This window comes from Pseudorasbora parva, chromosome 17 (genome assembly GCF_024679245.1).
Source record: "Pseudorasbora parva isolate DD20220531a chromosome 17, ASM2467924v1, whole genome shotgun sequence".
NCBI classification, from domain to species: domain Eukaryota; kingdom Metazoa; phylum Chordata; class Actinopteri; order Cypriniformes; family Gobionidae; genus Pseudorasbora; species Pseudorasbora parva.
This window is the reverse complement of record NC_090188.1, coordinates 14703646-14764593: the sequence shown is the minus strand read 5'-3', so window position 1 is coordinate 14764593 and position 60948 is coordinate 14703646. Positions and strand designations below refer to the sequence as shown.

The 60948-nt window shown below is 37.4% G+C and overlaps 1 protein-coding gene and 1 non-coding gene across 2 annotated transcripts; both read left to right on the top strand.

The window, feature by feature from the left end:
- Positions 1 to 553: 553 nt before the first annotated feature.
- LOC137045133 (rab11 family-interacting protein 2) lies at positions 554 to 23701 on the top strand. The gene is made up of 6 exons (XM_067421638.1): positions 554 to 734; positions 1475 to 2079; positions 11463 to 11866; positions 13180 to 13528; positions 15844 to 15937; positions 19550 to 23701. Exons 2-6 carry the CDS (start codon positions 1727 to 1729, stop codon positions 19778 to 19780), a joined length of 1431 nt encoding a protein of 476 aa, XP_067277739.1. The 5' UTR covers positions 554 to 734; positions 1475 to 1726; the 3' UTR covers positions 19781 to 23701.
- Positions 10078 to 10152, top strand: trnaa-agc (transfer RNA alanine (anticodon AGC)). Its single transcript has one exon. It is a non-coding gene; the product is annotated as a tRNA-Ala (tRNA).
- Positions 23702 to 60948: the final 37247 nt, after the last annotated feature.

Below are 60948 nucleotides of genomic sequence, written 5' to 3'. Positions count from 1 at the left end.
CAACTGGCTATACAAACCCTTAACCTACCCGTCTTCTATAAATACAGGTGCCAAGAAGAACCAAAAATGGGCTTTCACAGTGATGCCATACAGAAGAACCATTTTTGGTTCCCCAAAGAAGTGTTTTGTGAAAGGTTATTTAAAGAACCATTTCCCCCCTTAAAGAATAGACTATAAATAGGATATTAAAGGTTTGTCATGGAACATAGGCTACACCCTGGCAAAGCACCATTTAAGAACCTTTATTTTTAAGAGTAAGAGCACATACTGTAAAATAGTCCGACACTAGAGCCTTTGCTTTTAAAGGTCATTTACATATTACATGTATTTATATAATAAATATATAATTACAATGCTTTACAAACAAGCAGTTGGTTATTTATTTTCCCTTACAAAACTGAAAAGCGAAATGCTCAAACTCTAATAATCCTCCCAGTCATTCGAATCCCAGGAACAGCGCCAGGCGCGCGCTGATCAAATCCTTTGTTTCTACGGCAACAGAGGAGGAGTTTCCACTTCGACCCGTGACCGCATCAGCGGAAATGAGGAACTAGGAAGTCGAGTGCAGGGCTGATGTGGAATACCACACATTTGTTTAAGATGAATTAGTGGCGAGTAAAGCGATTTATTTATTTACATCCACCACGGATGTAGAGAATCGATGCCGGTTCGCTTAAGCAGTCATCCCACATGCAGAGGCGTCGCTAGCTGTGCTCGAGAAAGATGCTTCAGAGGTAATGATCACCAGAGCCTACTGTATGAATGTTTGACAGCAGCAGTAACTGGGTAATAATAAAACTAGCAGTGATGCTTCAGTGGTTTTGTACCATGTCTGATTGAATCAAATAAGGGGAGACCGCCGAATACTTATTTAACGCCGAGTTTAACCAATTTAACCCACGAACACCAGTTGTAAATTGAAAGTTTTAAATATTTATAAAATATAAAAGATTTACAGAAAAAAATACTTCAGTATTTAAAAAATGATGTGAAGGAACTGAACAGAGAACTTATTTAAAACATATACAGTATAAAACAATCTCTATTCATCTAAGTTACTTAAAAATAATAATAATCAGGCGTTGGTGTACTGTATTTGTTATGAGTGACTCATGTATTTATAGTTATTAACCTTTGGAATATTTAATGAATAGTTTATTTAATTAGTTCATTTTTATTTTTTGAATGACAACGTTTCCTATATGTTTACCATTTTGAATTAAAATACATTTGGCTGACAGGACCATACTGGAACTTATTTTTGGACAAGTACATTTGATTACTGCAATAAATTCATGTGTGAAATCTAACAAAAAAAATGTATACAGGAATAATATACTTAATATAAGTTTGAGATACATACAGCATTAATAAGTTTTGTATGGTTAAATTCCATCGTCTGCATGTGATGTGATTTGTATTTTAATATGAATTTAAATACATATTTTGTTTTCTGTTTTTTCTTTGGTTTTAGGTGACCTGAGTTGGAGCGGCGTCATTGTTTGGTGTGTTTGCGGAGTGTAACTGCATCATTACCTGCTCTGTTAATAGACACGTTTTTAATGACAAATATGTTCTTCCCACGCTATTAAATATAACATTTTCATCACTTCTTCGTCACTCATTTTCTGTGATTAGAAGCTAAACAAAATGCCAAAGCCAAATTGAAGCACTATACTTTATCATTTCACACACCAAAATCCATAGTTTTACACTTGAAGTCATCATGTCATTGGGCGAACAGTCGCAGAAGTGGTTTCCAACTCATGTCCAGGCCACTGTTCTCCAAGCCACAGACCTGCAACCAAAGGGCAAGAATGGCACCAACGATGCCTACACCATCATCCAGCTGGGCAAAGAGAAGTACTCCACATCGGTGGCAGAGAAGACCCTCAGCCCAGTGTGGAAGGAAGAGGCTTCGTTTGAACTGCCAGGGCTTCTGATGGAGAGCAATCCAGAGGTTTATGAGCTGTGCCTCACAGTGATGCACAGGTCCCTGGTTGGATTGGATAAATTTCTGGGCCAAAAACTCATCAACTTAAATGAGATATTTGACAACAAGGAACGACGGAAAACTGAGTAAGTGAGCTATTATTTTATCCTTTTTTGATGTCTGATCTTTTAAGGATCTGTCACCTTTTAATGCAAAAGCCTTGTAGAGCTATACAAAGATAACATTCTTTCAAATGGAGCCTTTGCACATTTCCAGGGTTTTCAGAAGTGGAAGTTGTCAAAGTTGGGTACATTTTTATAGCAGTGAATGGGAGGCGAAATTCCAGAGGAATGAATTTTTTGTATTCCAATTTGTCCAGTAGCAAAACATGATAGTATTTCCTCAACTCTTCAAAATGGGTAAAATCTGGAGAGATTTGTTACAGCATTTAGAAGTGAGAAAAATGTGAAATTCACTCTCACTCCCTCAGTCATTATAACACAAACTATAGCATATAAAAAAATGTATATGACAAGATGAAAAACTTTGCGATGGAAAAGTTTCATCACAGTCTTTGAAAAGGGTCCATAAGCAGAAGTGCAACTTAAAAGAGGAACCTTGTCCTCTTTTAGTGACTATAAATGGTATTTAAACAATGAAGTTAATGTTGCAATCCCAATGTGCAAATCTTTTTGTGGTACCAGTGATTATGTCACTAATGTATTTACGCAATATTTGCGATTCTTTTGAAGTCACAGGCCTTTTTTTTCCTCAGATTTTTTTTTTTTGATCATGTGTGATAACCATTGGCTGATTACCATTATCATAAGAGCAGACCTGCTCAAAATTATCAGCCTACATTAACCCTAATGGTTAATGCTTGTCAGCATTTTGAAACCAATAGTACACGAAGAATAACAGAATTGAAAGTTTTGGGTTATTACCTGGGTTATTTATAACTCCTTTAACTTTTATTGATGCAGTTTCTTTTTGAAGTTAAAGCCACGTTGCTGACATAGACCTTTGATGTAATCATGTCTTTGTTTTTGAAACCTGTTGTCTGAGTTTTAAATGTCTTTGGACATGCCATGGAAGGGCAACCATCTCACGTAGGCCATTTTGTTCTGGTATGCAACTCCGATAAAGGCCTCTTGACTTCTTTTAACTGCAGTTTGAGTCACAATCCCATGGTGGATGAACCGGTTTAGTGAGGATTATTATCCTGCATGCTATTATATTTTCCTCTCTTTTTTGTCAGGCCATGGTGACTGTATTTCCTTCAAAGAAACTTCTTCATTTTATGTTGTTCTATCTTCTGACTAACTCTTATTTTATTGTCAGGTGCTACTTTCTGTAAATAAATGTTAAGACTAATTCATTGGTGCATCGTAATATTTTCTGATTTCACTTTTTCTGGACATGTACAGACTAGCAATAGCTTATTTGAGTATCGAGAGAGAAACGGGTATGGCTGGTTGTTGTACAAAGGGCAGTGCCAATGTCCTGCATACTTCACTTTATTGACAGAAACATATTAGAAAAATTTAGTTTTTAAAATATTACTGTTTGCGTTTATCTACATGTATGTATGTATGTAAGTAAGTAAAGTGTAAGTATGTTTTGCACTGGAGATCTGTAGATGATTGCATTACCTCTCTGTAATGATGCATGATATACTGGTACCATATCAGTTATTTGGCAGATAAAAACACTAATTTATTAACACAAATGTAGAGGTAATACAAATCTGAAAATGAATATCCTTTTTTAATGCTGTCCATTGTAATGTTCATATGCTTACATTCACTTGTCGAATTTTTTATAATTACTAAAAAATATATAAATATTGTAGGTCATATAATAGTAGATTTTATTATCTGCTAGTTTATTGGCCATAATACTGTATGAATGTTTGAATGGTTTCCAGTAGGATGTTTGAACTGGAACGCTCCCTCAAGGCAGCGTTGCGAAACCAAAGCCTAGTTCACACTGCCCGATTTCTGCCCCGATTTTGAATCGCCGACAGGTTTTGTGAAATCGCCGACAAATGCCCGATATCACAGGCAAATCGGTGCTCGTGCACGCGAGTGACAATCACGCAGTGTGAATAATCAAAGACGCGATCAGAGAGAATCGCCGACGAGTCGCCGGTGAGATATTTGGCATGCTAAATATCTGGACCTGTCGGCGATTCAAACTCCTGCTGTGTGAACAGCGTTCTGACTGAAAATTACACCGACAGCCAATGAGAGAGTGAGATACAGGGCAGCAGGAGGTTCAGGGAGGAGTTATAGAGCAGAATTTCAGTATTCTAATAGATATATTTACAATTCTATCAAACAGAAACAAAGACCAAACATTTGCACATCCAGCCACAGCAGCAGCACATTACAAAATTGTTTATTTACCTCAAACTGTCTTTGCAGAACACAATCCTGGCTCCCTCTGTCTCTCCAACAATTTCTTCCACCATAACCTTTTTTCTTTTTCTCCACAAATCAGCGCACATACAATTTGAAGCAAACTTTGTGCAGTTTATCATTTTTAATAACTATTCCAAGTCTCGTGCGAGAACTCCGGGCTGACGCACGTGATCTCACATTGTTTACTTGTCACATCGCACGTGTGTTTGGGAAACGTAGTTTGCGCACCGGAGAGAGAGAGTTGTCGGCGATTCTTCCTCTTGTTCAGTCATGCAGTGTGAACTCCTCTGTCGCCAAACCATCGTGCAGTGTGAACACAGCAGTGACTGAATGATTCCCCAGATAGTCATGCAGTGTGAAAAGAGCAGTGACCCGACGAATTTGAAAAATCGTGCAGTCTGAACTAGGCTTTAGGGGATCTAATATGGATGCTCAGCGCATCAACCATAGTGAAACAGTAGTAATATAAGTTGTGTCCCAATTCAGAGGCTGCATCATTCGAAGGACACAGACCTAACAGGTCAAAACTGAGGGTTTTTAAATGAGTTGTGTTCTTGTCACCTAGCAGCAACTGCGACAGCTGCCGTTGACGAGCGGCAGTTACATTTGTATGTATTACCTTTTTATTATGGTGGAATTAGTCCCGCCTTCTAAGTAAAAGTGGCAACATCCTATTGGTAAAGTCACTGCAGCTTTTGATAGAAGCTCTGCTTGATCTGAGATGATCAGTAAGGACTTGTTTGTTTTGTTGTTTTTGTCATGATTCGAGTGGTTTGGAAACTAAATTTATGACACTGTCGTGTCAGATTTCACTGATGATTTTAAATAAAACATTTAATCGTAAGCTTGCTGAACAGAATGGAGAATTTTGGAGAATTTGATGTTTCGCCATTCAAAAAGATAAGAGCTGTACTTGCATGAATGAAATAGCTGCCCGAGGCTTTTCAAATATTGCTGCAGAGTGAAATTACTTGCCTGGAAGAAACTGTGGTTATATTAAAAAACAGAACAGTCTAAATAGGTTCACCGTGTTCCATTTCTGTACAATAAAGAGTCAACTATATAAAACATTCTAGTCTTAGTCTAATCTAATAAAAAAAATACAAAACATTCTAATCTTAGTAAGATGTCAACATTTGAAACACTTTAACATGATCTTTTTTTAACTTGTACATTTAGGGTGTTTTTACACTTCAGTCCTCTTTAAAGGGGTGATGAATTGAGAAATCAACTTTCCCTTGAGCTTTTGATGTATAAAAGGTCATGGTGATATAAGAATATCCTGTAAATTTCAGAGCTGAAAACATCCTTGTTAGTCCAAGAAAAGCTTTTATAGACACCAGGCCTAGAAAACGACCGTGTTCGCAACTTGACGTCATCGACTGATGAAACTAGGGATGCACCGATACCATTTTTTCAGAACCGATCCGATCCGATATTAAAAATTCCTAGTATCGGTCATAGTAGATACCGATATTAAACCGATCTGATACCAATGCAGTTTTGTTTAAAAATTCTATGTAGAATTTCTAAATCTAATTCTAATCTGTTGAACTGAAAATCACTCTTTTGTGAGTTAAACACAATCAACTAAATACAGACTTGATTATAAAGAAAACAACAAATAAAAAAAAAATATATAAAATCACAATCTATGACAAAAATAGCCTACTACCAGGGCCTATAGATGGTGAATAAATTAGATTAGTGAATAATTCAGCAGCAAAAGTTACAAAATCACGAGTGCACAATAATATATAAATTAGTATAAAATCTAAACATTTAGTTTGGGAAAAATAAAGGAAACCACAAAAGTGAATAAGTGTAGCCGTAAATCTGGTAAAATGTTACATAAAATATATCAATGAAAAACAAGTAAATATATTTATAGAAATAGGGCCTTTATACTAAGAAATGACATTTATTTTAAATGTATAGTGCATCTTTTTAATGAGGCAGCAACACATAGATAGGCTATTATTAAGGCTTTCATAGCGCAAAAGTATTATAATATAGAGCGGCACAAAGCGCGTATCTGCATCCCGTGCGCAGGATGATGCGCTTGAAGCAACACGGAGTCACATGCTCACAGCGCGCCGTGCTCTGCCCGCAATGAGAACTTCAAAACAAGATACAGACGCGTAGTGTATCTATGCAGTATTCTCATAAGCCGTTTATTTTAACAGCTTAACATTTCAGTTACTGTGTGTGAAGAACAATAGAATAACTAGTCCAGTGTTGTGTTGTGTTGTGACAAACGGTAGAAAGTAACACGATTTACAATAAATGCCAACAAGATAAAGTAATTTTATGAGAAACCATAGAACGTTATCTACAAATCAAGCACAATAACAGAAACAATAAATAATGTTTGGAGAGAGTTTCATCGTGTTGACTGCCGTAACCGAATGCGACACACAGTTTAAAGCTGAATGGAGAGTGACTGACAGCCGCAACGAAGGGAAGCATGCATTGAACTGAACGTGAACCTGAATTTAATGACTTCAATATTCATCTGTACTCACATTAAACTATGGAATGGCTTCAGAACACTTATAATATAGTGCACGAATCGTTGATGATGCTTTATAATGTTTTTGTGCCTTTTGTGGGGCGCTGGGGCTTAACAATAACAGAATATTATGCGCACAGGATCGAATTTGGATCGGTCCTTTCTGTCCAATACCCGATCCGGCAAATAATGGCGGATCGGAGCTGATACCGATCCTGAGTATCGGATCGGTGCATCCCTAGATGAAACAGCCCCTCTACAGAATAATAGGCACGTGTAATTCAGTAGCCCCGCCCACCAACTCATCGAATCAACACATGCCGAAGAATATAGCAAGATATTGCGCTATTCCTGGTTGTGGAAGAACCTACAGTCTATGGGAAGAACACCGTCGCTGCATAAGCTTCCTTCTGATCCTAATGTTAGGAATGTGTGGTTGAACTTTATTTTTAATGAAGTTCTAGCTAATGTGGGGAAGACATCTTCACTTCATTTCACTGTGGGATCGGTTTTTAAACAAATCTCACAGTGCTATTTCTTCTATATTGGATCCGACAGGAGGAATGGTGCAACACACCACGTTTCTGGTGCGCGGTTTGCGCTTATCAAACGATCGTGCAGGCTGTGTAATACAAAAAGAAATCGTTCGGAGTGTTCACATATGGGCCAAAAATCCTGCGAACCCAGCTCAGACTCCTGAAAAGAACCAAGTATGAAAACACCCTTAGATGCTTACATTTTAAAAGTGTAATCTGGTAATTTCTCTCTAAAAAAACAATCTTGTCGTCACCGGTGAATTCTGGGGTAGGGTAGGCTGTGAATGATGCATCTGTTGTATCCTTCATTGCTTTGGAAATAAAAAAACGCATTTAGAAGTCGCATTTGAGGTAGCCTTTGAATGCCGCTGTGTAGGGATGTGATAAAGAAATTTTCCCACTGATTAATCGACGTGTGACGACACCAGTATCACCAACTCTGACTTTTAAATCACTAATTCTATCTAAACTGAAAGTAAAATACATACGGTCGCTGCAAGGGAGCAGAGCAAAGTGAGTGGTTTCAATGAATTCCCATGAAAGTTAAGCTTCCATAGCAATAAACTAAAAATGCGCTAGTGCGCACACACCATGAATGACAGTTCAGCAATAAATCCGCACTTTGTGCAGCCGTGAATAAATGACAGTTCGGCGTAAATGCGCACTTTGTGCAACCATGAATGATTGACAGTTCGACCAAGCACATTTTAGTTTAGGTTTTGAATTAGCGCCCATTTGGGGGTGGTTTGCTTTAACTGTGTGTTCATTAGACTATTATTCTTAATGAAAAACACAACAAAACCGTACAATGACAAACTCCCTTAAACAGGCGCGTTTACATTTCGCTTCGAAACCAAATTTTCCACGATCATCTCAGTGAGGACCTCGCTCTCGTAAGAAATGAAATCTGACTGCTGCTGGTCTGTCCTGCGGCTCATACTTTATTAAGCAGACACATTCAGTATTTATTTGTATTGTCTGTTCTATAAAAAAGTCGGTGGTCCCACGGTGGGCAAGTGATGAGTCTGAACAGCGGCAACACCAACTATCGTCTGTGCCAGACTGTGAAACAGTCAGCCTTTGAATACGGCCTTCGAAGGATGCAGCCTCTGAATTGGGATGCTGTTATATTGTATACATATATGTTAGTACTTCCGTTTGTCTCTCTCAATAAACTCAATGGTGCAGACAGTCAACTATCAAACTTATTTTTGTAGACATGATACCTTAGGATAATCTTTGCAAAAAAAAAAAAAAAAAGTAAGCACAACAAAGGTTTGCCTGGATGCATCCATTTTAGTAGTCCATCTTAACTCTGGTCTGATGTCATTCCCAGCTATGATATGCCTCCCCCCGAGTTAATGAAGCACATCATAATTATTGGCTTATTGGTATCTGTTAGAAGAATGTTAGTATTGATGTGTCCTTGCTCTTCTTCTAAGCTTATAATTATTTTTGTTATGTCACAATCAGTGCCTGTATTTATTCAATAGTACTATGATGGCACACCCTTGGGAGGGAGTTATGTTCTGTAACTGATTGCTGAGATCATTTTTGACACTCATGGCACATATCACTACCAACCTTGCATCCCATGGACTCTCAGGTTTAGCAGTCCCCAATGACTCTGTTCATGCAGTGGTTTCCTACTAACTGACGCAAGGGTACAAGAGTCCGTTTCGACATTGGAGTCGACAGACCCTAATTATCGCACACCTGTGTTTGTTGATTGTACCGTGGTTCCCAGCGGCCCTCGCAGAGTGGGAGTATTGTGGTTCCAGGCAGAGGAAGATTTATCTTGGCCTTGACTCCCATGTGAAGAACAGGGGATGGCTGGCTCTCCACATGCCCAGATCAGAGCTCCCTCACTGGGCCGGAGACCAGGTAAACCCTCTTCTCTCGGATCTACAAGCTCCCCAGTGTGTGGATGGTCTTGGAAAGAAATATAATCACCATTCACTAGCTGTGCCATGATGGAAGAAGAGCACTCAGCAAGATGGCAGCCTGTGACGACCCCAGAGGGAACCGTGTTCCGATACTGAAGGAGTGTTTACAGTAGTGTTTGCATGAAAGAACTGCGTCTAGGGTGGAAGTATCGAGCTACATTTCTGCAGGACTGGTTTTTGAGTGTACAGTGTCTTTTTAATGCCGAAGTCGAAAAAGGGCCCAAACTATGTTTGTACAAAAACAATGAAGCACATTCTACACAGTATATCAGGGTTTATTAAAGAAGTTTAAATGGATCTCATTGCAAGCCCACATTTAGAAGGACTGTGCTGAATCATCTCCTTTGAAATCCATAATTCAAGATATTCCTTTTTATTTGCATAGGGGTGCACAGATATAAAACCAATAAAACTATTTTAATTTGTTACTACAAAATAAAAAATCTATAACATATTGCCTTAAATTATAAAATACTAAAATCAGTCAATTTAAACACTACACGTGAGTTTAGGCATCACACCATTATAATGTACAGTATGAAAAATGGATGGAAAAATATAATCTATTTTTCTATTTTGTTATACTATAAAGGAACAACACAAAATATAGAATGACTACAAAAAATTAAATACGTAAAATAATAATTATAATATTTACATAAGAAAATTACTTGTATCTGCTATCGTTTAAAAAAAATCTTACTGATTTCATTGGTGATATTTGCGTGCTTTCCTGTAGCTCAACCAGTAGAGCGTGGCGCTAGCAACGCCAAGGTCATGGGTTCGATTCCCAGGGAAAGCAAGAACTGATAATAATGTAAATTTGTGTACCTTGAATGCAATGTAAGTCGCTTTGGATAAAAGCGTCTGTCAAATGCATAACTCTAAATCTAAATCTGATTTGTTCACAAACATTATTTGTTAAATTGTAAAAGGAGAATTATTAGTCCATAATGAGATCATTATTTTATTAGCATTAAATGATGGTAAAAGGTTAATCACAAAAATAGGTAAAATGAGCATGCACAATAGATATACAATATCGGCTGACATATATCCAATATTGTCTGATACCTATAACAATATTTCTAATACCTTTTGAAATATGGTGATGTATTGCATTCACTCATTGAACACTCTGGCCAAGTCTATGTCTAGTATTGTACCTACATTAAGTGTTCACAATGATCATTTCTAAATTAATCATCCTGCTCCAAGTGTCTTATACCACAGGAGCATTACACAGCTCTGCTGAAATATTGTCCATTTCATAATCTCCAAATACCGGTGTGAGCATCAATGAACAAAGGCCAGATTTGTGTAAATGCCACCTCCTTTTCACACAGTTACAGCATCAATCACATTACTTCCAGCAGAAAAAAAGAGCAAGAGGTTAAATAAACAGGAGCCGGGGAATGGCCTAGATGGGGGCGTATTACTTCACATTCTTTATGTGGCCCAAACCTTTGCAGTTACCAGGGAATTATGTTTATCCCTACTATAATATGCGTTCTCAGGAAGGGGGAAGGCTTTCAAATGGACTAAATGGACTATGCTGTGGATTTGTGTGAAGTGAAATTGGGTTTCTGGCCAGACAAACACATTGCCCCCATGTCGTTTCTGTATGAATTATACATACAGAGCAAAGCCTGGAAAGAGAGTCTTACCACCAGGGGGGTTTCACATAAAAGAAGAAGTGAAAGAGTGCGGTTTTCTCCTGTTTGTTTTTATCAAGCTGTGAAAGTACACTGGAACATCTGCAAATTACTGGCGCATGTAGCACTAGCCTAGCTGTTTTCATTAACACCTAAGAGGCCATCCATGCTTGTGACACAACGGCCAAAGATGTGTAGATAAGATGTATAGCGACTGCGTGTTCTGAAATTCAAAATACTGCCACTTTGACATATAAACAATAAATATTCATAGGAATAATAGGATTGATAATGCACATGCCAGTCCAAAGTGACATCATATGCATCTACTCTCAATTAATTTGTCTTTTTTTAATGCATTTTCTGACTCTTAATATCTGCCTTTCTGTATTTCTGACATTTTTATTGACACAATTTTGCTATATACCTCATACTTCCTGTCTCTCTCTCTCATCAGCTGGTACAATCTAGAGTCACGGCCAGGTAAGAAGAGGAAAGACCGGGGCAAGATTCAAGTTAGCATCCAGTTCATGCGTAACAACATGACGGCCAGCATGTTCGATTTGTCAATGCGAGACAAACCCAGATCGCCGTTTTCCAAGCTCAAGGAAAAGATGAAGGGTCGAAAGCACGACGGTGCCTTTTCAGACACATCTTCTGCTATCCTTCCTCGCTCAGGACAGAGCGAGACTGATTCTCTGCCAGACCAGCACCCGCACCCTCAGGCTGCACCTGAACCCAAGCCAAAACGCTCGCTGCTCACTGGGACGCAGAAACTTTCTGCTGCTCACTCCATGTCTGATCTGATAGGAACCCACTTCAGGCCTAAACTCGACTCTATGAACTCAATTGAGGAAAAAGGTGAGGAAATAACAGTGCTCAGCATAGCAATTTTATTTATTTTGTTTAAAGGGTTAGTTCACCCAAAAATGAAATTGATGTCATTAATGACTCACTCTAATGTCGTTCCTCACCCGTAAGACCTCCGTTCATCTTTGGAACACAGTTTAAGTGTAGTCCCAAAGCTTTTCTGTTCCTTTAATGAAAGTTTATGCACACTATACTGTCCATGTCCAAAAAGGTAATAAAAACATCATCAAAGTAGTCCATCTGTGACATCCGTTGGTTAATTAGAATCTCTTGAAGCATCAAAAATACATTTTGGTCCAAAAATAACCACGTTTCGGATCGTGTGTCAAACTGCTGAAATCACGTGACATTGCCGATCCGAATCATGAATCAATACGCTGATTCATAACCATTCAAATCTTTATTTGAGGTTTAAAAAACAAACCTGAAAGAGAAGACAATGCTGAATAAAGTCGTAGCTTTTGTTATTTTTGGACCAAAATGTATTTTTGATGCTCCAAGAGATTATAACTAACTAACTGATGTCACATATGGACTACTTTGATGATGTGTTTATTCCCTTTCTGGACATGGACAGTATAGTAAGCATACACTCTCGGACTAAATATAAAATATCTTAAACTGTGTTCCGAAGAGGAACAGAGGTCTTACGGGTGTTGAACGACATTAGGGTGAGTCATTAATGTCATCAATTTCATTTTTGGGTGAACTAACCCTTTAATTATTGGGTGATATTTGCAGCGATAGGTATTGTTTACTGTAGTGCTGCAGTAATGTAGTAAGTATCACTCTGGTTCCTTCAACAACAACAAAAATGGATTTTTCCACTGGCTTTTGTATTATTGCAGAAAATAAGCTCTGTAACCAACAAAAGTTTATGATTCCTAAACATTTCTTCCCAAATGAACAACCAGATGTAAAAAGCTAAACGTAGTATATAAATTAACTTCAGCATAGTCATATGACTTCAACTTCACCAGCACTAAGCTTCTGACTGAACTCATGCAAAAAAAGGCTGAAAAATCGTAAAAGCAAGTAGATAAGATTACTAGTATTCAGTATGATGCTGTTAAATGTCCCATTTAGCCAATTGTTAGCGAGTTTTTAAAAAATCACTAAGGAAATTACTGATGTTTTTTAAGTTTTAGAATAAACCATAAACATTACTGAGCTTGTGTTAACCACAGACCTTATTTAATTGAACCAAAACGCATTCAAAAACTAGAAGTGCTACATATTTTTCTTTCCCTGCAGCATTTTATGGAGAAATGCTAATAAAAACGTTTTGTCTTTCTCATCCATAGGGGGTGCTGCATCTCATCGACACTCTCAGAGCGATGGATATGGCTGCCCAACCAGCGATGTGCCATGTGACCCCTTTTCCGACATCGGAGACAACATGCCCCAGAAGTTCGCCACTCTCCCTCGTAACCGCAATCCCTTCGATGGAGATCAGGGGATGATTTGGGGGGCAGAGAAGAAAGAGAAGAAGGAGAAGGTCGGTCTTCTGGGCAGAGTGACCGGGAAGAAAGAAGGAAAGAAAGCGGCCACTGGAGCACGGACCGGAAGCTCTGGAGACCTCCGATCCCCGAACCCCTTTACCAATGAAACCTCAAGTGAAACTAACCCTTTCCTCTCACACTACAGATCAAGGTACATTTTGTTTTTGTCTTAAATTTGTTTATCAAGTTTTCATTAGTAATTGCAGGTCAAATGCCATTAAAAATCTAATAATTTATTTAAGTATTATCTATAGTACTAATATATGATTGTATAATTTTATTAATGATTGCTAAGGACTGTCTTCCATTACATCTGCTTGTCATTCACCAATTTTCTCAGTTGAGTTAGGTGAGGACAGTCAAGCACTTAATGTTTATCAGAGAAAGTCTGTCATTAGGAAGACTTTATCGATGTCATTAGGCCCAGTCCAGACTACAGGGGCCTGACCAAGCCACAGTAATGAGATCTGAATGAGAGATAGACCATTCAATTAACAATTTATCTGCCTGTAGTCTAGCAGGCCACTCACCCTCTTAAATTACACTCTCATCTTAAATCAAAGGTCTTCCAGGGGTCACAGGTTGGCTAAAAAGACATTAAACAAGCCTGCTTAATGTTGTTTAGTGTACAAAGATCGTTCCAACCTCATACATGACTTTTTACAACCAGCATCCTTAATGGATCCCATCCATTAGCAATGTTTTATCATTAAAGAGACAGGCTACTACTCATAACAGTACGCCTATGTAAGCTTAAAGTCAGTTTATTTTCCTGCAAGTTGCAATGGTATTTGACGGTTGTGGTATTGGGTGGAAAAAATGTGTCAGCCGGTTGAATTTCCTAATTTCCTGTTATGATAAAAAAAAATTAAGCACTGATTTGCAACCTATAGTATAATCTGCAAAGTGTCACAGATAGGCTTTTTTCGGTATAGATAACTTTGTTGAATTTTTATATATTGCAGGATTATATGTAATTTAACTAATGTGTGGTTGATAATGTGAAGCTGTTTTTGCGTTTATGCCAGACGTATTAGTCTGTGTAAATGTATTAAAATATTATTAAATATAATTAATAATGTTATAACTTAATCTTATTATTTAAAGAAATACCAATAAAATATAATACAATTTTATAATATTTTTTATAAATCTCTTTGTCACTAGATTGTCTATTAGTAAAAAAATATGAATAACTTAAAGTGCCCTTATTATGCTATATTAAAGGTTCCTAATTTAGTTTTGGACATCTCCTAGAGTAGGCTTAGGTACATGGCATGCATCCAGTCTCTCTAAATGCCTCCTTTTCAAGGGCCAACTCTGCTCTGATTGGTCGAATTATCCTGTCTGTTGTGATTGGTCTTAAGCTTACAAAGTGTGTCGGAAACAAAATGACCATTACCTTATCTGAATTTCAGCACTTGTATACACAGTTATAGGATAGGAACAGGGGGTGTTGGTTTTCATCCTTTGGAAGTACTTGCATTCAAGTAGATTTTCGTAGTGCAGAAAACAGCATCTTCTCAACAAGTTGACAACACAAACCAAACTCTTCCAGGCCTCAGCAACAACTATAGTGTTTGAGGGCGGGTCAAAGTAGATGTGGTTCGTGGGCAGCCAATGATGACCATAGGCTGGCATTTTGGCTGTTCAGAATCGATTAATTGACAATAACTTTGTCATGCACATTGATCTTTAAAACTTTGCATACTACATTACACACTGCGTGAAAGGTAATATTCAAAAAAGCATAAATGGGGATACTTTAATTAATAATAATTAGAGTCCTGAAAACAAATGCATTATGGTTTCTGTAAAATATTAAACAGAAGAACTGTTTTCAACTGTATTATAATGATATAAACATTTTCTTTAGAACAAATTCAGCTTATAAGCATGATTTCTGAAGGATCGTTTGACACAAAAAGAATGGAGATGCTGAAAATTCAGCTGCGTCATCACAGGAATAAACTAGATTTAAAAAAAAAATTCATAGTATAATTGTATTTACTGTATTTTTTATCAAATAAATACACCCTTGGTGAGTATGAGATTTTCAAAAATGTGAAAAAAAATCTTACTGACCCTAAACTGGAAATAAAGAGATACACCGTTACTGTGGTATAAAATTGCTCATACAGTGATATGATTTTGGTCATGCCGCCGCCCACCCCAACTGTGAGCCGTAACTGGCTTGCAAAGCCTTTGTTGTGGTTAGTGACCTAATGTTAGGAAATGAAAAGTAGACTTGCTGTTTGTGTGAGGAGGCGTCAAACCATTTTCTAACCCTTTGTTTATCACTTCACTAAAGGTCAACTCAAAAATTATATAGAACTTTTGCTGGCGCTAAAGGATTTGATGTGTTTTATGAGCGTGCTTGTAGAACGTTAAATAAAGGACTTTTTATGCATTTATTGGAGTAAAATTAGTTCTCTGACAGTGATGTCTTTTTTTTCTGTTAAACAGTGACAACATGAGAGAACCCACTAGTAATGAGGACCTTACTCAGAGATTCAAAACCTCTCCCGAGAAGCATGGCATGAAACATGCAAGAGAACATGTAAGTCCATTCAAAGTAAATATTGCACACTGCGTTTCTGTTATGTTTTACACTATTACCATACATATAAAGTTGAATTACATGTGGCCTCACCAAATGTAAGAATATTATTTTCCAGGGTGTATTTCCACATTGTCACTGTCCAGTCTGTCCAGACAAAGCTTGACCACATTTCTCACAAGTTTTCAAAACTTGCCCAAAGTTTTAATTGGTCATTTATTGCAGCCCTATTATGCATGGAAGTCGATGATGCTGATCTCTGACTGAGTATCACATGTGGCACTCCGCTTGGAGGGCCGTTTATCTAATTAACAGCTGAAATGGGTGGTCATCGTCTTTGATCTGCATGTAATTTGAAGTAGTGTGATGTTATTAGTGCGCTTCCATTTCGTTAGTGAACCATCTTGGACAGTATGTTCTCTCACTCAATAATTGGAAATCTAATCATTAATAATACGCAATTTGTCACTGGTCTAATTTTACACTATAGGTCAAACCACGGTCAGTGTTAAACGTGGAACGGGGCCCTCTCTCACTTTGTCATAATTATACTGATTGTGATCGTCATCATGTCCAGCGCAGAGGAACTCGACGTTTGCTTGTCTGCTGTGTGAGAATAGCCGCTGAAGTGATGTTGAAACTGGAGACGGGTTGCTGAAAATGGCTTTCCTCACCCATTTTTGAGGTTATGTTAACACTGCGTCGGTGAAATAGTGTCTCTGGCACTCTAAGGCCTTAATTAAAGGATGGGGGTGGTGGGGGGGAGAGTCGGTCGAGGCATTTCAAAGGACTTGGAGTTTTAGATTTTCAACGCAAAGGCCCTCATTAGTGCCCATAATGAGACAACTGAAGAATGCCAAGTGGAAGTCTTATCTCTCCCACACTCCTGATTGCCTAAATCTGCTCATCAGCTGCTTGCCAGTTCATGGTCATTTCCTGGGCTCTTTTTCTGCCCCCGCTAGCTTGTGCCCTGCTGGTTTTGCAATTCAGGCAGCATCTCTTTCTCTAAATTTTCCTTTGATTCAGTGTTTGCTGAAAGTGTTCTTTTGGATTGCGTTGGAATGGATTGTGTTGATCAGCATTACCAAACACTCAACTCAAAAAGCACCACCGAAAATGTTTTATTGCATGCAAGTGGCATCAGCAAACAAATAATGTATCCGTTATGAAATGATGTTGACTTCTAGAGAATGAATAAAGTCAGTTCCACTCAAGTTCACTAAAGGTGTAATTCATCACATTAAGTAGGAAAATATTCCACTACCAGACACCATAAAGCATCCAAAATCTTTTTGCCTTATATTTTTTAAACAATAGATTCATTCAGCAAAGGTTTTTCTTGGCAAGTGACTTTTTTTTACTGTACTTTAAGTGTAGTTTTTTCTTTAAAATAAATGCTACTTGGTTTTCTGTTTTGTTATCTAATGCAATGACATTCACATATTTTGATTCATGTGTCTAAATACTTTTTTGGGCCACTGTATTTTTGCTTTGCTTTAGAATGGCAGTTTTATGGAGTCAAATTTGTTCTGCTGTTTCCTCAGGGAAAAAGAGAAGGAATGTTTTGTTTTCATTAGCGTAATCTAAGGAGGATAATCATAATCAAAGTGTCACATGTATAAACAGCTGTCCGATATGGTGGATCAAGTTGAAACCCAGGAGCAGTTCAGATTCAGAGGCTTCAGGTTAAAAGTGTTGAGGCTTGTTCCTGCAAAGTAATATTTCCCAACAAGTGCAAAGTATGAATAGATTATTTAGTATAAGTCTTAGATTTATTATTATACATATAAACACATATCATTTAAACACGTTTTATTATATTAATAATCATCACACATGGCCGTAAAATATTCAAATGTATTAAATTAACTTTTTAAAATGTAAGGCTGTAAAAAGTGTTATATTTGTGGAGGTTTTAAATTTGAGAAAGTAAATTCAGTTTTCACTTGTTACTTTAGTAGCCAAGTATCCAAGTAAGGCAATTTTGGTGCATATGAATAAATGTGGTGAAAAATTATTTTGTGAAGAAGAACTTATTGACTATTTAAACTAGAATTATACTGTATTCTACTCATTAAATATTTTATTATTTTGAAACTTTTTTCTGTACTTACATCACACAGCCTTAATATATGGAAGCTCGTTTCCACCACAGAATAAAAAAAATCTAATTGTCACAATTTGCGAGATGGAAACTTGCAATTGCTAGTTATAAAGAAAGAATTGCAAGATATAAAATCACAATTGTGAGACAAAAGTCAGAATTATGAAAAATATTCAGAATCGCTATTTACTTTTTCTTGCAATTGCGAATTTATATCTCTCAATTCAGACGACTTTTCTCAGAATTGCGAGAAATAAACTTGCGATTGTGAGTAAAAAAAATGTATTGCAACTCTGAATTTTTTTCTTGCTATTGCAAGTTTATATCTCCCAATTCGGACTATTTTCTCAGAGTTGTGAGACATAAACTTGCAATTCCGAGTTATAAAGTCAGAATTGCGAAATATAAACTGCAGGATGTAAACTCGCAGTAAAATAAAGTCAGAATAGCAATTAGCTTTTTTTCGCAATTGCAAGTTTATATCCCACAATTCTGACTTTTTTTCTTACTTTCTTTCTTCATAGTATGCAATTCTGAGGAAAAAAATATATAAATATAAAAAAAGTTGCAATGACCCATTTTCTTTTTTATTAATTGGCAGAAACAAGCTTCCAGTCCAGACTAATCATCATTTAACTAATAACAGCAATGTTATTTAAAGTCCCTGTTAACCTTATTTAATGACCTTAAAAAATATTAAGGGCTTAAATTTCATTTCCTTAAACACAGAGATAACCTTATCGGAGTAGATTTGGTGCGAGCACTTCATTTCTGGAGCTCTTTGGATTGTTCGGTAATTAGATGAATTTCAGGTCCGTGTCCTGTTGTGATGTTGATTTTAGGTGGCAGTTTTATTGTAATTAACTAAGCGTCAGTAATTAAGCATGACTGAGAGACATTGACTCATATTTTGACAACAGTGAAATGGATAAGCTCGCTGAAAGATTTTATCAGCTGACTGCATTTAGTGCTTGTTTTCACCTTGACAGCAAAACGTGTGAATTTGTCAGACGCGTGATAGCAGATGAGCAAATGTTTCTAAGTTGCTGTTCCCTCAATATCATGGTGAAGTCAGATGCAGACACTTCCCATGTCAACACATAATCAATCTGCTTGAGAGAACTGAGGCTTGAACGGTTAGAGCAACATCTTTTCATAAAAGCTCATTTATCAAGCGAGTTCTGTATTAAAGGAAACATTCAAATGTTTATTTTTTTTGTTCCTAGTTTACTTTGTCTAGCTACTACTTCATGTGGAATTATTGCTTTGTCCATTTACAAACCAACGTGAAGTGTTTAAATGTTTAAAAATTGTTTCATGCTGAAAATGTAACAGATCAACTAAAAGAAGCATGATTGATTTATGCACTTCAGGGAACTTTGAATTCTCAGCATGCTATGGACAAACACGTAGTATTTTCTAAATAAATGTACAAGAGGTTTATTTTTCTATATTTAATACAGCATAAATGTACTAATCGTATGTCATCTATTCTTCCTCACACATAGGAGCCTGCACATCTGCATACGAGTATGGCGGCCTACAGCAATCTCTCCTTTGAGGAAGTTGTGCAAGAGCTGATCAAGCAGAAAGAGGTGGTAAGAAAGAAAGATGCTCATATTCGGGAGCTGGAGGACTACATTGATAACCTGCTGGTCAGGGTAATGGAAGAGACACCCAGCATCCTGAGAACACCCTATGAGCCCAAGAGAAAAGCTGGGAAGATCTCGAAGAAGTAAAGGATCTCAGAAGTGTATTGTAACTTAAGATTTCTGGCAAAATATATATATTGCTTGTAAAAGGACACTGCGATGTCGGTTGTGACAGAACACAAGTGTATTCGTTCACACACGGACATATTTCATGTCATTTAGTTACTCAAGGTTTGCAAGAACAACCGGCTGTATTGTGAAAAAAAAGATGGGCACTAAATGTGGAGATGCCAAAGGGCCTTTTTAGATTTTTTCAATAACTTTATTTAGAGTTTTTTTTTTTTTTTAGAATCCTGTGAGCTGTTCCTGAAACCGTTTTAGAAAATATTCATAAGCAGCCATTTATAGTTTAGAGCGCCGTTTTTGTGCGAGGAGACCAATGTTATGTTTGTACCGAAAATAACTGTGTTTAAGTTGACTTTTACTTTGAAATCAGTCAGTATAACAGAATCCTGCACTTAATACTCCTTAGTAGTATTGTGTTTTGCAATTATCATTGGGGTGGACTGTCCACGTGAGGCCTTTGCTGTGACTGAATTCACACTGCAAAAGCTGTAAAAGATCAATTGGCGTACGTGTTTGTCCTACATATATGGTGAACCAAGGAAACACTTGGATTGATGGCACCACGGGACATAGAAGTGAATGTTTACTGGATGTTTTAGCACCAAGGCGTATTGGTTTACTAAAGGACCACGTTGGGTTTGACAGGGTAACGATCCTATCGCTCTTAAGGGTGTTTAAACTGAGTGATCAGACTAATATTACTGGCATGTGTTTGGTGCCAAACTGATACGCAGGTTGAATTCGGTGGCTAATTCGTATGAATTTGTGCGACCTCACTCACTAAAAACTTGCTAAACTACACATATTTGACGAGTTGCCAATTTGTATGATTATGTACAAATGATCTACCCCTAACCCCGCCCCTACACCTATCTGTCACTGTAGTTTAGGCAATTGGAATTAGCCACCTCGTACAAATACATACGAATTTGTTTGTGAGATAGTGTTTTTTAGTTGAAGAATGTGGTAATGAAACCTTTTGGTACTTTTTCAGAGCATACGTCTATGAAATAACACACTGGTACACTACTAATTATTTATTTTGAGTTTGATTGCAATGAGCAAAATGTGTATGTGAATAACACAGTTCACTTTACAAGCAACTCTGCTAACACAAGTCCAAGAAACGAACTGCCTCTGTGATGTATAGTGACAACTGAAATGTTCAAATGAGCATCCAGTCTCCAAAGACTTTATTCTGAATGTCATTCAGTGGAACTGGAATGCACTGATGCTCAATATCTTTAGTGTCAAAACGTGTGGACTGCCTACAGTTGACTACACCAAGGTATTGACGGTTTTTGAATAAACTTAAGCCAAGTTGGTCAGTCAGTCAAGCACAGAAGTATTATAAATATATAAAAGGGACTGTGTTATATATATAGCCCCTTTTAGAAACTATTTGAACTTTAACAGAGCAAGTCTAGCACATGCAAATTTAAAGCCACAGCAAATAACTGATTAATTTGGGAAGTCTGAAGTTCAAAAGGCCTCTTTATAAAAACATTTCAGATGGTTTGATTTATTACAATGTATAGCATGTTCCTTGCTACAAAATAATGAGTAATGTAGACAAATCCTAGCTGAAGAACAGTTGTTTACAGATTGCTTTATCGTTTAAGGCAGTACTCCGACATTGTACAGCTTTTCCAGTGCAGGACACCTAGTGTTTACTGTGATTATTCTTATTTTCTATCATCTTTAGTACATATCTGGTGAAAAAAAGAGACATCGGATGTAGATCTTGGTAAATGAAATAAGGTCTTTTTTGGACCTTAGGCTAATATTCTGGTGTACTGTGTATTAAAATACTGTACTAGATTCTGAAAAATGTACATTTGAGAAAACTAGAATGACTGTGATGGTGATTTAGTTTACACAACTGTAAAATTAACAGTTTAATTATGTCAGCCCTTCATGTGAAGAACGAAATTGATACAGGGCAGTTCTTTAAAATTTAGGCCATAATACCCCTTTTTTATGTTTTGAAAACACAATAGTGTATAGTTTCTGTATATAGCGCTGCAGAAAGCTTCCCAGATGTAGTTTTTATTAATAACATGGTAAAACACTGTGCTGGTTTCTTGTGCTGGAAAGGAAGTCACATCTTCTATTATATTGGGTCAAGATGAGCAAGTCTTGTATTCTTTAATATGTATTTGGAGAGGTTTACATGTGTGTAATTGATGAGTCACGTTAAAATCATTCAGTGCCACTTACAGTGTTACGCTGACATTAAGACCCTAGTTTAATGCCCTTTTTTTTAATCATTTTAATTTATAGGTTTTATGCAAGAAGTTGGACTTTACGTTATTTTTCCTCTGTGTAGTATCTAATATTATTTGAAAAATTATGAAAAATATGGATAAATGTGTAATTTTCACAAATATCTCAATTACGTTATTTATTAACGATTTTTCATCCTTGTTTTTGTCAACGGCCAAAATTTTCCATTGAATGTGATTTCAGTTGATTTGCTAAAGAGTAAAGTTAGTTATAGTACCGTTTGCTCTTTCTAACTCAACACCCCAGCCCCAATTTTTTTGTTTTAGATCTGGACTTCTATGCACTATGTGGTCATTTTCTTCTCAAGCTTTCGATCAAATAAGGTTCAAAACGATGTAGATCTTATTGTCAGGCGGTTAAGAAGTGTTGCCTCCCATGAACAGTACGTATTGTTGTATTTTTATCATATTCAGCCGAGCACTTTCTTGCTCCTCTCTGTCTGTCTCGTTGAACTGGAACTGCTATGCATCTCTCTCCAGAGCAATTCTGTGTGGTACTTTGAATGTATTTTGACCAATCAGCAATGTCTGTAATCACACAAACAGTGTTGATCACCCTGTGTAGATATCATCTAGCACTTCTTTTATCACTTATTTTTACATTTATATACAGCTGACATTTTGCCTTCATTCATATTAACAGAATAATATTTGACATATACATGGTTTCACTGTGGTTGATTATCAAGACAAGCAAATATATCGTGTTTTTTTTAATAAGTACCTTTTTTTTAATATTCATTGATTCCAAATGTTTAGACTACCTATTTTTTCCCTCTTTTGTTTTTACAAAATGTACGTTCTGCTTCTCTCATGGCTGTTGATCTTTGATTTGAAATGTATCATTGTTGTTTATTTAGCTATGTTTATAGCTATTTAAAGCTTAATGTGTTATAGTGATCATGTTTTTGTATGCTGCTATTTTCCTGTGATTTTCCCAACAGATGGTTTGGAGGAATTTACGTAGCATTGTTGAGACTTGAACAATCTGTTGGAAAAAAAAAAAAAAGATTATATTTGTGATTTTCCGCAATAAAGGATAGTAGCAAGACACAGGTAAAATTAAAACATTTGAAAGCCTCAGTATCAACAAAAGGTTAGATAGAAAATAATATTTGAATATATATATTTTTCTTTTCATTTGGTGTCTTGTATACATTAATCTCTGGTGCTGCAATCATATAATACGTTAATACGTTACCAGTTTTTCAGTATTCCACATCATGTATGTTTCCATTGATATAAACTTTCAGCACAGACACTCCTCCTCCAAAAACTTGAATTTCCAACAGTGTGTAAATAACACTACTTAGAATATAGCATTTTACCCTAGGAATTTGCTTACGGTTTCACAAAAATCATACGCAAGGTGAGGACTTTTCTCAACGAGACCCTTTCCTGGTGGGTGGTTAAACATTTTGCGTAGATGTAGTTTTTGATAATTCATCAAGAAGTAACACGTCTGTCTTTGCATTCTTGGCATGCGGCATGAATGAGTGTAGAAGAGAGAGCTGAGTGTATTGTCTATGTATGTGGCTACCATACAAAAGGGGGAAAATGACGGTACAGCCTATTTCAATAAATCTCCTGTACTTCATGACGTGTCTTTTATTGCTTTGATATATATAGAACAATATATTTTCACATTACAACCTGGGAAAACTCAAATAATTTGACAACAATTGCTCTTCACCACAAAAGCATCTGTCTGCATTCAGTGTGATCTTTATTTCACTATAGTGCGAGGCGCTGGTGTTCACATCAACATGTTCATTAAATGAAAATTGCAATTATCTCTCCAAGCTGAGGGATTTTAGCTTTGTATTTGCATTACACTGCGAACCTCACGGATGTTGCTTCTTTCAGGGAAATTAATGGGAAGGAAATTCTCATGCCCACCCAAACAAATAAAATAGCCTCTTTAGTGACAAGGTAGCTTGTTAAACTTCTCACCTCATTTGTTTATGAGTAACAGGAGTGTGTGTATGTGAACGGCTGCATGTACAAGTGCCACTCAAGCTGTTTACCGTCGCCTCCTCCTGAGGAGCGGTATCATTGCTGTTCATTCACAAGACCGGCCCCTTTACAATCAGCCAAGGGGCCTCCACAGAAATACTCAGATTTGGATGAAAATGGAGCTTTTTCAGACGCAATGAGATGTAGATGAACAGAATTCCCTATTGAAATAGAACTCCTCTCAAAGCAAGGATTTCCAGTAGTTCATTCAATAAGACACAGTCCGTCTTGGAAGCTTGAAACAATGCGCTGTGCTAGAAAGATGCTTAAAAGTATTCGGAGAGCTTTTTGTTTACTAGCTGTTTAGTTTTATTTATAAGGTTTACAGGTGAATAGTAAACCAATAAATTATGCATACGAAATAAAAGAAAGCCTTTTTTCAAGATTTATACATTTCAATTAATATTCCGTCAAATTAAATAGCATAATCCTTACATATTTTTACAGGATTATTCAATTCAATATGATGGAATTTTACTATTAATTCACTAAAATTATGTATTTACTTAAAAAAAAGAAAAAAAGATGGTAACAATATTACACATAATATTTGTATTAGTTTTTAAGGCTTGATTTCTTTAATGGAATCTACCTGAATAAATCATGTAAAATATCCTAAATTATTTAGTCTATGACTAATATTTTTAGTGAAGTGTGCTTTTTATTTTAAATTGACTCTCAAAAGTGTGTGAAATATAGAGTGAATGGAAATTACCTGTTTATATTTGACTGTGTTAGGCTGTACAGTTAATAGACTGAATGCTGTTTGCAGCGCGAAAGCCAACTTGTTACTGCACTGGCATTAGCGAAGGTGATGCTCATTGAACAAAGCAACATGCTTCATATTATTACAAGCAGCAAATCTTACAGCAAAACTTCAAATTTCAAACATAAAATATTAACATTAACAAGTGTTAAAATAAGTAGGTTTCAATAGTCTTTTTTTCCAGACTATTTAAACATTTTTATTTTCCAGTAGTTATCAGCTTAATTGTTTCCTTAATTCAAGCCTCAAGCTGCATGTTTCCTTAAAACATTTTGGAAAATGTATCTCGTTTTTTTTATTGAAATGTTCTCAATGTTTTCTATACAACATCAAGTCAAAATTGAATGAATAAAATATGCACACTATAAAAATATTTTAATTAACATGACAAAACATGATTTTTGTGTGTGTGTGTGTAGTTAGAAGTTAGGCTGAAACTACATTCTTTCTTTCAGTTAAGTTATTTTTTTAAATGCAATGACCTTTGCTGAGTATTTAAACAGGTTAAAAAGTCTAACAAAGCTAAAGTATAACAAATCTGTAAATGTGCAAATGTTCCTACTCAATTATTTCACATTCTGTCCTTTTCTTTGGACAGCTTTGCTTTCATTTCACATTAGTGTTTTTAGGCAGAGTCTGAATTGTGAATAAAGACTCACTGGCAAATATTTGTACAGTTTTATCATCATTCAATAATTGGTAGACTTGCTGTAAGGAATAAAATAATTAAACTTTACAAGGGTTCCTTTTCTTTCTTTTGAGCTCTGTAACAACACAGTAACACATACACTATATATATATATATATATATATATATATATATATATATATATATATATATATATATATATATATATATATATATATATATATATATATATGCTTCAGTAGAATTATATATTATAGAATTATATATTAGTTTCTCTATGGCATGCTAGAAAACAATGAGCATGTATTATAATGTGCATTTGTACATGTTTAAATGTGAATTAAGTGTCCAAATACTTCCTGGGGTCATTGTAAATGTTCCACTTTGTACCACTAACGTTAATGATTATGCAGCATTAGACACAGATGGTGGAAGGTGTAATGTTTAATGAGGTGCAGTGCAGATCATTTTAGACTGGTAATACATTAATTACCCTTTTTGAAGGACATCTAAAAGCCAGTAGTTACATTCATTACAGCATAATGTTTTCCCATTTGAATCAGAAATACGATCTTCTTTTGGTCAAGTCAAGTGTATATCGTATTTTGATATCGGCCCACAATATGCGACATAACCCTAAAAAATACATGAGGAGCATCTTTTTTGCTCACTTTTCATGAATTAGCAATGACTAACGCGTATATGTCATGGCGTAGGTTTACGTCTCATCTTCATCTGCTCTAATTGGAACAATAACTTCAACACATTCATTACGAGATACTGTTTCATTTTGTCTAGCGTCCAGTGGACATGGCACGCGTCACTCTGAAGCCCAAAGGACAGGGTTTTATATGATACATGATAGCACCTGCTTGTGATCATAAATTACAGGACGGACAGCCGTGGTTCGAGCTCACGGGACGGCGCGTGTGTTTGCGGGCACACGCGTGCAGGTGGAGGCCACCCACAGTTCATCTGTGCTGGTGTTAAAAATGGATGGGCGTCATGGCGCAGGATCGGTGACACACGGCACACGTCCATTCAGAGAGAAACACCCGCAGCAATTTCTGTGACAAGATGTTGGACAAGTGAAATTCAACACATGGATGAGCTATCACAGGCATAGGTGGCTGTCGGCCCCTCCTTATGGCTCAAGCTTAACCTGACCTAACATAAGCCAGATGTCAAGGTTAGCTTCCACTGGGGCTTCCACCCTGCTCTGAAGCTTTAGGAGAGAACAGTAAGTTAATCTGGCAAAGCACTTGGTTTATAGGGGAAACCTGCATGCGGCAAGGTGTCAAATGAGCCTCTCAGCGCTAGGATGGCCCCCATCAGGCCCTATTGTGTGTTCCATTGTGTGCTTGATTGGTGCCACGTGTCCTGGATCAGGTGAACAAAGGCCAGATGACACCCTGAGGTGCAGGATGAGAGGAAATCAGACATGAACAGGACAATTAAAAGAAAAGGAGGTGAAAGGACCTGAGCCAAAGCTAAGAGAAAGCAAAGAGAAATTCAAAGTTAACGGATGAAGTTTACAAAACAGACCAGTGCAAGTGGCCTTTATTTTTTTAGAGAACTGCAATAAGGAATGACTTCATATATCAAGAGATTTATGAAACTTTCATTAAAATGCACAGATTGTTATGAAACAAAAAAGCATCTCTATGGCCTCAGCCCTGACCTGTGGTACACTGCTTTAGTTTATCCTAAACAATATTACTGGGTTGAACAAATCTAAGTAACATATAAATCATTGTGTTTGTGTGTGTGTGTGTGTGTGTGTGTGTGTGTGTGTGTGTGTGTGTGTGTGTGTGTGTGTGTGTGTGTGTGTGTGTGTGTGTGTGTGTGTGTATTATTATATATAATATTATAAAAAATCATATAAAAAATTGTACAAAATGACTTATGTTACTAGCCACTACATTAAATTAGACTGCTTGATAATCCATCAGATAAATTGTACTGGCAAAAATTCTCACATACTAACAAAGCTTTTTTTCTTGAGCATGTTGTAGTGTATGTAGGTTTCAGAAGGACTAGTTGTGTCTCTGCAAAGAGTTACCTTTAACCAAGGTTTCCCAAACTGGGGTTTTTGAACCCCTGGTGGTTTTGGAGGGAACTGCTGGTGTTTTGTGAGTTGATGAAAATGAAACAGTACATCATATGACCATTAGGCTTAGCCAACATCAGAGGATGTTAAAATAATAAAATATTAAGGGGGTACTACAATTAAATATCAAATCAATGGGTTTCAAGTTTGTGAATCCCAGCCTTAAATGGATAGTTCACACACAAATGCTAATTCTGGGTTGCAAGCCTGTATGAATTTCTTTCTTCTGCTGAACACAAAGGAGGATATTTTGAAGAATATGGAAAACCAGAGTTGATGGGCCCCACTGACTTCCATAGTATGAAAATGAAACAAACAAACAAAAAATAAAAATATTCAGGTCTCCAATTGAATTTAATTGAATTTGTTTAAATTGTATCAATTCACAGAATTTCATTTTGGCCAAATGAAAAATTAAGATGTGATCAGATCAAAATTTCATTTGGAGCCTATTTTTTTTATTTTATTTATTTTTACAGTGTATGGAAGTCTGGTTACCGACATTCAAAATATCTTTTGTGTTCAGTAGAAGAAAGAAACTCATACAACTTTGGAACAACTTGAGGAGGAGTAAATAATCATTTTTGTGTGAACTATCCCTTTAAACCCTGCCATATCATGTGCTGCACCCTCGGAGAAGCAAGATATAACTGAATAGATTACATAAACTCTCTCCTACTCTATTACATAATAATATAATAAAATGGTTTCACAAGGAAAATATGTTTGTCAGTAATTAATACAAAATTAATTCGGTATTCAGTCAGTAACTAATACACAATTACCATCGCACACCTGTAGGTAATAGATTAGGTACGTGGGAAAAAGGATAACCAAATCCAAAAATCTCAAAAAATAAGAGGAAATCCCAATCAGTACTTGCAAAAAACTTTTTATTAGCAACGTTTCGGTCTCATGACCTTCATCAGTCCTTGTCAGGACTACCATTACTCTCAGTGTACCCTAAGCTATTCTGCCTTGAATATCGTATAATATACATTTTATTATGTGATTTTAAGCATAGTGATTTTTTTTAAATGCCAAACAATGTGAATAAAGTCAGTTAAAAGGCTATTTGGGCCTGTCTGCATTACTTATAGCATTTTATCTTTTTTTTTTTTTATGAGAAGTGGTTGGTTGCATAACTCCTGTCATATAATTACCAACAAAAGCACTTGTTCAGATCTGTTGAAATGCTTGACAAATTGAAAGTTCGGATGTTTGTTAAGGACGACTTGCATGAGTCAGTGTGTATGTTGATCTGTAAATGCCTCATTTGTCAGTCTTTACATTGTTCATATAGTCTACCCATCTGGCGGTACCAGATTTTCTGGTTTAAACTGATACGACACAACCTCAGGCCCGCAGGGGAGCAGGTTTCTCTCTTGCTCTCCTGAGCACTTTTACTCTCAAATGTGCTGCTAAACATGGAGTAATACAGTCAATCAGTCAGTTGTCTGCCTGCCTTTCCTCTAACATAAAAGCCCAGTCGGAGCACCGCTGGACCCTGTACCAGCCAAATTACTCCGGCGGGAATTACCAGCTCATAAATTCTAATGTGTCAGAGGGGTGGCGGGATTTCAGGAGCAGAGTGTTCACCGTTTTTTACTGGTTCCCGTGTAAGAGCTTGTCATTTTGCAGGCCAGACAAACAATCTCACAAACTGACAAAATGTAATGGTGTTTACACCTAAACACGGCCCAAAATCACAGCAATCTGGGCGGAGGGAGGCGATGGAAGCTGGGAGGCTGAGTGGCTTCCCACCATGCCTTAACAGGTCTCTTCAAAAGCAACATCTGTGATGTGTCAACTCCCAGAGACTCAAATCACCATCCTAAACCATGATAATCCACTTTGTAAATGTGGGGCAAGTTGCAACCTGCCTTTTTCTATTTCCTATTTTGCTCTCTCGTACACTTTCTCTCTGTTTTCTTCACCGTCATAAATGTTTATTCTTCCGGCACCTTGCTGACACTTTTTGTGATTTTTAAATGCGCATCTTCCTCCTCTGTGCTGTTTCTGATAATTGAACACATGGCGAAGAATTGAAGTGGATGGATTTAGATGCACATTAGGGAAAGCTGCTCTGTGCTAAATGTGGTTAATGAAATTTCAGCAGAAACATGTTCAATGAAGAGAATATTAGGAATATTAGTCATTTTCCTCGATCACGGGCATCCAGTATGGTTTTCCAGCCTTGACCCTTACGCACAGAGATTGTTCCAGATTCTCTGAATCTTTGGATGATATTATGCACTGTAGATGATGATAACTTCAAAGTCTTTGCAATTTTGCTCTGAGAAGCTCCTTTCTGATATTGCTCCACTATTTTTTGCTGCAGCCTTGGGGGAATGGGTGATGCTCTGTCCATCTTGACTTCTGAGAGACACTGCCACTCTGAGAGGCTCTTTTTATACCCAATCATGTTGCCAATTGCCCCAATAAGTTGCAAATTGGTCCTTCAGCTGTTCCTTATATGTACATTTAACTTTTCCAGCCTCTTATTGCAACCTACAATTGCTACTGTCGGTGTATAAATGAGTGAATGAATTGGTGAATGTGAGGCAATATGTAAAACGCTTAGGTTTTAAATCTCCCAACTTTTTGTAGCTCTCATGAAATTCAAATTGAGCCAGTATTTGGCATGACATTTCAAAATGTCTCACTTTCAGCATTTTATATGTTATCTATATTCTATTGTAAATAACATATACGTTTATGAGATTTGTAAATGATTGCATTCCTTTTTTATTCACAATTTGTACAGTGTCCCAACTTTTTTGGAATCAGGTTTGTATATATATATATATATATATATATATATATATATATATATATATATATATATATATATATATATATATATATATATATATATATATATATATATATATATATATACGTATATATATACGTATATATGCATATATATATAGTGGGTAGTGGGTACAGAAAGTAATCAGACCCCCTTACATTTTTCACTCTGTTATATTGCAGCCATTTGCTAAAATCATTTAAGTTCATTTTTTTTCTCATTAATGTGCACACAACACCCCATATTGGCAGAAAAACACAAAATTGTTTACATTTTTGCAGATTTATAAATAAAAAAAACACTGAAATGTCACATTTTCCTAAGTATTCAGACCCTTTGCTCAGTATTTAGTAGATGCACTCTTTTAAACCATAACCCTTTTGATATCATGGCTGATGATTAATACCAACCCAGACTCATTGGAAATACGTGACTCTGCCTACATTTTTGCAAGACCTGAAATATGTACCTCCAGGTACGTTTACCTGCACTTTTTGGGTGAAACGTCCACCGGAGGCGCTAAGTGGTAATATTTTTTCTCCTTTCCCAGACTGATCTCATGAAATGGCGTATGTATGACACGCCAATTCGTATGCCATTTTGGCGTGCTATCAAGACGCATAATCACTTTTTAGCGTGTTTATCAACGCCGTTACATTTTATCCCCCTTTCATGTGTCTTGCACTTAGGAGAGGCTTCCAATGGGCCACTCTGCCATAAAGCCCCGACAGGTGGAGGGCTGCAGTGATGGTCAACTTTCTACAACTTTCTCGCATCTCCTGACTCCATCTCTGGACCTCGGCCACAGTGATCTTTGGTTTCTTCTTTACCTCTCTCACCAAGGCTCTTCTCCCCCAATAGCTCAGTTTGGTCAGACTGTCAGCTCTAGGAAGGGTTCTGGTCGTCCCAAACGTCTTCCATTTAAAGATTATGAAGGCCACTGTGCTCTTAAGGAACTTAAGTGCAGCAGAATTTTTTTTGTAACCTTGGCTAGATCTGTGCCTTGCCATAATTCTGTCTCTGAGCTCTTCAGGCTTTTTCTTTGACCTCATGATTCTCATTTGCTATGACATGCACTGTGAGCTGTAAGGTCTTATATAGACAGGTGTGTGGCTTTCCTAATCAAGTCCAATCAGTATAATCAAACACAGCTGGACTCAAATGAAGGTGTAGAACCATCTCAAGGATGATCAGAAGAAATGGACAGCACCTGAGTTAAATATATGAGTGTCACAGCAAAGGGTCTAAATACTTAGGACCATGTGATATTTCAGCTTTTCTTTTTTAATAAATCTGCAAAAATGTCACCAATTCTGTGTTTTTCTGCCAATATGGGGTGCTGTGTGTACATTAATGAGAAAAAAATGAACTTAAATGATTTTAGCAAATAGCTGCAATATAACAAAGAGTGAAAAAATGTAAGGGGGTCTGAATATTTTCCGTACCCTCTATATATATATATATATATATATATATATATATATATATAGAGAGAGAGAGAGAGAGAGAGAGAGAGAGAGAGAGAGAGAGAGAGAGAGAGAGAGAGAGAGAGAGAGAGAGAGAGAGAGAGAGAGAGAGAGTTTAGCTAGAGTTTTGAATGCAAAGTCACCTCTATGAAGGATACAGATCTGTTGTGAAAAAGTAAATAATTAATTAAAAAATACAAAACTTTGTCTTTCTATAACTATAAATTCTATTATGATATATTAATAGTATATGATGTATCATTGCAAGGCCGTTTTTACTTCACCTTTTTATATAACATTGCTTATTGAATGTTTCCAGATCCTCTGAAAATTAAATTATGATCATTTCAATATATATCCAAAGCTTTGTTTTGGAAAATCCAACCCTTCTCATTGGCTAGATTAAGTCACCTGATCAACACCCTCCTCCCGCTTTTACCAACTGCTCAATTGAACAGTGTATATTTCTCCCTGTTATTTATCTTAATTAAGCACAGGGAACATGAAGCAAATGGATGGACACCAAAACATGAAGAGGTGTTGTATTTCCTCTCATATTTCAGTACACAAAAGCATGTAAACACTGAGTTATCCGATGAGATGAAAACATTCACAAAATGGAAGATTGAGGTGCCATTCCAGCAGCTAGCACTTCTGTGTTTTGATTTTGTAAATATTAGGATTCTTGATGAGTTTGTGAATTTTGAAGGGGTGTTTTTTTTAGCGGATTTTAGTGTGATGTTTATAAACAGCAGATGTCTATCATTGAGCCTCAGGTGGGCTGGCGACCAGGCACCAGTTTGTTTGTTTGTTTGCCTTTGTTTGGTATGCTGTTAACTAGTCAGTCTGATGATGTCTGGCCTGCTAGTTTTCTTGTGTCAATGCTAACAGAGGGCACATTCAGAAGTCTGATCATGCCAAAATGGCACATATAGAAAGAAGGACAGGATGACTGTGACTTGTATTTGATATATTATGATGCCAAGCTAAATGACCTCAGTGTTATAATAGCACAGTCTGTAATACTGTAGCTTTGGCTGTCAGCAAAGATAGTCAACATCAATAAAATAGTGTCCATGTCTTACAGTTTTTCATTATGACTGTATTGTGGCACTTCTCGTTGTTTGTTATAGAATTTCAATGGAGGTTGTACAATAATGCAGTGTTTGTATAGAGGTGATTCAAACAGTGTTGAAATATTCTCAAGGACTTTTTCCCCTCTTTGTGCACTGATTATGGGTCAATTATGTGAGGCTTGTTTTTACTATTAAAATATTTGTATACCTTTTTCGAGGCCAGTTTTATTTTTAAAATAAAAATCATTTGAAGAAACAGAGCAAATCCGAGATCCTCCTATTCGTGATTCAAACAGTCATTATGTGTGTGTGTGTGTGTGTGTGTGTACGTGTGTGTGTTTGTACGACCTGGTAATCCCTACGTTATGGTGACAAAATGTCCTCACAAAGATGGCAATATCCGAAATCCTTGTCCTTGTGGGGACATTTTTAGGTCCCCATGAAGAAAACATCTTATAAATCACACAGAAGGAGTTTTTTTGAGAAAGTAAAAATGCAGAATGTTTCCTGTGATGGGTAGGTTTAGGGGCAGGGGCAGTGTAGGTGGATAGGATGTACAGTTTGTACAGTATGAAATCCATTACGCCTATAGAAAGTCCCCATAAAACATGGAAACACGACGTGTGTGTGTGTGTGTGTGTGTGTGTGTGTGTGTGTGTGTGTGTGTGTGTGTGTGTGTGTGTGTGTGTGTGTGTGTGTGTGTGTGTGTGCTTAGAAATGCTTCTAAATCATACAGGATGAGTTTTTTGGAGAAAGTAAAAATGCAGGGGTAGTGTAGGTGGATAAATACAGTATGTACAGTATAAAAAACATTACGCCTATGGAGAGTCCCCACAAAGATAGTGAACCAGACGTGTGTGTGTGTGTGTGTGTGTGTGTGTGTGTGTGTGTGTGTGTGTGTGTGTGTGTGTGTGTGTGTGTGTGTGTGTGTGTGTGTGTGTGTGTGTGTGTGTGTATAATTCAATCTTTGAATACATGTGCTTGAAAATATATTTTTAGTTAAGTCACTTTGTCATTTTTCTAAAAGTTTTTTTGTTTGTATGTATGTATGAAACCAACATGAATACTACACACATTAAACTAGATTAGCAGAAACTATTTATCCATATCATTATATAAATATTCCGATTTCTATAGATTTTCCCCCAGTTCTACTTTCCCAATATTTCTTTTTCATTCTTTCTTGTAATTAATTTTTTTTAGAGTTATGATGGTCCCGTGCACTTCATCACAAAGCAAGCAGTGTAATCTCTCTCGATGGGACGGAACACATTACTTTGGAAAGCTGCAAGCATAATGATATAAGATCAGTTTTGATAGATCATAATGGCGGGACCCAATCCCTCTTTACACCTGCCACGTCCGTTTTACAGGTGCCTAAAATCAAACCAGCTTCTCCCAGTGTGAATGTCACTTCATTTTTATTGCATCTCAGTACGTTTGAAATCTTTGTAAAGCTTTAACAGTCAGTCTCATGTGAAAACTCTAATTTCTCTGTCTGCATTAGAGGTGTCAAGGTACTTAGTGTAATTTCACTCTAATCCTCTCTGCTAGCCGCTAACAACAGGTGATACGATTTCCCAGCCGTATTTTTTCCCATTATTCCCATTTTTTTGAACCTCAATAGAATAATTCTTTGGGACGTTTTATGTTTGGATATTCTTTAGCCTAGAGCATAGCTGAGCATTGGACTGAATACTGGCAGAATAAAATTGGCAGTGTCTCCAGCGTGAAAAAGGTCACTGTGCAAGAGGAGACATCAGTCTCTCGGTGGTCCCTCATTAAGAAACAGGACAATTAGCCAATTGGCCAATTAATTACAATCCTCTAATCTACAGAAAATGACTGGCTGGGAAGATGCACTGCTGCTTTCCGCCGCTTACAAAGAAAAGCTCCATGGGCGCTCCACAGAAGAGACTTAAAAGCTCTTTAATCAAATTAATCTGAGATAAACAATCATTTACCCCACTATAAAACTGCTACCAGTGAGGATTACAGTCGTGTTTAAGAAATGAATTAGCTCGAGTCATTCACGTTCGCCTCTTTCTCATTTTCTTCCTCCCTCCCTTCCCCTCTGTATGCCAGACCGTTTATATTACAGTCAAATACTCTGCTGATTTGACACCACTTGACAACAAACCGTGGACTGAAAACCCATCTCCTAGTAATCCCGGAGGTCACGAGGTCACCACGGCTATAATGATAAACAGCGATGCCAAATCATGCCGAGCGAATTTTTGGTGCAGAAACGAAGCATTGCTGAATATGAGTCAGCACAGATGTTTCACCCTCTTCATTTGACGCCGTAATTATCCTGGAGAGCCAATACAGCCTCACAATGCTTCATTTATTTTTCGGCCTTTGTGGCAAACTTTCTAAATGATTGTGGTGTTGACATGAAGAATGATCGTTCAGTTCCCAGCCACGGCCAACAACCCCAGGCTCTCACAATCCCCTCTTAGCGGCATGCTTGCAAACATGCCAAGGTTTATTTTATAAACACGGGAACATGGCAGATAATCGCGCAGCACTTCTCAAAACAGGCCCACAGCGTCATTCCGGCCGGTTTTTGCCCATATGTCCTCATTAGGGTCTCTCGCGCTCCGTTTCCATAGTGCAAACAAGGTGGAAATTCTCCAATGTTTTGCAAGTGTCACATAGCTGGGTGATGAGCCATCAAGCAAAGGCTGGCTGGAATATCACTGACCCTCAATCACCCCTCTTTTTTTTCCCCATCCGTGTTTTTCTCCGAAACGTTCTTGATTTGCAAGTAAAATGAGCACAAGAGTCGGCCTTGTAAACTACTCGCAGGTGGTTCGATTTGAAGGGGTGTTTTGATACAATTAGGCAACAGATAGAGGGAGGGGGGTTCAAAGGGGGTCTCTGACTGTGAGAGTTGGGAAAATATGAGTAATTAATTGTGAGGCATCGGTTTTGACGGGGCAAGAATTAAGCTGTCAGACTGTAAGGATGGAGATTCTTATATCCTCATCCAAACTGAGTAATTGCTTGCTGTCACATGATGAATTGAAGAGCAAAAGGATACACCTGTATAGTAGAAGGAAAAGAAGCATTGTAAAGAAACAGTAGAAAGCTGTAGAAATCAAAACAATATTTTCAAAAGTATTTTGTTGCATTTGGAAATGACATTCTGGAATGCATGTTTTTCGTTTTACCATCGCTGATAATCCACAAGAAGTGTAATTAAACGTGTGCGTGTGTGTGTGTGTGTGTTCATTTTTTTCTTTCCTGGTGGGATACTACAGCCTGAATGCACACAGGCTCATGGGGACCTCAACCTAATTTGAGGTCCCCATTAGGAAACAAGCTTATAAATCATTGGGGTAGGGTTAGTGTAAAGGGGTAGAATATACAGTGTGTAAGTATAACAACTAGTATGTCTATTGAGAGTACCCACAAAGATAGCGAACCAGACTGGTGTGTGTGTGTGTGTGTGTGTGTGTGTGTGTGTGTGTGTGTGTGTGTGTGTGTGTGTGTGTGTGTGTGTGTGTGTGTGTGTGTGTGTGTGTGTGTGTGTGTGTGTGTGTGTGTGTGTCCTTGTTTATATTACATTGTGGGGACCAAATGTCCCCACAAGGATAGTAAAACCTGATATCACCTATATTGTGGGGACCAGCCAGTGGTCCCCACTTTTCAAAAGGCTTATAAATCATACAGGATGAGTTTTTTGAGAAAGTAAAAATGCAGAATGTTTCCTGTGAAGGGTAGGTTTAGGGGCAGGGGCAGTGTAGTGGGATAGGATGTACAGTTTGTACAGTATGAAAACCATTACGCCTATGGATAGTCCCCACAAAGATAGTGAACCAGACGCGTATATATGTGTGTGTGTGGGGGTGTGTGCGTATGTGTGTGTGTAAAAAAAAAAGATATCCCCCATTTGTGGTGTAATTTTATGGACACCATTAACTTTTAAACTTTAACTATTAAAGTCAAAAAAGTAAATATCACTTATAAGCAGAATATTTTGATTGGGCATCATTTTTATTGTGCCAGTTAAGCTGTAATTTTGTCAGACTGTGCAAAAAGTGTGAACATATTTCATTGGTTACATAAAATGCTATCTGTTAAATTAGTCTTTGCTGCATAAACACAATGCATCATCTGGTGTGAATTTTCACAAAAGTATTGTATATAATCCAAAGGGCCAAATGTGGCCACATAAAGAAACGCCCATAAATGTATAAAATGTCCTGCCGTCTTTGGCGGTGGTATTTTCCTGCTCTTTGACAGAGAATGTCCATTAGTACTGAAACTCTACATCAGTTTCCAATGCTTATCAGCACACACACAGATGTGATATACTGTATATCCTGAAAGAGCAGGAAGGGGCTGTCTTGAATAAGAAGAGAGACCGGGATGAGCATAGATACTGAGGGAGAAAGCAGATAGCAAGACAGATGGATAGATGTGGATGAGTTTAAGGCCGGAGTATGGAGTACCCTCTGACTCACTGGACCAGAACCAAGTGGGGCTGACTGAGCCATCCACAAGAGCTCCATTGTTCTCTTCATTAATCAAACTGCACTAGGGCAGGTAACATTCCCCTTATACACACATACACACGCACACATACTTAAACACAGACTGCCAGGAGGCATGAATGGGCTGCTTTTTTAGCTGGCAGCGATTGGCGTTTGAGCTGAGGAGAGGATGTGTTTCTGTTTCATTAGTGAGATGAGCTCAGCGCAGGCTCGCCACCGTGTTCAACAGCAGGTATTAACCTCCAGAGTTTGACCTCTGCTCAGATTCAGCTTCCATTTCAGAATCTTTCCCTCTCTCCTTCTCTCTGCCCCCCATTTTTTTTTCTTAGCACGTGTTTTTCTCTATTAACTGTCATCTCTTTCTGATTTTATTTTTTCGGCTGATGGTAATTGGTCATTTCCAGTCATTTCACTGCTTTTTTATCATGGTAGTCAACATTCAAACATATTTAGTAATGATTGTTTGTTTAAGATGATTCTGTTTCGGGGTGGCAAGAGTTTACAGATATATAGCGGGATCTATAGCTTGAGTCAACTAGTTAAATATAGGGCTGTCAAAAGATTAATCGCGAGTAATCACATCCAAAATAAAATGTTGTGTTTAAATAATATATTTGTGTATATGCTGTATAAATCATATTTATATATAAACGCACACACACATTCATGTATATATTTAAGAAATATTTACATATATACTGTTTATATAATTTATTTTATATTATATATAAATAGAAATATTGTATACATAAATATAATATTTTTTTCTTAAATATATACATGCTTGTGTGTGTTTTTACATGTTAATAATTATGCACAGTACACACACGTTTTGTACTTTTTTAGGAAAAAGGTACAAAAATGATTATGTCATACCTTTTGTGATCAAAGTACCTTTTAGTCCAATGCAATAACATTAAATAGCGATTTTCAAAATGACCAGAACACAACATGAGGGTTAAGCATTACAGATAAATGCAAGCATGTTTAATGTATATGCTCTCAAACTTTGACAGTGTGTTGGTCACAATCTTTGTATTTGTTTTCCCATAGGTGCAAATAAGGACAGTCAAGCACAGAGATATGTCATAACCACCCTCAAGTGTTTCTCTCTCATTCCTTTCAACCATAACAATGTTCTGTTAACTACATTTGTTAACTAAGAGATAGCAAAAACCATGAAATCAACAGCATGAGTGTCTGTGCATAAATTCCCCAAAAGTAACACACACCTCTTCAGGCACAGTAAAGCTGTGAGCCTCGAATTCTCATTCATGATAAAGATCTAAATGGCACACTCATTAACCGATCAAAACAAACAAGAGGGGGCAATCTGCATGCTCAGACACTTGAAAACAGCGCTCTTTATGCACAGGACGCTTTTCTTTTTTCTCTCTAGAGATAACATATTTAGGTGTTTTGTCTATGGCAGTGCCGCTAAGATACTTGCAATATTAAGGTACAGACGTCATGTTTCTCATACAATGTTAAAAAATAAAAATCAGGTCTCCAAATGAATCTCTGATTAAATTCAGAGAAATTCAATATGGCCAACTGATCAGTCACTAGAAAATGTTCAATTGGAGACATAATTTTTTTACAGTGTGTACCGGCTCTTTTGTGCGCGTGCATTCATTTCCATTGTGGTGTTTTACGGAGTTTCCTATTAGATTTGTGTTCTGACAGCCTCATGTTGGTCTTGACCCCCACCTGAAGTACTAACTAGCCCTGTCATATATTTTTCCTTAGAATGCTTGGGATGTGTTAATAAGTGTGACATTGTCACGTGATGTCAGTCTGCGCAGTGCACATGGTCACGTGGAAACTTTTTGGTGGGTTTCTCTTATTTATGCAATTAACTTTACCAAATTTCACACAAAAATTTAATTTGCTCTTGCAATCTGAACCCTTATGCGTTTCTTTCTCTAGAAAATAAAATAAATTATATTGAGAATAGTGTGTGTGTGTGTGTGTGTGTGTGTGTGTGTGTGTGTGTGTGTGTGTGTGTGTGTGTGTGTGTGTGTGTGTGTGTGTGTGTGTGTGTGTGTGTGTGTGTGTGTGTGTGTGTGTGGTTCAGGGATGTGCATGGTTCAGGTAAACCCTAAGTAATAGGGACAAAATGTTCCCACAGAGATGGCAATATCCAAAATCCCTGGGACATGTTTTGGCCCCCATAAGGAAACTGTTCATAAAAATAGTGTTTTTTTTTTTGAAAATGTACAAATTTTTGTATCTTGATTGTACTTAAGATTTTGCCTATTCGTCCAAGTCCTGATTGCAAAGGGTTGGGTGAGAGAAGGGGGAGGTTTATGGGTAATAGTGTTCTAAGTTATGTATTGGAAAATGTGCTATATGCTTGTTGAAAAATTAAATAAAAAAAACCCCCAATAAAATACAAAAAAGAAAATGTAAAAATGTAGAATGTTTTCTGTAATGAGTAGTTTTAGGGCTAGGTTTAAGGGATAAAATATACAGTTTGTACAGCATAAAAATCATCATGTTAATGGAATGTCCCCATAAAACATGAAAACCCAATGTCTGTGTGTAATCCTGGTAACTCTTTGACTCATAATATATGATATGATTATATATTTTGTATTGTTTTCATGCCTTTTCATTGTATAAAAATAGGTATCTTTCACTGTAATTTGACAACTTTTAAAAAAAGGTTGCACAAAAACAGATTCAGTATTCCTCAAAATGAATAGAAACGGTGAAATGCAAACTCCTGCAATAATTAAATATGATAATTAATATAAATATACTTTATGTATTAAAAGATAGTTCTCCCCAAAATGAAAATTCTGTCATCATTTACTCTCCCTCATGTTGTTCCAAACCTGTATGAGTTTCTTTGTTCTGCTGAACACAGAAGAAGATATTTGGAAGAATGTTTGTAACCCAGCAGATAGATCAACTATTCACAAAAATATAGTGAATAAAATCCCACACTTCATGAAAAAAACTTTCCGAAACGTTTCGAATCCTGAATGAGTGCATTTGGCACAGAAATACTCCATTATATTTCCAACTTGTTCCAACATCAAGATTTAAATTCAGAGACAAAAAATAATCTATGCATGACCTGTAATTTTTTTCGGTTAATATGAGGAGGGCGCTCTCACAGAAAGTCAAAAAGTAGATTCGTAATACCCAGTCACGCTGGAGCTGCAAGCTGAAGGAAAACAATCGTTATGAGTGATGAAACGTGACGACGACAATCAGACGAATGCGACAATATATGCTTTATGTGTGTTTTTCAAGCCATCTCAATGGAGCCTATTTATTGACAATAAAGTAGGCTATCATATGAATAATGCAGCTTTTAATGTTATCTTCTGCTCACCAAGGCTGCATTTATGTAATGAAAAATAGTTAAAACATTAATATTTTAAAACATTATTACAAATTAAAACAGCTTTTTTCCTATGTGAATATATAGTAATTTATTCCTGTGATCAAAGCTGAATTTATCATCATTACTCCAGTCTTCAGTGTCACATGATCCTTCACTAATTATTCTCATATGAGGATTTCATAATCAAGAAACATTTATAATTATTATCTGTGTTGAAAACAGTTGTGCTGATTAAAAATGTTGTGGAAACCATGATAGCCTACATGTTATTTTTCAGGATTCTTTAATGAATAGAAAGTTCAATGGACAGTATTTATTAAATAAATTATTATCTAATTTGTAATATTAAAAATATCACTTGTGATCAATTTAATGCATGTCTGATCAATAAAAGTATTAATTTCGCTCTTTTTTTAATTTTACCACAAATGTTTAGATGGTTTCCACAAAAATTAAGCAGCACTATGAGCAGCACAACTGATAATAATCCTAAATGTGTGTTGATCATCAGATCCTCATATGAGAATGATTAGTGAAGGATCATGTGACACTGAAGACTGGATTAATGATGATAAATTTAGCTTTGATCACAGGAATAAATTGCATTTTACTATATATTCACATAAAGAACAGATGGTTCACATCAGAATATATATTTTTTTACATTGCATAAAATCTGTGGAGTCTTAATGCAGTGTTTTTAGTATATAAACCAATCATAAAATTGGCATAAAAAATATGAGAATAATATTATAGATATTAATTATTGGTTATTGTTCAGCAGTGTATTTGATATCTTGCCCAATTAAAAGCAAGAGATGCGATAAATTATTATAATTATTATTATATAATTATTGGTCCAAAAAAAAAAAAAATGGTATTACGACATTTCTGTCCCCCTCACTTCTAAAAAAAAAAAAGATGGCTACGCCCCTGCTAAAGAACACAGTTAACATTACTTTTGTAAGTAACTTTCCCCCGGCAAATGTCATTATTTAAGGTATATTCACTGTTTAAACGTTGCTCTATTAACTGCACTAACTGTGATTTGTTGCACCGGCAAAGAGCAAGCACAGTATTTCATGGTTCTGTTATTTTGGACTGCTAGAATTCTGAACACACTAGTCATTTAATTGGCTTGTACTACTTTGACTGTGTTTAAAATAATGTCTGTGGTATATATATATATCTCTAAAATCCACAAAACAGATGCTCACTTATTTAATTACATGTTAATTCACTTAACCAGAGTGCTCCTTGACTCATGAATTCAAGGGTTCATGGATATCAAAAAAGCTGTGCTTCTCTAAAGCACCATGGATTCTAGGGAAAGGCCTTTTCGGAGTCTGACGCATTAATTAAAAAGCTTGTGGAAAGTGAATGTCTTATTTGCCTATAATGAGTGTGCCTTTCATCATCCTGTTTTCCCCAACATGATGCTCCAGGCTTAAGTTTGCTTTTTTCAGCCTTACGTGCAGTGCTGACGCTGAGGCGGCCAACAAAGACTGTGAGTCACAGCGTGTCAACTCTCTATAGCATACTGTTTTTCCTCACCTCCTTTGAAAACAAATTATTAATTGGATTTAGATATTTGCAAAATGATCTATTTAATGGGATTACTAGAGCAATAATGATCTTATTTGAGAAGGAAGCCATCCAGGCTTTTGGGGGCGGATTTATAGTGTCTTACCAGTTCTCCGGTAGTTAATGTTGTGTTTGGGGCAAAGATAAAACTCAGCTTGTTGTTTTTGTGTGCTTGTGAGAGCAGTGAGATCGCGAAAGTTTGGATGAGAGATGGGCAACGGAGTGAAAACGAAGCAGGGCTGGCGAGATGTCGGACGAATCCGAAGGGACCTCTCACTCACTTGCATCCAAGGGGCCCCTCAGACACTCAGCCACTGAACTCCTGACAAGTTCAAGGTTGGAGAGAGGGAGTGAGAGAGGGACAAGTGAAATAAGGGAGAGGGATAGAGTCTCTCGTGGCTGCATAATGGCCTTTTCTGGCGTCTTTATCCAGCCCGATATCTGGCTGAAGCTTTAACAGGCCCCATGTCAACTTAAGTGCTGCTATAGGTAAGGTCCTTTTCACTATCACTCTCTCTCTCGCCATCTTTGCAATTTGTTCCCCCTCCCCGTTAACACTTATTTTATCTGGTAATGAATTTTGCAGGGGGGGGGGAGTTGCAGAAAAAGTCACACAGAGTTTACAATTGTGTTTGAGCATATGAGAGAGGTGCTTTTAATCAATCTGATGACACATTTTGGCATTTGGAAACTTTCCTCGTAGAAGTTTCGACCTAGAATTTGTGCAATTTGTCACACACATACAGTATATGAGTCTACTAATGCCCGAACACACTGTGCACTAATTCCTTCACAGTCCACACCACGGTTACATTAACATTTGAATATGTTTCTTTAATATACATGTATTTTAAAATGCGCTGTAATCTTTCACTTGGTTTATATGGATGTAGTCAAATGTGATTATGCTAATGACTCATAATTTGCATAAAACGGGAGGATATATTAAACTAGATTAAAAATATTGAATATTTATGGCATTATTTATTGCTGTTAGTCAACAGACATTTGTATGAATCCTCAAGATAAATTCATTGCATTTTAAAATAGTGCAATAAATAGGAGCAAGTAAGAGATCTATTGTCTTAAAACACTTTTTTTTTGTCACATGTTCCCATTCTGGGAAGTCCAACATTCATTTTGGGACATATGTGCATCCAAAATATATTAATCCCTAAATTCCTACATAAAGACATTCAATTATTTATAGTATTTAATGCTGTTTATTGTACTAAAGTTAATATTTTAATGACAGTTCTTTCAAATCAGCATAAGTAACTTTGCAGCTACATGCCTACTAACTCTCATTCAAGTAGTAATCTTAAATTAGAGTTAGTAGAGTAAATTGGCATGTACTTACTTCTAGTCAGTATAATCTCTGTTGTGGGACCATTGAAATAAAGTGTTACCAATATATTAATGTGGCTTTGAAAGATCCAGTCATAGTGTTACTGTTATGCAGTCCTATGGCAAGCAAGTTTGAGCTTAAAGTAAGCCTTTATATCATAATTGATTTATAGTATAATCACTTTTAAGACCATTCAAAATATTGTTTAAGTGTGGTTTGTTGATGAGCTTATACATGCAACAAAACCCTGCCTGGAGTTATGGTATTCGTGTGTACGTGTGTGTGCGCAGTGTGTAACAGGAGTGAGTTGTAGGTAATCCTCAGGCTTGGTCTTGAGGCCCACATGTGAAGCCATCCATAAAGGGCAGTCTCACAGACCGCCATTCAGAACATTAATCTGCAAACAAGTGTTTTTTTGTGTCCCTCTTCTCCAATTTTCATCGCCATCAATTTGGTACACAGATTGAATGTGATTCAGCTCATGCTATCGAGTTCCAGTCCTCTTTTTACCAACACAGATCCACTACCCCCATCCACACACACACACACACACACGCTGCATCTGTGCACGAATTTACACACAGCGCCTCTCCCCACCTCACCCCTGACCTGCCCCGACTCCAGCCGTGGATTTAAATTGGGTCGGAGGATGAGTAAGACAACAGCATAGATTTATCATGCTCATGACTGCACGTACATCAACGTGGATAAACATTATCATAATCATATACATGCATTCAGGGAGATTAAACCATATGCATTAAAATAAATATGTGTTTACATACTACAGAGACTCGATAAAAAGCATTTAAATGCATTCGCATGCACACACCTTTACCGATTTGAGGATGCAAGTTCAAGTACATATGGACAGCAGCGTACTGTGTTGTGTACGATACATTTAAATGAGAATAGTGCATCAAATCCCACATATACATGGACATAGCTATAGCTTCTGTGTAGTTAATTTCCTCTGAAACAATCAAATAATGAATTAAATGAGTGAAGAGCAAAGCCTCCAGCAAATCACAATTATCAAACTGGCAATGTGATTTTATATATATATCCCTGTGGTCACATTTAATGGCATTTTTCGAAAATTAATAGAATCTAATTTAATGTAAATAAGCCTTGGGGGGCGCAATGGCAGCCATGCTGTTCTCATCATCTATTCCTTTGAGAGACTGCCTGGATTGACTCAGGCCAAGACCTACATGTCACTCAAATCAAGTGGCTAATTGAGTTACACCCCTTTCCCATTTTTCCCGTAGCCATTCTCTTAATCTGCTCATCATTGGGTCATTCCTCCTCCCAGCACTTCCAACATGGTGCAGTATGGTGCAATCCATTTAAATTGAGCTGTTCATTGTTCTAAATGAATTAAACCTCACATGTATGACATTTAAGTGTCTGGAATTCACTTTTTCATTAATTGCTGATATTTAGCCTTGGAAAAAATATTGAGGGGCATTTTTTACATGTTTGAGGGCATTTTCCCCTCTAATCAATGTGCCATCCAATTCTGTTAAATAGTTCAGTTAAATATCAAGTAGTAGTTTAAATAGTCGATTTGAACACTGGCTATTGATTAAAAAAATTAAATGTTAATTATTATCAAGAAACTAATTCATGATTTTAGAACACAAATTCTCTAGTTGCTAACAGACCTTAGTCAGGTTAGACGCCATATTGAATTAGACGTACAGTCTTACAATGGTAAGCACTGTATAAAGGTCCTAGATCACATAATTTTCACCATGCATAACTTTTATAAGGTTTTCAGAAAGACGTTCTGTCAGCTGAACAATTGGATTGTTGTTAAAGAACAGAACTATCCATTGAACCCACTCCGTAAGCTCATTTTCATTCCTGCCAAAATTTAATTGTAACCCTAACCCTAAACCTGACTATGGATGTAATATTTTTTAAAATCAAAATGAACATTTAAATAATGGTTAAATACATCAAAAATCCTTCCAAAACGTGCTTTTTTTCTTACTTTGATTCACTTTAAGCCTATTCCAAGGGTATATTTTAGACATGTCAGGATGGTTTTCAACCATGCATCCTTAAATAGAGAAAAGATACTCTGGCTACTTTGGCCCTGCCCCCAAACATTTGCAGTCTTACCACGAGTCCGCACTTTCGTGATGTAACACTGCTTTGACTGTCGAGAAAAAATCAGCTGGAGAGCTCGCCTCAGTGCGGGCTCTGCAAAAGTGTGCATCGAGGGCGCATAACAGCCACAAAGGGGGTGCTTACCTTCGGACACCTAAAATGCCTCACCCTACTGTAGGGTTCCTCAAACCCGGTCCTGAAGAGCCACTGTCCTGCAGAGTATAGCTCCAACCCTGTTCAAACTCACTTACCTGATTTTTTACCTGAATAACTTGATTAGCTTGATCAGGTGTGTTTGATCAGGGTTGGAGCTAAACTCTGCAGGGCAGTGGCCCTCTAGGACTGAGGTTGAGGAACCCTGCCCTACAATCTCATGGACTTAACGGACACGCGGCAGCCCTCAAGTCCATATGAAGTGTGCCATTTGGGACAAAGCATTGACATGGAGCATGCTAAATCTGGAACATCCAGGGAATCACTCATAAAAATAAAAATTAAAAACACTGAACAGAGTAGAGTCTGCAATGGCCACCGGAAGTAAACTGGTTAATGCCTTAGCCAAAGAACACAAAAATCACTAAGCAACAATAAAGCAGACAACATAATGGATTATTTAATCATTTAACAAAATACACAAAAATGTAATTTAAAAAAACAAGAGAATGGTTGCTTTTGGCATTTAATTACAGAGAGATACAATTAAAATACCACATAAAATATAAAATACTTATCTAATGTCACATATTAACAATCACAGCAAATCCGCTGTTCTCCCGTAGTTGCAGTTACAGTAGTAGAACGTCATGATGTAGCAGTTAAAGTCCTCATGAAATCAAAATTGACCCTATTTACTTTGTTAGCACATATTAGAAGAGGTCCTGGGGTGAACAAATAATCCATGTAAGTAGGGCTGGGCGATATGACGAAATATATCGTCTGGACGATAGAAAATGTCTATCGTTTTATATAAGGCTCTATCGCTTACGCCACGATAAGGCGTTTACGGCAGAATTTTACGTCAAGATGCACCTCACGCCACGGCATGCCCATGCACGCTGCAATACATAAACAAACATGGAGGAAGACGGTAGTAGACGCGTTCAGACCAGGGTAATTCTCCGAGTAATTATGCCAGAGTGGTGGCATAAGCGCTCAAAGCAAACTTCAGACACAGACGCTTCTACGGGCTTTTACGCTTGGCCAGGGGCGTGGGACTGGGGGGATAAAGGGTACTGAGTAACCAGGGCCCGAGGCAGGGGGGGGGGGGGGGGGGGCCTTAGAAGTCAGTTTTCTATACATACACATACATGGTACGGGGGCCCAGCAAGATGGTTTGTACCCAGGGCCCAAAATTTGGTGCTACGCCCCTGCGCTTGGCACACCATATAGCCATTTATTGAAATATTTTAATGGCAGGTGTTGGCATGGCGAAAACTAAACATTTTCTTGACCGACCACCGAGCCTCATTAGCCGGTTGAAACCGGTTAACCGATTAGTTTAAAATATGCTGCGCTATTTGAAATAACAGCCGCGAGCTGCGCTCCCTCTGTCTCTCTCTCTCACTCTCTCTCACACACACACACACACACACACACACACGCACTGTCCAAGCGCTGCCGTCTCCCTTCCACTCACGTCACTTTTTTAAAATCCCCCACAGCGCGAAACACGAGTCCCGCAAACGCGCCGCAGAGGAGCTTGTTTGTAATCTGAGGACAAATGGCTCCTTAGTTTCGAAATGGGGTACAAGGTGATCGCGTTGAAAATAAAGGCGTTTGTCCAGCGTTAGAAGCTCATTTGAATCATTGCCGCGGCTCATTTAAGAAAATGACAGCTCCGAAGACACGCCGCTTTAGTTCAAGGTAGTGCTAACAATAATAAAGAAAGACGATCAACACCTTATGTGTTACCGCTGAAATGAAGATGTAATATATTTCCAAATGTAAGTCCATCTTAAGCGAAATGCACGCTTCATACTGTCGTCTGCCCTGGCTCTAACCTCGAGTGTTTACTTTTTGCAAACCTTGTGAGCGCGCAAACCCAAACGCTGTGACCTCGTGCAGAATATTTTTATTGGTTTATTAAGTACAAACAGGCGAGTTATGAAAAATTGAGTGCGAGGGATGTTCAATCACACAAAATGATTTTGGAATGAGACGGCCACCTGTAGTAGCGTTTAGTCCACTGTCTATAATAGCCTAATTTAGAGATCACTTTTTTATTTATTTTAACCGACAACTTTGATCGGTTAACGTTGATACGGTCAACCATCGGTCAACGGTCATCGGTTAACATCCCTAGGCAGGTGTTAACTTTACCAACAGTCTTGCTTTTAAAAAAAAGGTTCTAAATAAAATAAAAATGTAGTCCATACTACCTTTGTTTGTTTTGTATATCATTTCAAACTGCATTTCCACATTGCAATTTTGTATAGACTATTCATAAACTGAATTAACAGAAAAATTGCTATATCGTTATGTATATCGTTATCGGGATATCAAATGAGCTATATCGGGATATGAAATTTTGGCCATATCGCCCAGCCCTACATGTAAGTTAATACACAGAAAAAAAATGTTTGTCACGTTAATCTTTAATCTAAATCTGAAAAGTTACTTCCGGTCTGGAAACGGCATTTCTTCACAGATGATGTCAGTTTGATGGCTTAGGTTTGAAAATGCTTAACCACTCCCCTCCAACCATTAGTCGGCAATGAGCGATAGGTGGACAGGAGGAGCACTGAGGTAAAACCCTGCCCTCTATTCAATATTCAGTTTCACTTGGAAATACATCACAGCACTAAAGAAAATTCACTTGCTACTCCCGGTTAACTGGGACTTTAAGGCAAACATGCGCAAAAAGAACATAGGTCTGAAACATCATGAAACACTAAACCAAATTTTCAGAGATTTTAACAGAAGTATGTGTGTTGAACATCACTGAAGACAATGTTACAATCTGTGAGTTTTGAATGTGGAAAAAAACTAGTTCATTTTAAACCTTTCTGCTATATATTTTTTAATTTCCTGGTTTAAATTTGACATAGGTTGTGCCGTTTTCTCATACTATAGTACGACGATGACTCATCAGTGTCTCATAATTATTCATGAAACTGCATGTCTTTATCCTATGAGAAGACGCGTTGCTTAATTCATGACAGCACACGTTGATAGGTATTTTTCTCAGAATAGCGCTTCAAACAGTGAGAACACATACAGTAAGTGAGAGATGGATTAATGGATCAAAAACGATTGTTTTTCTGCTTTGTATGAGTGTCTGCGTTGCCTACATTCTCTTCAATAGATCCTGAGTCTTCACACAAACGTAATTCCTCCACAGTGAGTGTAACTGCTCTTTCAGTATTGTGAAGCGTCATATTCTTCCACAGTCACAAAGCACACCCAAAACAATTAAATGCATGCAGTTTTGCTTTTCAACCGCCAGAGAGCCAAAAGTTACTTCATAGGTTATTATCCTTTGATCATTTCTACTGTGTAGTATTACAGAACTTTTTTGATAAAATTGGTAGTGGTGGCTGCATGTTGAGAGTTTTTAAAGCAGTTTTTCATGAAAACCCTACCTCATATCAGCTACACATTCAACAACACTATAGCTTCTAAACAGTAAAATACAGATATCTAACAGCTAATGTGACTGCAGAAAAGGTTATAAGGTTATGTAATAAAACAGAGTAATGCACATTTTTTTGTCTTGTGCGTTTGGTCACTTTCGGGTGGCATTGATTGAATGAAATTTTAAAATTCAAATTGAAAACTAATTCACAATGTCACAGCATGCACTGTAGTTGTCTGACAATGTGATATGGAAGTTTTTGTCATTGAGAGCTAAACGCTGCTATTGTCTGCAGAACATTATCCATGTTTCAGTATCTTTGCCCCCCAAGCATCACAGCAGGTTTGAATATTAGTCTCTCCAACCAGCTTGTATTTCATATTAATAGTCCATCTGACATGGAGAATCCAGAGAAAGCTCTCCACGGGCAGCCTCGTTTCTGTGCTGTACAATAACACTTTGATGCAATGATTAAGACTGTGCTGCATATGACAGGCTGGCCTTCTCTCTCTCTCTCTCTCTCTCTCTCTCTCTCTCTCTCTCTCTCTCTCTCTCTCTCTCTCTCTCTCTCTCTCTCTCTCTCTCTCTCTCTCTCTCTCTCTCTCTCTCTCTCTCTCTCTCTCTCTCTCTCTCTCTCTCTCTCTCTCTCTCTCTCTCTCTCTCTCTCTCTCTCTCTCTCTCTCTCTCTCTCTCTCTCTCTAAGAGATTATTAATGTAGTTGTAGATACTGCCGGAGCGAAATAACTTAGACATTAGGATTAATGGGGGCTGGTGAGTGCAAAGGATATTGAAGTGTAGGGATGCACAGCTGGGATGAATAACAGACCCATTCCTGTTTGAGCAATATTTTGATTAAAATTTCCATAAGGCCTTGAAATGCACCTTTAGAGACACACCGTTACTATAGGGGCACGGCAGTCCGTGCTGACTTTGTGAACCAGGTAGTATTTTTAAAAACATAATTCTACATTATTTTAACCCAAAATATTCATGTAAGAATGGTTTTCCGATTTTATAGCCTTTATAAAAAATACAAAAAATACACTTTTGATCCAAGAAAAAAAGTTCTGATTAAAATACATTTTCCAAAACAAATATTTGTGGTAATGTCCTGTTGGCAACTTAAGAAACTTTCTTTTTGGAGCAAGGTAGTAAAAATAGAAAATGCATAACACATGCAGTGCCCCTGCTGGGGAGAAACTGAATTTACACACATGCTCTATTTATTGCATTTAGTAAGAGAAAATAGGTTTCATTATAACTTTTTGCACTGGCCAGTTATGCTCTTTGAATACGCTTATGATAATTTTTTTTTTAAATTAACGGTTTATGGTCCGTTAGAACCTTTAAAAGCCAAAGTATGCAGAGAATTCTTCTGTCCAGGTGCTACTGTTTTAGTCATGGAATCTGAATTTGGCAGTTTAAACAGAAAAGGTGTATATTACCCGTCAACCCCCGTGCCGCTCTCAAACATTAACCACACTTAAGTTTTATATCCTAAGCATAGAAAATTAAATGTAAAATTTTTTATGGCCTCTTATCCGTTTTACTGCACATTAGAAACGCTACTTTAACAACAAATTTTCCGCTATTCAGTAGACAATCCAAAACCTTTTTTGTATTTGAATTTTCTGTTCAGAAAGCAATCTTGCTCAGATGGGCGCACAAGCACTCATCCATATACAAGTCCTGCCAGGTACCAAGCAACCATAAACTGACATTCACAAACAAGCAAACTGTTTGAGGTAATTTTGCTCCTAGGTTACAGCATGTTGACTAGAATGCAAAATGTAGCACCTTAAATGACTTGCACACCTTATGAACAAGCGAAAGCTGTACTGAAACAAGCGTAACCCCTTTGTTTAATACTTGACATCAAACGCATCCTCCTTTTGGTTAATTTGTGCGATTGTAATCAGCAGCAGATGCCTGCCTCGGTTCTTCTTTATCAAGACTCACAATTTATTACTTCCTAAATGATTGTTCAACAGGTGGCTCCCTGAGCATCTGTGAACCTTGCCTTTGTGAACTTGAAGCATGCTTTAAATAGCTGCAAAGTTAGATTAAACATATTCCCTGCTGCGTTTTCCCCCTTTCCCCCCTTCCATCGCTTCAATGTTGAATATGTTGATTTATGAAGTGTTTGGGACTGAGGTCAGCGGCCCATTGAAGATTTATGAAACGGCAACTGAGAACGATTACAGAAGCCCAATCTATCACGCCACGCTGTTCTAGCATTGTTGTGACTCCGACGTTATAACCTCCATCAAATGCATCACTCTCTGTAAATTGTGGAAGTTTGTTTGAAGTCAAAAGGGGATTCAAAGATCAGTGTAGACGGCACACTTCAGTGGATTGAGCCCATCCCTCTTTCTCAGTATGAAAAAGCTCCATCTAAACTTCCACTGTGTAATGCAGAACATGTTCCTCTATATGTCATAGCAAGTGGATGAATAAGCCTAATTGTTTTTGTTACCCAGTGTATTAGGGTTTCTTTAGGACTCTTTATATCACATAGTATAAAGTGGGATAATGTTTAAAGATCAATAGTGTGGATGAGTTTGCATTTTGAAACTAAAAGGAGTACGAGGGTCACTGACGAATAAGAAAGAGTAAATAATCTTTAAGAAAAACTTGGGTTTAGCTATCAAGTGTTTTTTTTTAAACAACATAATATAACTTTAGGCATCTTTAATAATAAATAAAACATTTACTTGATACTAAAGACTGCTAAAAAAATCTGTTTTACTATCATATGAATGAACTACATTTAAAAAAAATATTTAAATATATTTTTTAAATGTAGTAATATTTCACAATATTATTATTTTACTGTATTGAATGTTTTTGAGCATATAAGACTTGAAAAGCATTAAAACGGTAGTTCAGTACTACTGTGTGTGTATGTGTTTAAGTGTTTGTACATTCTATCAGTATCCCCTTACACTGCTCCTGCCCCTAAACCTACCCATCACAGGAAACATTCTGCGTTTTTACTTTCTCAAAAAAACTCATCCTGTATGATTTATAAGCCTTTTGAAAAGTGGGGACCGCTGGCTGGTCCCCACAATGTAGGTGATCTCAGGTTTTACTATCCATTAGGGACATTTGGTCCCCACAATGTAGGTGATCTCAGGTTTTACTATCCATTAGGGACATTTGGTCCCCACAATGTAATATAAACAAGGACACACACACAGACACACACACACACACACACACACACACACACACACACACACACACACACACACACACACACACACACACACACACACACACACACACACACACACACACACACACCTAAAGAAATATAATACATAAATATCAATGCCTTTTTGTCACACCAAGTTACAGCATACTACATTTTACACCCTAAACTAAATTTGCCCTGTCATACAAATGTCAGATTGTCTGATATTTTAAGACATTTACTGCCCTTGAACCTTGAAACAGTAATGTAAATCTGCATGGGTTCTCAAAACTTTAATTTTTTTGTCTTTTTTCCGCAAGTTTTTTTCTAACCTCATGACTTGAATTTAAAAAAGCTGTTAAGCATATTTGTTATAAATATTACTACTTAACTCTATTTGTCATTTACTCTTCAGCTCTTACACTGTAATTAACACAAAAAAGACAATAGTTTAGACAATAACAATATTTTTCATGACCTTATACGAACATGACAAAACAGCATCTTCTGCATACACTTTGAAAAAAAAAAAACATTAGCTCTCAGTTGGCAGAATGTAAAATTTACTCGAGAACATTTGGAAATGAAGCTACAGTGTTTAAGCTAAAGAGTTTTACATGATCCTTTTTTAAGCGAGCTATGGATGGCTATGAGTTTAGGCTCGTGGGCGTTTTTCAATGGCTCTTCTGGCCTTAGCAGTGGGCAGATGCAGTCTCTGTCCCAGATCACTGAATAAACTCACATTGTTGAGTGTGTGGGACGACTTGCTTGGCAGTCAACGCTGACAAGTGGATTAGTGGAGGCAAGGCCACCTCTGAATGGTACCCACACGACTTGCAGCCATGGCGACGAGCATCGCCGAGCATCAGTGCCACATATCCTACATCTGACAATGCTCAGTGTTTGCAAAAAAGAAAGGAAAGAAGGAAGATGGAAGAAAAAAAAAACAACAGCTACGCTACAGCATATTTTGAGGCTTCCGTGCATATGGCAGTGGCATTAAATGGTGGAGTAAATTTGGCATGTCTAAAAACTAGGATAATGATGATAAATGTGACAGCATGAAAACTAATTACAATTGTTTCACTGCGTTTTCCAATAATGCCGCAAACGCTTCTATGAAAACTCATTTGAATCTTCCACAAGTCCAAAAGGCAGTCTTGCTCCAAAGCCATTTGGCACGTCCCCTCACCAGTTTACATTTCTAGCGGATTAGCAGAAGAGCTCAAAAATAATCATGCCAGATGTCTCCTTACATCCAGAAAAAGAGCCTCCCCGGTGGCCATTTTGTTTTTATTCTTCTCCCCCCCCTTCATATCACTTTTAAGTCAAAACATTTCGGGGCCTTTAGACATGCTAAATCTCATGTCAAGATGTTGTGTATACAAATTTCGAGTCCTCTCATGTCTGTCAAGTTTTACAACATTACCAGATTTATTCATTACTGTTGTTTGTAGTGGTACTTGTCAGAGGAGAAACCCAAAAGGCCTCTTTTGTTGAAAATTGCGTAAAAATAAACTGGACGGCAGGCAAATGAATGAAAGGAATTAGTTTAAAGTGCTGAGAACTTTAACAGCCTGTACATTTTCATTACAGAGGGGCGTTGTTGCTTCTGTCAGGTTGTTAAATTAACTAATGCGCTTTTACTGGACTTTTCTTCTTTGATTTATAATTTAAGGCTGTACAATTAACTGCCTTAAACGTTTTAGTGGTCTAAAGTGAGTAGCTTACAGGAGAATGTAAACGACTGGACACTAAGCTTCTTTTCTTTTTAAATTTATTTCTTTCCTTAATCTCTGTAACAAAGGTTAGTCCAATATAGAGTTTAAGAACATGCTATTAAAGGAATATCCCAGGTACAATCAAACTAATTTCAATTTAATGTTAATTACCACAGCAAAAACTAGTATATATAAGGCACTTGCAAGCAATAGAAGTAAATAGGACCGTAGTGATTTTACTTTCAGTTAAACTTTGTCCATCCATCCAAAATTGATAACTACATAGAAAATATTGGCAAGCGCATAAACTGATGTCATCCTGCATATTGTTTGTCTTGTAACTATAGACAGTTTCAATGGCAGCAACATAAACAAACATTACTGCGCATGCATGCATTTGTGGCCCGGTAGATGTCAATAGAGGCTGCGTTATCTTTCTTATGCGTTGTCATCTTTAATTTTAATTGTGCAACATTATTTTAATGTATATGTTTTTGTTTTTCAGCATGTTTATTATAAATAATAGTCTTCAATAGAGTGGGGGAAACGCCTCCCTTAAAGGGTAGTTCACCCCAAACTGAAAATCCTGTCATTTATTACACACACTCATGTCGATCCCAACCCGTAAGTATCTTAAAATGTGTTCAGAAGATGAACGAAGGTCTTACAGGTTTGGAACGACATGAGGGTGAGTAATAAGGACAGAATGAAAATTTGTGTGAACTACCCTTTAAGGACAGTGTAATGCCATTTTTATACAGTAGCCTATATAAATGTGTGCGCACTCGCTTTTCAATTATGCAATGCGTCGGAATAGCAAGTTTCTTTGTTTCATAATACAAGATTAATATTGGGAAACTTGTAGATAAAGTACCCTATTTGAGATTGATTGTATATGAATGCATCACAAAAATCCTGTTTTACACTCCGTGAAGGCCTATTACATAACTCATTTAATATTTTGCGGTAAACATAAATCCGATCAGTTATCCAGATGGCGACCACTTGATGTGAACAAATGTAAACGCGCTGTGTCCTGTTCGACTGATGAGCCGATCTGCTTGATCGGATCACGCCGGTCGCATGTTTGTTTCAAGTGTAAACGCAGCCAGAATAAGTTACCTCTACAGTAGATTATTTTTGATACGCTAAAAAAATAATACGTAAATCTCATTAGACAGGCAGTCTAAATTACATTAGATGCCGATCTCATATGCAGTCAGATTGGATATTTATGAAGCATTCAAGGCTTTTTGGTGAGTCGCACACTGTTTTGCGCTGCTGTCATATGTTCTCTGTTTGATTGCTAATATTTATATCATGTTATCCAAGAATTGGAAGTCAAAAATGTGTTTCTACTGATTAGTGCACCATACTAACCACTAGCCAGACCATTAAAAAAACACACACCGGAAGTTAACTTCGGGCCAGGCGGGTAATTGTGCCAATGCGCCTGCGTTTGATGAAACCGTCTACACTACTAAAACAGTGAGTATTTTTATTTATTTTATTTATTATCCTTCGGATTGGCACTTATTCCCTTCCATTATAAAGGCATCACTGTAATCCAAATTTTTGCTTCATTAAATGAAAAGGAGAGACAAGTAGAAATACATTTTTGTGGTAATCAACATTATGCCAATATGGCATTTCCAGCTGAGCCTGTATTGAAACACAATAATAACGTTATTTAACCCCCAACTAATAGAAATGCGTCAGAGGCAACCTGACAACTTTTTCCACTGAGCAGATTCCTCCGCTGACCCTCCACTAGCAAATATCGTCTTAGTGGGAAAATAAAGACACATGTCTCGTCACCCCATGCATGAGAGTGCTACAGTGTTTGTGGGATGAGTGTTTTCAGCTTTAATGAGCTTGGCAGGAATGCTCTGTCTCCCACATGTCTCGGGCAGGGAGGGGGCCATCTCTTATTGCTGCCACATGTTGAGGTCCCTCTCCAAGCGGTTCCTCCAGCCTGGTGTGGTCAACCAGTTCAAAGCAGCACGGCTCATTTGTTACACAACTTTATGTAACAATGAGCTGAAGCCTCGGTGCGTCTGAGAGGAAAAAAGGAGGTAGCAACGCAGGAATGTATCTGCCCTCATCCTTCGTCTCTCCTCTTCTCCCTCTTTAATGTTAAACGAGACCTGGACCTTTCACTTGTAGCTTCTGGTTTATCTGTTTTGGATGAATATCTTAAATCCAGTGCCCCGTCGCCACATTTTCCAGACAGCTCAGTAGTCATTTTCTCCCTTTTTTTATTCATGGAAGCCCTTTTAGGAGGGTTTTAAACTCCAGTAATAGCACTTAAGTCGCTCTAAGAGATGAAAACTCTGCACACCGCACTTGATCATTGTCATGGTGGAAGCAGAGCGCCGTGCCACATATGGCAACAATCTGCCACACTAATCCAGCCAGAGATTAGACGACTTCGGGTTCGGGCTCCCTAGATCATGCACACTCCATCACATCTTCTATGCACCATTTTTATGAGAAGAACATAGCCAGCAGTCTTAAGTGGTAGCTGACAGAATCATTTGCCAGTGGTGGGGAATCTACCTCCAGCAGTGTCATCTTAGGCCCAACAGCATGAGTAACAACAGTTGTTGATTTGCAGGGTGCTGTACTTTAAGACCACATGGGTTTGAGTTAGGGAAAACATGCCTATGAGAGCTTGATCCCTTCAGACTTAAAAGTGAATTAGTGCCTCTGTGCATTGTAATTTTTCTCACCTGACAGAAAAATCAGATGATAAAATAATAAAGATGTTTTTTCCAAAACTTACGCACACACACACACGTCTGGTTCTCTATCTTTGTGTGAACTTTCCATAGGAGTAATGGATTTTATACTGTACAAACTGTACATTCTATCCCCCTACACGGCCCCTAAACCTACCCTTCACAGGAAACTGCATAAACTTCTACATTTTCAAAAAAACATAATTTAGTATGTTTATGAATCCATTTACATTGTGTAGGTGATCTCAGGTTTTATTATCCTTATGAGGACACGTCTAGTTCGCTGTCTGTCTGTCTGTCTGTCTGTCAAACTCAAGACCATCACACTGTACTCACACTGTATCCCCTTCCATTCATCCTCCAGCCAGTGTGTCTGCTCTGGGCCAAAGCCCTCAGGGAGTCCTCTGCGCCTCTAATTTGGGTTGCCCCTGGGGGCTCCAAGCTCTGGCTAGCTGGGGCATATGCAATAATCTCCTTTTTACCGTTTAGGGGCTAATTTGGTAACATTACACCTGCCTCTGTGAGCCACCGCTTTGGCATGGTGTGGTTTGTGAGGCTTTTCCTTTTCTCTCTCTCCTCATTTTTTTTCATCTGTTGGTAAGTTTTGTAATGAGATTACCCCAAAGCCTAGCTCTGCTTTGTGTCACGCGGAATACTCTGAGATCCGGGATCAACCGAATCAAAGCGAGGAGTTCCAATCGGCGCAAGATGCAGCCCGGCCGACCTCGATTCGGCACATCCCCCCTGCCGTCCAGACCCCCGCTCCGCATGTGACTTGGACAACCTCGTTCGCTATCACACATGACATTGTGTGCAAGCTTTGCATAGGAAATATCTTTGTCTTCTCTGTTGTGTTTGCTCAGCGGGAAGCTTCTTGCTGCTGTCTTTATCATGGCACCTGGTCTATATTTATTGTCTATATTTGTGTTATTTCCATTTATTTTGCGCCAAAAATGGGTCAAATATTAAAACAGAAGGACAAGAAACAGTTCACTGTTTTGTCTTCTTCAGCTGTGGTAAAACCCAGCATTTCCCTTTCTGTTTGTCTTTAATAGTAATATTGGATTTCATACCGCAAGTTTTGAGAGCTATAGACAATGCTAAACAGCCCTTTATAAGCGGTTGTGTACATGACTGATTCCAATAAAACATTGAGCCACACACCCAAAACAGCCCATCTACAAACACTCTCTTTGTTCTTTTAATTTGCTCCAAAGCTAATGGCCCTGTAACTACAGTCCAAGAAAAAAACTACAAAAAAGGAGAAAAAATGCTGAGAAAAAAAGCGAGAGAGAGAGAGAGAGAGAGAGAGAGAGAGAGAGAGAGAGAGAGAGAGAGAGAGAGAGCTTCACAAGAAAAGAAAAAAACTGACTTTATTCCCAGAACATTGCCCATCATGATCCTCTCGCTGAACACATTAAGAAATAACATGTCAATATTTTGCCCTTCTCCACAAAATATGATTTTGATTAAAAGGTGTAAAGGTTAGGGTCATTGAAAGGGTGAGGATTAGTATTATGGGCTGTGTCTGGGGTTACCATAACAGTCTGGCTAGTGGGACTAGTAATAACAACAGTAGTAATAATAATCACAGACTAATTGATTGAACTTTGTATGCTTCCTAGCCAGAGAGTAGATATTTTGACAAGCCTAGAGCTCCCCTTGAAGTCTGTAGAATTAAAGCTAATATAATGAGAGATGCTTAGAGCACTTGTTTTTAAGGATGAGGTGCAGATGATCATGGAAATTGCTTGTTGAATACCCTTTGTTTGCTAAAGTAATGAGTAGCACAGAAGAAATATTTGAACTTTTTTTTTTTTCACAAGAGTCTGAGAACTATACATCCAGTCATGTTTGAAATAGACAGAAATATGTTAGTGAGCCAACATTTATATATATATATATATATATATATATATATATATATATATATATATATATATATATATATATATATATATATATATATATATATATATATATATATATATATATATATATATAATGTTGGCTCACTAACATATAGTTACCTTTTTTTAAGTGGTTCTAAAAATGCATATTCCTTTAAATGTTCAATGTAGGACAACAGATCATTTCGTTATTAAAGGAACATTACTCATCCTCATTTTGAACCATTTTGTATCACTTTTTTCTGTGGAAGACAAAGGAAGATATATAAAAAAAAATGGACCAATGACATTCAGTAGGGTTCAATATAGTGCAATATAGAAGACTTCATATGTAAAGCTTCTAAAAAAATTAAATAAGTATGTTTGTCAGCCTCTTAGGTATAGGTTTCTACCTAAGTAGGCTACTAGTACTTCTGAATGGCCTGTGGCTGGGATTTAGTGGGTTTGAAGTGAAAGTATTTTATGAATGTATACTATGTGCGGAGAGCATTCACTCACTATTGTTATCTCATTTTTGACCGAAGTGGCTTTTAGAGGCTTTTGCATCTGAGCTCTTCATATTGTGATTGTGTGTGTGTGTGTGTGTGTGTGTGTGTGTGTGTGTGTGTGTGTGTGTGTGTGTGTGTGTGTGTGTGTGTGTGTGTGTGTGTGTGTGTGTGTGTGTGTGTGTGTGTGTGTGTGTACCACAGGGGAAAAAGTTATACAGGTTTGAAACGACATGAAGGTTAGTAAATGATGACAATTTTGGGGATGAACATGGCTTTAGCATGGCAGGCATACATTTTGCTATCTGCAATACTAGTCTTTTAAATGGTTTAAAATGAGCAAATGTGTGCAATGAAGGTCTCACTCTAACTTTTTTTTTACATTGGTTTCCTCAATGTCAATCACAACAGCTTATTTATAGCACAAATCATCCATTTTATTCGTAGCGAAGAATATGCAGCTCTCTACATCGGCTGCAGCCTCTCGGATAGAGAGGTAGGCTATGTTTGAAGACTGCTTTTGTCACGCTGAAGAAAATCATGTTTGAAGTCTGGCCCCTGTCTTTCACACTTCTGATAAAGCCGTCGGGTTTAGCGTGTCTTCCGTGCAAAGCCCATGTCCTCCCCCTTTGTCTGACGCTCTCTTCCCCTTGCCTGCGCTCCCCCTGGCTCCCCTCTATTGTCTGCTCGCCTGTCACCATGCCCACATTACACTGTGTGGAGAATGGGCCCAAAGCCTTATCCCGAGGCTTCATGGGAGATGTAGTTGGGGCTTGGGGGAATAGTTTTGTGGGTTATTTTCTTCCCTTTTTTTGACCCATGCGGTTGCTGTGTATATTTTGCCTTTTCAGGCTAGATTTTTAGATTTCAATTTTTTTCATCATAGGAAAACCATATACTGTGAACAACAACGAGGAAATGATATACAACAATGCTTCATGAATTAGTTAAATGAGTTTAAATTCAATTATATTAAATTTGCTTCAAATGTCAGATTTTTTCATAAAGCAATTGGTTTTTGTTTCCCCTCACATCTTCTCTATTGTTTTCCGTATAGCCATGTCTCTTAAGCACTCCACGCATATGCATGCACAGTATCGTATCAACTGAATATCTCAAACACTTTCAGAATACCAAATATTTAAACAGGCCGGACAAACAAGTGACCGGAGGGATTGTATTAGTGGGTTATTTCGCATGGTGTCCTATCAGCCCCCGCGATATTTTCATATTGAATTTGGTATGCATGAACCATATGATCCCGGCATAAAGAGGGTGCCTGAACCTAGTCTCTTAAACTGTAGCAGGCATATATTACCAGGCTTAGAGCTTGGCAAGCCCTGTGTTTCCCAAAATAGATTTTCAACAATACTCCACGAGGTTGCATTAAATAAATCTGCACTCAGCTA

What these genes read in the sequence shown, in the direction of transcription:
- LOC137045133 (XM_067421638.1), top strand. Translation starts at nt 1,727, where the DNA reads ATGTCATTGGGCGAACAGTCGCAGAAGTGGTTTCCAACTCATGTCCAG. An exon ending in AAGGAACGACGGAAAACTGA is followed by an intron (nt 2,080 to 11,462) that starts GTAAGTGAGCTA and finishes CTCTCTCATCAG; the next exon opens with CTGGTACAATCTAGAGTCAC. An exon ending in GAACTCAATTGAGGAAAAAG is followed by an intron (nt 11,867 to 13,179) that starts GTGAGGAAATAA and finishes TCTCATCCATAG; the next exon opens with GGGGTGCTGCATCTCATCGA.